At 41.3% G+C, this 72089-nt stretch overlaps 4 protein-coding genes and 1 long non-coding RNA gene across 5 annotated transcripts in view; 1 reads left to right on the top strand and 4 right to left on the bottom strand.

Annotated features, from left to right (window-relative positions):
• Positions 1–11730, bottom strand: part of LOC133136623 (CMP-N-acetylneuraminate-beta-galactosamide-alpha-2,3-sialyltransferase 1-like) — a 25136-nt gene extending 13406 nt beyond the window's left edge. Inside the window, exons 1-3 of the mRNA XM_061254260.1 lie at positions 11452–11730; positions 10292–10421; positions 1–195 (exon numbers count right to left, since the gene is read on the bottom strand). The exon at positions 1–195 is cut by the window's left edge and continues 18 nt beyond it. Coding sequence (XP_061110244.1) covers positions 1–195; positions 10292–10421; positions 11452–11730 — 604 coding nt within the window. The remainder of the gene's footprint in view (positions 196–10291; positions 10422–11451) is intronic.
• A 6946-nt stretch (positions 11731–18676) lies between these two features.
• LOC133136365 (CMP-N-acetylneuraminate-beta-galactosamide-alpha-2,3-sialyltransferase 1-like) lies at positions 18677–31058 on the bottom strand. Its single transcript, XM_061253815.1, has 6 exons — positions 30758–31058; positions 24594–24784; positions 22035–22214; positions 21246–21291; positions 19832–19951; positions 18677–19442 (listed from the first exon to the last, which is right to left on the bottom strand). Exons 1-6 carry the CDS (start codon positions 31040–31042, stop codon positions 19272–19274), a joined length of 993 nt encoding a protein of 330 aa, XP_061109799.1. The 5' UTR covers positions 31043–31058; the 3' UTR covers positions 18677–19271.
• Positions 26899–28964, top strand: LOC133136381 (uncharacterized). Its single transcript, XR_009709517.1, has 3 exons — positions 26899–27468; positions 27670–27705; positions 28456–28964. It is a non-coding gene; the product is annotated as an uncharacterized LOC133136381 (long non-coding RNA).
• Positions 31059–45301: 14243 nt separating the features above from the next.
• LOC133136369 (CMP-N-acetylneuraminate-beta-galactosamide-alpha-2,3-sialyltransferase 2-like) lies at positions 45302–55415 on the bottom strand. Its single transcript, XM_061253822.1, has 7 exons — positions 55367–55415; positions 52232–52365; positions 51107–51297; positions 48653–48832; positions 48229–48274; positions 47947–48066; positions 45302–46698 (listed from the first exon to the last, which is right to left on the bottom strand). The coding sequence occupies exons 1-7, from the start codon at positions 55413–55415 to the stop codon at positions 46528–46530; spliced, it is 891 nt and encodes a 296-aa protein (XP_061109806.1). The 3' UTR covers positions 45302–46527.
• An 11001-nt stretch (positions 55416–66416) lies between these two features.
• Positions 66417–72089, bottom strand: part of LOC133136620 (CMP-N-acetylneuraminate-beta-galactosamide-alpha-2,3-sialyltransferase 1-like) — a 15487-nt gene continuing 9814 nt past the window's right edge. The window contains exons 4-8 of the mRNA XM_061254257.1: positions 71378–71568; positions 70329–70508; positions 69905–69950; positions 69630–69749; positions 66417–66587 (exon numbers count right to left, since the gene is read on the bottom strand). Of these exons, the coding sequence (XP_061110241.1) occupies positions 66417–66587; positions 69630–69749; positions 69905–69950; positions 70329–70508; positions 71378–71568 (708 nt within the window). The remainder of the gene's footprint in view (positions 66588–69629; positions 69750–69904; positions 69951–70328; positions 70509–71377; positions 71569–72089) is intronic.

Raw genomic sequence — 72089 nt, 5'->3', positions numbered from 1 at the left:
AATGATGTGCATCCTCCACCCAGGGGAGCGAGGCCTCCCAGGAGGGCAGGGATTTCTCCACCAGGCAGTGCAGTGTCTTTGCCGGCTCCTGGCTCGTCCGCTCAGTCTGGCCGGCGGTCTGGGGGTGAAAGCTAGACAGCAGCTGGGTCTTGGCCTCCAGAGCGGACAGCATGACCTCTAAAAGCGACTGGAGAACTGAGGACCACGGCCCCTGGTCACCTCCAGGGGCAGGCCGTGCAGACGGAAGGCGTGGAGGAACAGGAGCTCCGCTGTCTCTTTCCAGGAGGGTAGTTTGGGGAGAGCAAACGAAGTGAACAAACTTCAAAAACTGGTCCACCATGATGAGGACCACGGACGCCTTGGTTTTGCCACAATGGCTTTTTATGTTTCGTTTTGGTCGAAGCTTTCTCTGTCAGAGAAACTTTGCTGGGCCTGAAAAACTCAAATTAGCGTTTCCCTAAAACTTTTCCCTCCATCTTGCGACCACAAACTTGCCAACTATTAATGGATGGGGAAATAATTCAGTACATCTTGTTTCAAAATGCATACAATAAAGGTATATTTTAATGACAATCAAAATGGCAGAGATGCAGGTTGCTTAGCTTTGCAGTGGCATAGCTTTGTCAGATAGGCAAATGAGGGATTGTAACAGACATTTAAACCAGGAGTGCCCAAATTTTTGCACCCCACTGTAAAAATACTTGGAAATAAAAACTGAAATTCGGATACGAATCTCATGTACAGCTTCTGACCTCAAACCCAATTGTCTTCAGTGTATAATTGGCCTTGCTGTTCCAATCATTTTGGAGGGGACTGCATAAACACAACAAAACCAATGGTCACCATTTAAAATAAATTGTTACATTTGTGGTGTTAAACATGTCAAATATGTCAAATATGTCACGGTAGAGAATACTGGCTGTTGACAGTACGGCATGAAGCATTAAAAAGTTGTGGGGTTAGGGTCTGTGAATGTGGATTAATCTTTCAGTCTAGAAACCCCACCCCTCATCTCTTGGTGAAGTTTTCAAACGCCACTCACACACAAGAACGAGTTGCCAGAATGAAAACAACCCCATTATTCTTGCAGAAATGCAACTACGGTATGCAACTATAAAAAAAAGTTTTTAAACCTCTTAAAAGCTTTCTATGAACTAGCCAGCTAAATTGCTTGTAATCACGCATGCACGCCATGACGTCACTTTCACGCTGACGTCTTTGGTTTTTTTTGAAGGTGCTGCTGCGCCGATGTTATTAATCTTGCAGAATGTGAAGTTGATTCATTTTGTAATGATGCTGACGAAACAATATCTGTATTTTGGGAAGGTATATATTGCCATGTTTTCTGGAATGATACAAAGAAACTTACAGATGGTACAATCGATTGTTTTTTTTAATTTGTGCTACTATGTTTTCAAAAAATGAGAAGGTAAACATAAACCATAAAATGTCTGTTATCAACCATCTCTTAATTTGAGCAAAATCTCATATCCATTCCAGCGAATATGCTAATCAGAAACCACATTTTGTAGTATTTCAGGCCTTATTAAATCACACTCGCTTTATATAATGTGGTGTAAAGCATAGCCCCAGTTCTAAAGCCATTGAGACTGCGTGTAATGGCTATTTTCTAGCCATCCATTAAATTACATCAATCAACCTGTAATATGCTTATATCCTGTGATATTATATATATCTTTGTTGAGTTCAATAAAAAAGTGTTTTTTTTTACAGATATTATTTTCCCAGAATCTTGCAATATATTTGGAGGCCCCACAAACTAAAACTGTCTACTCTCTGTTCCGAATTCCGAATTCAGACTTTATTGCTCAGGAAGCGTAATTGTTCAACACATAAACACGTTTTAGTTTACGGTAACATAATTCCCAAAATTAACGAGACACTCACATATACAATTTACAGTAAAAAGTTCGTTCGCCAACCCGGACGGAACAATATTCTCAGTGTTGTATAGCGCATTATCAATGTTTCTGCATGTTCACACTTCAGATTACATTCTTTGTTAAATTGCCCTTGTGTGGCATTCAACACACAAACATTAATTTGAAGGGAAGAACAATCAACCACAGGAGTTTGGTCTATATTCTGGTGAACTATATTCGAGTCTCATCCTAAAACATAGACGTTCAACAATATCTCCTTTTCTTTTTATTATTATTTCATTCATTTTTTAATTACAAACATTTTTGTTCTTGAATTTCTTTTTTTCTTTTCTTTTTTCAGTTTTAAGTAAGCTCTTGAAGTGGCCGCCTTAATTAACTGATTACGTCAGTCTTTACTTCAGGATAATGCTAATCAAGCTAATAGCAATTGCCGTTACATTGTTCGAAATAACTAGACACATTTATTATAACGGAACAATATGCACATGTCCATACAGGATACGAATAGTCACTGCATCGGCGTCTGTGATATTAATTGATATAGACCACTTACTTCCGATCTTAGGCTCCCCGTGCTTGAGAAACTGATATCCTTTGGAGTCATTCCGTAGTCAAACCTATATTTCCATCTTTATTAACCCAAAGGAAAGAAACCACAGTAAAAGCGTATCCCGTTGATAATGGTCGATGATAACTGTGGAGAGGCACCAAAGCGTGCTCTATTTAAAGTAGTGCCATAGTAGCGGTGGCCGTGTATGGGTAAATAGTATCGACTGTAGATCGGGTAAAAGATTATCGGATTTTTTAATACGTTTTTGAGGTAACGCGCCAGCGCCCGAAAAAACCGAGGCTGCAATGGCATTACTTACACCTGAGCGCCTTACACCTGAGCTACCGGCATTTGACAGACGCCTGATAAAATAAATGGATGTTTGAATTACAATCAAAATGGTAGATATGCAGGTTGCTTCACAGGTGTTATAAGTATAATACCATACAGAATCTGGGCAACATGCAAATACATACAGACAGAGAATGGCATAGCTTTTGCAAATGAGGGAGGCTGGTAGATGAAATGAAGGTTTAAGGTTTCAAGGTGCGATGTCATTAAAATGACTTCACTCTTGTCTCACAAAGCCAGTGACACTCTCATGCATGTGTCACCATGGCAGCAGGTGCATACCTCTTCTTGAATCATGTCCTGGGTTAGCATATCAATCCTGCATAATCGTACATTACTTTTCCTGCATTTCAACCAATAATGCTGGCTTCCTGTGTATCCTATTGAAGAGAGTGAGCGTACAGTAGATTTGTCTGGTAGAGAATGGTGTATTCACCTAGTCCAAGAAAATTAATAGATACCAAGTCTGGACCAGTTTTATCCTCAGTATTTAGCCAAAGATGTATGGATAAATATTAATAAATGAAAAATAATATGGTGTTTTTCTATATTCAGTGGAAACTGAAGAGGGGGGAGAAAAAGGAAACAATCAATATGACCCTCCATGTTGTTTCCTTTAACCTCCTGCAGGGAGAGACAGAGCACCAATGTATCTCAGCAGGTCCAACAAACATAATCTATGTGGTTAATTTAACTGAGCTTGTTTCCTTCATGTTGCCAGAATGTCCAGACATCCCTTCTTAAGCACATGAAAAGCAAAGGGTTTGATTGTCAGTTAAGAAAGAATATCAGACATAACTATATAATTTAGTCACTGTAGATTTCTCCCTATCTGGAGACGGCAAATTGGCTAATTCAGAAACTTTGTAGACCAGGAACCATAGAACCTTCTGATCCTCAGGTAAGATTAACCCTCAGAGCAGAATAGCAGTGTGAGTTTAGGCTGAGTCTAACCCTCAGAGCAGAATAGCAGTGTGAGTTTAGGCTGAGATTAACCCTCAGTGCAGAATAGCAGTGTGAGTTTAGGCTGAGTCTAACCCTCAGAGCAGAATAGCAGTGTGAGATTAGGCTGAAATTAACCCTCAGAGCAGAATAGCAGTGTGAGTTTAGGCTGAGTCTAACCCTCAGAGCAGAATAGCAGTGTGAGTTTAGGCTGAGATTAACCCTCAGAATACCCTCTGAGCAGCTCTTCTCATTAAAACAATTCTTCAAATAAAATAATTTTTTTATTAAATACATTTTGAAAAATTCTTTATAAATGCAAGATAAAGTTTAAAAGGCACATAACCCCCATCCCCAAATCCCAAACATTACACATTAGGAATTTTATTGATAAGGCACTTCACATACAGCCCTCACAGTTATTCACCTTGTGTACACCGGTCAATTTAGACTCTCCAATCAGCCTAAACTGCATGTCTTCGGACTGTGGGAGGGAACCGGAGAACCCGGAGGAAACCCACGCAAACACGGGGAGAACATGCAAACTCCACACAGAGAGGCCCCGGCTGAAGGGGATTCAGAACCCAAGACTTCCTTGCTGTGAGGCGGCAGTGCTACCCACTGCAACATCCATGCCGCCATGATTTCATTTACTTGATTAAATTATTCCCTCAAAACAGAGCATGTTATAGATGAGCTGAAGTCAAAATGTACTTTTTCCCCTATTTAGTCAAACAAACACATGTTAAAGTAATCCAAACATTTTTATAAGACTGTTTTACTTGTTTCCATTTTTTTTTTCCATCCACTTCTCTGATTTCACATCATTGTGGACCAGAGGGCGTGTATGTTGGTCAAAAATCTGTCAATTCTCCATTCCCCTCCAATCAGCATCCTTATCACCCAGCAGTGTGGTCCTCATTTCACATCGGTCAATTTGACTCCCCGCCCTTCTAAAATTACCCATTTATACGTCATATCTCGGTTAACTTGTGTATATGTCATATCTAGTTTTACTTTATATATGTCATATATAGTTTTACTTGTTTATATGTCATATATAGTTTTACTTGTTTATATGTCATATCTAGTTTTACTTGTTTATATGACATATATAGTTTTACTTGTTTATATGTCATATATAGTTTTTCTTGTTTATATGTCATATATAGTTTTACTTGTTTATATGTCATATCTAGTTTTACTTGTTTATATGTCATATATAGTTTTTCTTGTTTATATGTCATATATAGTTTTACTTGTTTATATGTCATATATAGTTTTACTTGTTTATATGTCATATATAGTTTTTCTTGTTTCTATGTCATATATAGTTTTACTTGTTTATATGTCATATATAGTTTTTCTTGTTTATATGTCATATATAGTTTTACTTGTTTATATGTCATATATAGTTTTACTTGTTTATATGTCATATATAGTTTTTCTTGTTTCTATGTCATATATAGTTTTACTTGTTTATATGTCATATATAGTTTTTCTTGTTTCTATGTCATATATAGTTTTACTTGTTTATATGTCATATCTAGTTTTACTTGTTTATATGTCATATCTAGTTTTACTTGTTTATATGTCATATCTAGTTTTTCTTGTTTATATGTCATATATAGTTTTACTTGTTTATATGTCATATCTAGTTTTACTTGTTTATATGTCATATATAGTTTTACTTGTTTATATGTCATATCTAGTTTTACTTGTTTATATGTCATATATAGTTTTACTGGAAGCCAGTGCTGCTCTAACTTCAGCCTTTAAGGCCGTTCGGCAGTCCTGTTCATTTCACAGCCCTCATCTCCCTTCAAACAACTTCATTTTGTTGTTACAGGCCAGCAGCTTCATGAGCATGGACTCATAGTCTCCAGCATGCAGTCCGGTTGGCTTTGTACGTTTAAATTTGTTTTTCTCCCAGTAATGCTGCCAGGTTCCATCTTTGGATGCTCCAAATCCAAAAACATTCACCTGAGACCAAGAGGACGCAGATGGACAGTTTGATGTTAAATTGAGTAGATTTCATAGAGTCCAGTTGTTGGTAGTGACTGTATTATCATCAACAATATAATTATGATTGTATATCCTACACCAATGAGCACTTTATTATGTATTTTTAGACATATTTTTTGGACTTATTAAGTCTCCTGCTGCTGTAGCCTATCCACTTAGTGGTTTGATGCTTTGTGTGTTCAGAGACGCTCTTCTGCATACCACTGTTGTAATGTGTGGTTATATGTGTTACTGTCACCTTCCTGTCAGCTTTGACCAGTCTGGCCCTTCTCCTCTGATCTCTCTCATTAACAAGGCGTTTCTGTCTGCAGAACTGCTGCCCACTGGATTTTTTTTGTTTTTTGCACCATTCTCTGCAAACTCTAAAGGCTGCTGTGCATGAGAGATACTCAAACCACCCTGTCTGTCACCAACAATCATTCCACAGTCAATCATTCTTAGATCACATTTCTGCATCATTCTGAAATTTGATCTGAAAAACAGCTGAACCACTTGACCATGTCTGCATGATTTTATGCATTTAGTTGCTGCCACATGATTGGCTGATTAAATATTTGCATTAAGAAGCTGGTGTACAGGTCTACCTAATAAAGTGCTCACTGAGTGTATGTGCATGGGTGTGGAACTGGAACTTGATTTTGTGTGTGTGTTTTTAAAAGAAATGAAAAGACGAGAACACAGATGCATACAAATGTCCATCATGGCATCTTATTTCCCACTACTGCACCTAAAACTTGTTAAACATGAATAAATAAATTACTGAAATGAAAAGCAAAACCAGGAGAGAAGGAAACAAAGGGAAGTTGGAGAAGCTTAGGGTTCTGAGTGAGGGGAATAGTGTTGGGAGAAGAGGCAGGTTTATCGGGTTCTGAGTGAGGGGAATAGTGTTGGGAGAAGAGGCAGGTTTTTAGGGTTCTGAGTGAGGGGAATAGTGTTGGGAGAAGAGGCAGGTTTTTAGGGTTCTGAGTGAGGGGAATAGTGTTGGGAGAAGAGGCAGGTTTATAGGGTTCTGAGTGAGGGGAATAGTGTTGGGAGAAGAGGCAGGTTTTTAGGGTTCTGAGTGAGGGGAATAGTGTTGGGAGAAGAGGCAGGTTTTTAGGGTTCTGAGTGAGGGGAATAGTGTTGGGAGAAGAGGCAGGTTTATAGGGTTCTGAGTGAGGGGAATAGTGTTGGGAGAAGAGGCAGGTTTTTAGGGTTCTGAGTGAGGGGAATAGTGTTGGGAGAAGAGGCAGGTTTTTAGGGTTCTGAGTGAGGGGAATAGTGTTGGGAGAAGAGGCAGATTTTTAGGGTTCTGAGTGAGGGGAATAGTGTTGGGAGAAGAGGCAGGTTTTTAGGGTACTGAGTGAGGAGAACAGTGTTGGGAGAAGAGGCAGGTTTTTAGGGTACTGAGTGAGGGGAATAGTGTTGGGAGAAGAGGCAGGTTTTTAGGGTACTGAGGGTAACAGTGTTGGGAGAAGAGGCAGGTTTTTAGGGTACTGAGGGTAACAGTGTTGGGAGAAGAGGCAGGTTTTTAGGGTACTGAGTGTAACAGTGTTGGGAGAAGAGGCAGGTTTTTAGGGTACTGAGTGAGGAGAAGAGTGTTGGGAGAAGAGGCAGGTTTATAGGGTTCTGAGTGAGGGGAATAGTGTTGGGAGAAGAGGCAGGTTTTTAGGGTACTGAGTGAGGGGAATAGTGTTGGGAGAAGAGGCAGGTTTTTAGGGTTCTGAGTGAGGAGAACAGTGTTGGGAGAAGAGGCAGGTTTTTAGGGTACTGAGGGTAACAGTGTTGGGAGAAGAGGCAGGTTTTTAGGGTACTGAGGGTAACAGTGTTGGGAGAAGAGGCAGGTTTTTAGGGTACTGAGTGAGGGGAACAGTGTTGGGAGAAGAGGCAGGTTTTTAGGGTTCTGAGTGAGGGGAATAGTGTTGGGAGAAGAGGCAGGTTTTTAGGGTTCTGAGTGAGGGGAATAGTGTTGGGAGAAGAGGCAGGTTTTTAGGGTTCTGAGTGAGGGGAATAGTGTTGGGAGAAGAGGCAGGTTTTTAGGGTTCTGAGTGAGGGGAATAGTGTTGGGAGAAGAGGCAGGTTTTTAGGGTTCTGAGTGAGGGGAATAGTGTTGGGAGAAGAGGCAGGTTTATAGGGTACTGAGTGAGGGGAATAGTGTTGGGAGAAGAGGCAGGTTTTTAGGGTTCTGAGTGAGGGGAATAGTGTTGGGAGAAGAGGCAGGTTTTTAGGGTACTGAGTGAGGAGAACAGTGTTGGGAGAAGAGGCAGGTTTTTAGGGTACTGAGGGTAACAGTGTTGGGAGAAGAGGCAGGTTTTTAGGGTACTGAGGGTAACAGTGTTGGGAGAAGAGGCAGGTTTTTAGGGTACTGAGGGTAACAGTGTTGGGAGAAAAGGCAGGTTTTTAGGGTACTGAGGGTAACAGTGTTGGGAGAAGAGGCAGGTTTTTAGGGTACTGAGGGTAACAGTGTTGGGAGAAGAGGCGGGTTTTTAGGGTACTGAGGGTAACAGCGTTGGGAGAAGAGGCAGGTTTTTAGGGTACTGAGTGAGGGGAATAGTGTTGGGAGAAGAGGCAGGTTTTTAGGGTACTGAGTGAGGGGAATAGTGTTGGGAGAAGAGGCAGGTTTTTAGGGTACTGAGGGTAACAGTGTTGGGAGAAGAGGCAGGTTTTTAAGGTACTGAGTGAGGGGAATAGTGTTGGGAGAAGAGGCAGGTTTTTAAGGTACTGAGTGAGGGAATAGAATTAGGAGAAGAGCCAGGTTTTGGGGGGCCACCAGAGTCCAGTGGGGAGGAGTGACTCAGTGAGGTAGGAGGGAGCCAAACCTTTTAGTGCTCTTTAGGGGGTGAGAAGGATTTAGTAATGAATATGTCAGGTGATGGGGAAGCAGTGCAGCTGACTGAGGGTGGGGGTGATGTGATTTCTTGGTATGTGTGAATATTCTGGCAGCAGAGTTTTGTATATATTACAGTTTATGAAGAGATTTATCAGGGAGATTGGGACAGAAAAGGGCATTGCAGTAACGCGGACAGGGTTTGAGCGTCTTTGAGGGAAAGGGATGGGCAGTTGTGCAATGTTACAGAGATGGGAAAATGTAGTCTTCGTGATGGAGGTGATGCACTTTGCTTTTTCTTTTTTTCTTGGGTAAATTGGATAAAGCCAGTTTGTTTATTATATAGTTTGTTAAAATGTGTAATATGTGCTTACCTCATCACATACGTGGATGGCGAACATCAAGGTTAAGAAGCCGGTGGAGGGATATTTCCCATGGCGTTCAAGCCACACATCATAGACGTACTTTAAGAACGTGGGGTTGTATATTAACACCTGTGTTAAAATAAATCATAAAAGTCACAGAATGAGTACAAGAGACATACTACATGTGATATTTGTATATTCACACACTTGTACATACACACACACACACACACAGACACAAAAGCATCTTGGAAGTGCGACACAAGACTCTTTCACCTTATTCTTGTCTGCATTAATCTTGGCCATCACCGGCATCCGGGTGCTGTTGAAAACAGAGAGATGTCAATAGCCTGCTGGGTGGCACTTAGTCCAATGACGATCCACAAGATCACAGAGTCCACTAGTACCCCAGGGCAGGACACTTGGAGCATCCATGGCAGCACTGAACCAAGAGCTGATAAAGGAGCCCTTTTTCCCTTTCTTTGTGCATAACTGTCTGTCTAGCTAATTTTAGCCCTCACCCTAACATTAAATGCAAAGCGTAATGATGAAAACTGTTGCTTCTTTTTCATCCGAAAACAAAGTGAGTGAGCACTACAGCAGCTTCTGACGAGGGCTCCTGTTTCTCAGAGCTGCATTCAGCTTCTTAGATCAATGTTCAAACACAAATGCATTCCCAATGTAGCCACCTACCGTTTCACAGTGCCAAGCTGGGGAAGACCCCTTGACTGCTTGGAAGGCTAGCACCAATGTTTTGAATTTGCAGCAGCCAGTGGAGGGAAGTAAGCAGGGGGGGTGACGTGTGAGTATTTGGGAAGGTTGAAGACCAGACGAGCTGCTGCATTCTGTATAAGTTGGAGGGGTCTGTTGGCGGACACTGGGAGGTCAGCCAAGAGAGAGTTGCAGTCGTCCAGGTGGCACAAAACCATCGCCTGGACCAGGAGCTGGGTCGAGTAGGGGGTGAGAAAGGGGCGGATTCTCTGGACTTCAGTAGATTCCAAACTGTTAGCTAAACCTCCTAGTTTTATATCTGCAAATTTAACTGACAAGCTTTCAATGTCTCTGTCAAGGTCATTTATAAGAATGAGGAAGAGCAGTGGTCCCACCCCTATCCTTGTGGGACTCCACTTCCCACAACACCCTTATTAGGTCAGGTCAGGCTGAGTCTGTCACCTTATGATGAAGTCATTAGAGTCAATGAGAACGCTGTAATCGGATCCCTTGAGGTTCCCAGAATTCATTACATTACATTACATTACGTGGCATTTAGCAGACGCTCTTATCCAGAGCGACGTACAACAAAGTGCAAATCAAACACAAGTGCCAAGAGGAGCTGAGAGGACAGTACAGTTCCCCACTACAGCGCAAGTCCTGCAGCGATTGGGTGCTGAGTCGTCGTAGTGTCCCTCGCCAGAGACGACCTTGAATAGTTTCCGCACCACATCTCCGTAGTTCGCATGTTGCTTAGTCTGTAGCCTCTGGAGACACAATGAAGACACACAGAGACTCTCAGCTGCTCAAGAGTCAATCAACAAGAGCAACGGTAGCTATGGGAGCAGAATAAAGCCTTTCTTAGGCAGATGGCAGGTTATGCTGTGTTTACATGGTTTTTCTCCAATTACATTTGTCAACAGACCAAAACCAAAACACACATACACACACATACACAGTTCACTCAGACAACTCACAATAAATCACTCCCTGTTGTAAGCCAGCCAAAACAGGGAGTGACTACCCCCCCCACCCATGGGGGTCTTTAGAAGCTCACTGTTGGATGCTGGGGTGGTGGTGGGAGAGCAACAAACTTCTGAAGACACGATTAATATGCAATTGCAGTAAAAGCATGTAATATAAGCAACAGCAGCACTGAAGCAACAGCATGCCCAAAAGAGCAATGCAGCAGAATGAGCCAGGCACTGCTATGGCTTTAGCATGCAGAATGAGCCAGGCAGTGCTATGGCTTTAGCATGCAGAATGAGCCAGGCAGCGCTATGGCTTTAGCATGCAGAATGAGGCAGGCAGCGCTATGGCTTTAGCATGCAGAATGAGCCAGGCAGTGCTATGGCTTTAGCATGCAGAATGAGGCAGGCAGCGCTATGGCTTTAGCATGCAGAATGAGCCAGGCAGTGCTATGGCTTTAGCATGCAGAATGAGGCAGGCAGCGCTATGGCTTTAGCATGCCAAATGAGCCAGGCAGTGCTATGGCTTTAGCATGCAGAATGAGGCAGGCAGCGCTATGGCTTTAGCATGCCAAATGAGCCAGGCAGTGCTATGGCTTTAGCATGCAGAATGAGCCAGGCAGCGCTATGGCTTTAGCATGCAGAATGAGCCAGGCAGCTCTATGGCTTCAGCATGGAGAATGAGCCAGACAGTGCTATGGCTTTAGCATGCAGAATGAGCCAGGCAGCCCTATGGCTTTAGCATGCAGAATGATACTTTTTTGGGAGAACATTGGGTGAACTGTGTTTCTCTGAATTGGTTGGAATCCATGTTTGTGTGCATGCTTACCTGCCACCATTTAAAGGTGTCGTTAGACAGCATGGCGTTCTTCTGTGACAAAAGTGGTGATATTGACGGGTTAAAGCGCTTCATGAACCAGGGGTCTTCATCCTCAACAGAGATGCACTGGCGGCAGGCACACAGTGCCTTGGAAATGGATTTGTTGGACCGCCAGAAGGCAAGTTGTAACGATGAGGTGCTGCTGTAGTTGAATGTAATGATGGTAATGGCACAGATGCAGAACAGCACAATCAAAAGCTTTCTTCTCGGATTCTTGAGGTCCACCATTTTGTCCATGATATGTGTTTATAGACATATGGAAAGTTGTAAAAAGGAGGGAGAGCTTCCTCAAATGAGGGTTTGACTTCAGACGAGGGTTTGAAAGGATTGTATCAGAAACAAAGTGCATGACCCATTCAGGCAGGGAATGCAATCCTTTTAGAACAGTTCTCAGATGCACAAAACCTAACAGTAAGTCACGTCTGAATAGGAGGGAAAATGTGACGGTTTGAAGTGCAAGCTTGTGCTTCCTGTTAGAGGGAGGGGTCCTGCTTTCTTCTTTTTGACTGAATGAGGTGGTGAAGAAATGGTGAAGCTGCTCTCTGCTGGAAATCACCCACCTAGAAAGAAAACAAAGGAGGACTGATTACACTCAACATATCTATGGTACATATCAGTAATGGACCTGGAGCATTTCCCAACAGAGGGGATTGCTCTCCGTACAATCCTTTGGAGCACACAACTGACTTAAATATTAGCAGATTATTAAAAAAACAAAATTATATTTATCCAACCTGAGACTACTACACTCAAGGAAAGAAGAACTGGCACCATATAAAATCTAGTTCATGCTTAAAAATCTATGAAATGAACATACCCATGTAAGCTATTGCAAGTATTCACTGTTCTGCATGTAAATGAGCGGCTTAGCACAACAGATACGCACGAAGACATCAAGGTTTATTTTGAGGGGACGTAGCACATTGAAGGTGAGTACAACAGAAGTAATTCTCTATAAGTTTATTATCTTCATATTTATATTAATACATGTAGTCTGGAGCATCCAGGCACACAGAAATAGAAACCAGGAACTGTATAATACTGTGATCATATTGCATACAATATATGCACATTACAATACCAAACATAGATACTTTAGACCTCCTATTATTTGGTGTACACCAAATATTACTTTGTAAAATGTATTGCTCATTCTGCATGCTATGGGCCTTGGTCCATACAATGCCCATACTACTTCTCATAAGCTACCTACAAGGAGATAAAATAATAGGTAGATATTGCACATGATTATAAGTAGATATTGTACATGATTTTAGGTAGATATTGCACATGATGGTGCTCTTTAGGTTCAATCTCCCACACCAGGCAGGTTACCAGGAATGGTTTGTGCACATGTCATTTGCAGATTCGCATGGCTTTGTCCTCATTTTAAGTTAGATCTACATAAAAATATTGGAACAGCAAGGTCAATTTCTTTGTTTTTTCTTTGTTTCTATACACTAAAGACAATTGAGTTTGAGGTCAAAAGATGTACGTGAGATGACAGATCCGAATTTCATCTTTTATTTCCTGGTATTTTTCTCTAGATTTGTTAAACATCTCAGACCATCACCCTTTGTATAAGACAACTCAATTCTTAGTTGAGCAAAAGTATTTGAACATGTGACTTACAGGTGTCCTGTTCCCCAGATGGTAGTTTGATTGGTTAAACAATAAATTGTTCTGAATGTCCACTCTTGGTTTTAGCCTTGGGTTTTGCCTACAAAGACTGCATTTGTGTTAGAAATGATAAACCAACATGAAGAGCAGAGAGCTGTCTTTGGGAGAAAAGCAAGCCATTTTGAAACTTCGAAAAGAGGGGAAATCCATTGCACTAGCATTGGGGATAGTTGGAATGTCCTGAAACACACAGTCTTTGAAGGAACTCGGCAGGTAGGTTATTCCAAACATGTCGGAGAACTAGCCACAGTTCTTCTGTAGATTTAGGCAGCCTCAAATGCTTCTGCCTCTTCATGTAATCCCAGACAGACTCGATGATCAGGGCTCTGTGGGGGCCATACCATCACTTCCAGGACTCCTCGTTCTTCATTACGCTGACGCTAGTTCTTAATGACATTGGCTGTATGTTTGGGGTCGTTGTCCTGCTGCAGAATAAATTTGGGGCCAATCAGATGGTATTGCATGATGGACAAATATCTGCCTGTACTTCTCAACATTGAGGAGACCATTAATTCTGACCAAATCCCCAACTCCAATGCAGCCCCAAACCTCCACCATGCTTCTCTGTTGCCTGCAGACACTCATTCTTGTATCGCTCTCCAGCCCTTCGGCCTGTAGCCTTCTGCAACAGCCAAATATTTCACATTTTGACTCATCAGTCCAGAGAACCTGCTGCCATTTTTCTGCACCCCAGTTCCTGTGTTTTCGTGCATAGTTGAGTTGCTTGGCCTTGTTTCCATGTTGGAGGTGTGGCTTTTTGGCCGTAATTCTTCCACGTAATTCCACTGCGTCTACGGTCCTTGGCATTGCCCGTCTCTTTGTGATTCTTCAACAGAGCTTGAACAGCACATCTGGAAACCCCTGTCTGCCTTGAAATGTCTGCCTGGGAGAGACCTTGCAGTATAATTACCTTGTGTCCTGTTGCTATGCTCAGTCTTGCCATGGTGTATGACTTCTGACATTAAACTGTCTTTGGCATCGTTTGGAAGAAGAGTTTGGCTGTTCCTCACCCAGTTTCAACCCTCCTACACAGCTGTTTCTGTTTCAGTTAATGATTTTGTTTAAACCTAGCTATTAAATTAATGATCATTAGCTCCTGTTTGGTGTAATTGGTTAATCACACACCTGACTATATGCCTACAAAATCCCTGACTTTGTGCAAGTGTACCTAGAAGAATTAATGCTGATTTGAAGGCAAAGGGTGGGCACCCCAAATATTGATTTGATTTTGATTTCTCATCTGTTCTCTCACTTTGCATTTTGTTAATTTATAAAAATAAACTATTAACATTTCTATTTTTGAAAGCATTCTTACTTTACAGCATTTTTTCGCAACTGCCTAAAACTTTTCCACAGTACTGTATACAATACAAAATAACATCTGTGTAGTAATCGGTTTTGTCTTCACAATTGTAACATAGTGACAGTATATTACTGTAAACTAAGGTCGAATGAATTTGTCTGAAGAAATGAGCTGACTCCAGTTTGGTTAGAGAACCTAGTGCCATCAGCTGTCCCTGTAGTTTCAGTCATTGTGTTCAGACTCACTGAACTGTCCAATTACCAACAGTGCTAGAATGTACTACTTAAATCTATATTTTTATGTTAATATTGTCATGGGCCATTTCTGCTGAGTGGGCCTTAATGGTGCGAGTGATGCACATCTTTCCTTTATTTTTATATTATATATTATATTATATAGCTGATTTTATTTGTGTTGCAAATATTTCACAAATCTTTGTCATGTTTTTGAGACAAATGCAATGCAAATATTAATTATTATTATTATTATTATTATTATTATTATTATTATTATTATTATTATTTCTGTAATTGGTAAAGTGTATCAACAGGAGTTAATCAATTCTGACTTCTGTTAACTATTTAACAATAATTACATCTATATGAAGATATTCCAAACTGCATGTGCAACTATAGCCAGACATGTTTCACATCAGCAGAACATGGCAAAGAAGAGCATCTGCAAAAAAGCTGGTGAAAACAGTGCTCCATTCCAAATCTTTCAAAAATAAATAAATAGGCCTCAATAAAGATAGTGTTTGGCTGAATAAAGAGCCACACACTAACCGGAATCTTTCAGGTGAGGTGTCAGCCTCTTCTGTTATTACACAGCAAAACATTATCTGGCAGATTCAACAGGAAGAGAATCCCACCCAGTCACATTTTCTAGGGGTGTCAATGGTTTTGACAGCTGTCAAAATTAGGTGATTACATTATCAAAATATGTTTTGTTTTGTAAAAAAAAAAAAAAACCTTCTAGCTGACAGGACAGCAACTCAAATCACACTGAATGCATTATAGTCCTGGAATGCAGAAGTTCATCCCGGGAACACACAACATGTTGAAACTTGAAGTGGACGGGCTACAGCAGCAGAAAACCAATAAGTCCAAAAATAACTCAAATAAATACCTAATAAAGTGATCACTGAGTGTGCATCCTAACTATAGTCTATCTGCAGACTCCTGCTGTTCACATGGTCTTCACTGAAGCACAAGATGATTTTGAATCTAAAAAGTACAATTTCAGAAGCTCCACTGTAGCCTACCGTATGGGAATTATTGTCCTGATGTGTCCACCTAAAGCAGAGGTAACCAACCCTGTTCCTGGAGATCTACCATCCTGTCGGTTTTGTATACTTGTACTTTCACTCAATTACATTTCAGTGACAAATATCATACTTTTTACTCTTTACATTTTCAATGTACACCTTCACGGTACTTGTTACACATTTCACACATTTTTTCTCTGGCTAAAATATCAATCCCTGTTTTAAACAGTCAATAAAACCCATATCAGTGCTTAAGGAACCCGCCCACACCAATTCTGATCTCCTCTCACTGACCACTTAAACTGTTTTTCAGACAAAATACTTTAATGACTGGGTATGAAATGTTGGTTGCCAGACAGGGTGGTTTGAGTTTTTTCATGCTGCGGAAAAAAATAAATAATAAAAAATCTTTTTTGTTCTTTAAAACTATTTTTATTCAGTGACCTCTTGAAGTTGTGCCTTAACTGATTTTAAGTCTGCTAGGGCACAGATAATCTTTTGAAACTACATAATAATGCTAAAGGAGATCATGAATTAATCAAGCAATTACCGCTAGGTGGTTCGAAATAACAAGATGAATATAGGATATTACACAAAACAATGTGCACATGTTCATCTTGGACACGAATAGTCAATACATCGGTGTCGAGATACTAAATGATAAAAATATCTTGACACTTAATATATTGCCCACTTACTTTGGATCTTGGGCTGCCCGCACTTGAGAAACTGATAACCTATGCAGTTATTCCATAGTCACCCATATGTCCATCATGCCACAGTAGCGCTGATAGTGTACGGATAAATGGAGGCTACAGTAGAGTGACGCTCCATCGCACAGCAGTGAACTTTATAACTTTTTAATAACCTGTGGCAATAACGCCCCCACGCTGCATTGAAATGGCCTGACTTACACCGAAACTGCTCTTACGTTTCTGACACGTTGGGACTATTGTACCTATTCTATGTGGTCAAAAGAAATTTGGAACAGGTTTGAACCTGAATAAAAGATACCTCCAATGCCACCGTCATAAATTGAGTTACTGCTAAGGTTAAGTGGGTAAGGATAATGAATGAATGAATTAATGAGAACCGGCACTATTGTGAAATGTTTCACTTCTTACTCAATCACTCCAAGGTAACGAGATCAAAAGCGGTGAAATTGTCCTCACGCACATGTACTGACGGAACTTACGAACCACTAAAAAGATGCTCAACGGTTTCCGGCTCTGTGGCTCCTGTCGTTGCAGGCAGACGAACGGGAAGTGATGTGTCAAAGTGAGTCAGAGCCCATTGGCTCAGTCCAATCGCTCATCGCTCAGAGGAAAGATTGGGAGTTCCTAACTTCTACTTCTAGCTCTTAGGAGGAACATTTAAGGGGTTGGAACATCCTTAAAGAAGGACCTTAAAGCGATTTTGGGGTCAGGAGCACGTAAAGAAAAAATAGAAAAATAAGCAATTAGAATGAGCCCCATGACTTCACCAACTCGTCTTTGGCTCTGTGAAAAGCCTCCTGCCGCACTTTGCTCCAGCTCCATGTCTCCTTGTGCTGACACAGTAGGTCCTGCGGCAGCTTCAGCATTGACGCCATGTTGGGTCTGAATACAGCCCATAATAGTGGCGTAACCCAGAGTAAGAACCAAACTGGCTGACGTTCTGTGGGGGTGGGGCTTTGTTCTTGGATGAGGCTGTGTGCCAGCCTCCGGCATAGATCGCATGGCCAAGATACTCAACAGACCTGCACTTCTCGTTCAACCCACATTCCTTCAGCCATCCAGTGTACGCAGGTGTTCCTCACCTGTGGGTCCTGTCTGTTACGCAGGTGTTCCTCACCTGTGGCTCCTGTCTGTTACGCAGGTGTTCCTGACCTGTGGGTCCTGTCATGCAGGTGTTCCTGACCTGTGGGTCCTGTCTGTCACGCAGGTGTTCCTCACCTGTGGGTCCTGTCTGTCACACAGGTGTTCCTCACCTGTGGGTCCTGTCACACAGGTGTTCCTCACCTGTGGGTCCTGTCTGTTACGCAGATGTTCCTCACCTGTGGGTCCTGTCTGTCACGCAGGTGTTCCTCACCTGTGGGTCCTGTCTGTTACGCAGGTGTTCCTCACCTGTGGGTCCTGTCTGTTACGCAGGTGTTCCTCACCTGTGGGTCCTGTCACGCAGGTGTTCCTCACCTGTGGGTCCTGTCACGCAGGTGTTCCTCACCTGTGGCTCCTGTCTGTTATGCAGGTGTTCCTCACCTGTGGGTCCTGTCACGCAGGTGTTCCTCACCTGTGGGTCCTGTCACACAGGTGTTCCTCCCCTGTGGGTTCTGTGGATTGCACACCGGCCGGGCTGGACTTACACCTTGGCCTTCATGTTCAGTCATGAGTTCAGCAAAGCCGTACAATGTCTGACAGAATGTTTTTAAAGAATAAAAAAGCAAGATCCAGTTGTCATTCAAAGATAAGGACAAACATAAGCTGGCCCTACGTGTAAAAATGAAATGTTGGTACTTTCTCCCTCTAATCAAAGCCAGTAATTAGGGACTAAGTGTTGGTTTCCTCCCAGCATTAATAAATAGCAGTGCAATGAAGCATTCTCATTCCCCATTTCACATCAATAAACTTATGACACAGCACTACAGCTTGCTAAGTGCTACTGTAGTGCTACATTTATCCAATGCTGAATTATGTACTAGTGATGATGGAATACCGCTAGTTCTGGTGATTCACTGGCATTTCAGATAACGAAATTAAGAAATCTCTATTTTTGTATTTGATGTGGATAAAATTGAGGTCCCATTGAACAATATATAATGATGACGATGATACTCAAATCCTAAAGATTTAATGATATAACTGCAGCTTGTCATATTCAAAACATATTCAAACAAATAAAATACATTTCTGATTTAATTTAAAAAAGCAATCATTCCATTTATAAATGTGAGATGAAGTTTAAAAGGCACACAACCCCCATCCTCAAATCCAAAACCTTACACATTAGGAATTTCATTGATAAGGCACTTCACATACAGAGACATAGCCCTCACAGATATTCACCATGTGTACACCAGTCATACAGGCAAAGTTATATATCCATTTAAAACTAAAAATGTCCCAAGTTATTGATAGAACGAATATCTTGATTTCCTTGTCAGTTAATAGAATGGTTAATTGAATACATTGGTGTAGAAAATGAAAACGTCCCCATCCGACATACAGTAAGTAACATTACATTACATTACATTACAGTCTTTTGGCAACAAAGTGCAAAACTATAAACAGGGACCAATGTGCTTTCTCCCCTGTTACTTTCAACCTGGCTCTCCCCTAAAGTTACCACAGTCACATTTGAAACACGTTTAAAATTAGGTTTTTTTTGTTGATAGCGGGGTAATGACCTTCGCCTCGGGCAATTTCCAATATTATTTTTTGGCGGAGCAGCAAGTTTACATGGCCCTTTGCCATTTCCTCCAAAAATTAAAGCTTATTAAGGCTGCTTGGGAGGTCGTGTTCATTTCACAGCCAATGCTTCCCCTCATCTCCCTTCAAACAACTTCATTTTTCTTTTACAGGCCAGCAGCTTCATGACCAAGGACTCATAGTCTCCGGCGTGCAGTCCAGTTGGCTCCGACTTTCTAAATTTGTTTTTCTCCCAGTAATGCTGCCAGGTTCCGTCCTTGGATGCTCCAAATCCAAAAACATTCACCTGAGACCAAGAGGAAGTAGAGGGACAGTTAAACTGAATATATTTTCATAAATTGCGGTTTTTGGCTTGTACTTACAAGAATAGGACACACAGAGATGTACGCAAAAACCCAACATAGCTTCACTTGAGATTAACTCACAAAGGACAGCATTAAATTAAATAAAATTTAATTAATGAAATTTAATCTTGCAAAAATTCTTCCACTGGCTCATCAGGCATAAAGTAAAAAAAGTATCAGGGCATTTCACCAACACTAGATGGCAGTATATGCCAGCTCAAAGGTACACTGCATCTGACACTGCACTTTGATTTTGCTTTTTTCTTGGGTAAATTGGATAAAGCCAGTTTGCTCATTATATGGTTTGTTAAAATGTGTAATATGCGCTTACTTCATCACATATGTGGATGGCGAACATCAAGGTTAAGAAGCCGCTGGAGGGATATTTTCCATGGCGTTCAAGCCACACATCATGGACATACTTTAAGAACGTGGGGTTATATATTAACACCTGTGTTCAAAGAAATCATAAAAGTCACCAAATCTGCACAAAAGACATACTATATGTAGAATTTGTATAGTCACACACACATGCTGACTGACTGTGATCCCCTGACCTTTTACTAGTGAGTGGGTAAAGTTGCCTGCTTTTACAACCGCGACTCATCGCTCTGTACTCTCGTAGGAAGCAGGACGGGTAATCAAGGCATCTGTTTTCTTCCAAAGCAACCCCCTCTATTGTCTGATTGTCTATTCAGGCCTCCAGCCGTTAAAACTCATTACGACGGGGCAACATTGTTTACGGCACCGAGAGGTTGGGAGGGAATCCTTCCTGCCAGGCCCGACCTTCTCCTGAACCCTTTATGACTCTCTCCCTCTTTACTCAGTCACTGAATGGTGTGTACAGCACTGGATGTTTCATGGCAAGGCCAATTATGATAAAATTCATGTTTGGTATCATTTTTCTTGGTTTAGTGTGATTGGTACAATGGTCTCCTTTCCGTAGCAATGTACTAAGGATATCATAGCCATCCAGGAACCTAGGGAAAGCTATGGAAATCTGACCTAAGAAAAGTCATCTGGTTCAACCCCCCTGTCTAGATCCCCATTAGTGATAATTTACAAATGGTTAATTATGGACCCAATTTTATGGTCAAGCATCAAAGGCCTGGTTTGCTACTTAAGGGGAAGATACAAGGGGTCTGGGAGATCTGTTTCCAGACTCCCGCACCTGCCGTGTGTGTAGAAACCCTTGCCAGTTATGACAATGTTTTTACTTTGTACTCTGTGTAAAAGTGCATTATATACTATGATTTGTAACTTTGTGTTTTGGTTGTAATTTGAAGTAACCTACCTGGCAAAATACATTGTTAAACTTGATTTGTTTGGTTTTCCTCACTGACACTTAATGTTATACAGGGAATGCTTGCTTTACCCCATCGAACTGGTCTAGGGAGGATTAATATTTACACTTAATGTATCACGGCGTATAGCACCCGTAGACCTATGATGGTAAATCCCTCGCCTCCGCGTGGTAGTTCATTCATGTCGAGCACAGCCATAGCAATGTCAGTCCATATCAGTAAAAAACGGAAGTGATACTGCTGTCTTTGTCACTTGGTATTTCTCTGACTGATCTAGTTTCTCTACGGAATGGGTTCAATTGGGTAATAACATCAACCTCTTCCCAAGCAGCACCTGAAGGACACGCAGATACCTTCGGCCTACACAGCTAACTTCATCATTGGGTTAGCAGGGGCTTACACACACTTAAACAGAAGCAAGTTGTGACATAAGACTCTCACCTTATTCTTGTCTGCATTAATCTTGGCCATCACCGGCATCCAGGTGCTGTTGAAAACAGAGAGCTGTCAATAGCCTGCTGGGTGCCACTTAGTCCAATGACGATCCACAAGATCACAGAGTCCACTAGTACCCCAGGGCAGGACACTTGGAGCATCCATGGCAGCACTGAACCAAGAGCTGATACTTTGCCTAACTTTAAAAAACTTTGCCTGACAATTTTAAACCCTCACCCGGTTTAAACGAAGTGCTGCTCACAAAGGCAAACTTGATGTCAACTTGTGTACAAAATATAGTAAAGATATCGACAGGCAAGTGTCCCCAAATCTACCCAAATACAAAACATCTGCATATCTTTTTGTCCAGACACATGAATGATGTTTTTCTATTAAAACAGATTCTTTGATACAAAATGTCAAGAAAATTCACCTTCACATGTGTTTTATTCACATATATGAGAGTATGATTTCATGAAGCTCTCCAAAGTGTACAAAAAGCTCTCCGAAAAAGTATTACACAACCTAATGCTTTCTAACAAGTCTGCATCACTTTTACAATGGAATTTTATTTCAAAATTAGGGTAACCAGAGGCCCATTAACCCTAATTAATGACCCTAACATTAAATGCAAAGCTAATGATGAAAACTGTTGCTTCTTTTTCATCCGAAAACAAAGTGAGTGAGCACCACAGCAGCTTCTGACGAGGGCTCCTGTTTCTCAGAGCTGCATTCAGCTTCTTAGATCAATGTTCAAACACAAATGCATTCCCAATGTAGCCCATGGCCACCTACCGTTTCACAGTGCCTGTGGTCAGAGCACTAGTGATCCACTCCAGATCCAAAGTCTTGAATGGTATCAGCAGCAGGCTTGTGTCCTTTTGCAGGTTTGTGGCACTTTCTGGGTGCATGACACGATGGGTGGTTCTGTTCCCTACGTCCTTTTCATAGCCCAAAAGGGGAGCTTTGTTCATTCTGCAGAGACAATATGTATATATATATATATATATATAATATATATATATATCAGTGGAGGCTCCTCCATAGAGGTGGAGGAGGCCTGGCCTCCCCAATAATTTGAGAGAAGAGAGAGATTTAAAAAAAACAATAAATATATTTATTTTATTTATTTATTTTAACAAAAAACATATTTTTTATTTTTTATATTCATATTATTTTAGTTTTGTTCATAAATCTAAATTTTCCCATGGCTAAAACCCAATATTGCAATTGTAAAGCAACAGGCCAGATTTCCCTATCAGTTTGTATTAAGGGAGGCCAGGCCAGGCCAGGCCTCCCCTAGGAAATGAGATTCTCATAGAAGTCAATGTAATGCATTTTTTTTCATGCCAATATGTGATTGGCCAGATCACTGAAAATGGGTGGGCAACGGAGGCCTGGCCTCACCATGCATTGTGTCCAGGGCAAAGATTGACATTTTGTTCGTCCAATCACATGCTACTGGTTCATTTGGAATCAACTATCCTTTCCTTTCTATTCAACACAGAAGCCATTTTGAGAATTCGCTAGTCACTTCAGTCAAACAAACACTCGCCATAGTGGCTACGAGTGTCCTATCAACTTGTGCTTTTCAGGAAATTTAGAGAACACCCCTGGCTATCATCCCTGGAGTTTATAGCTCATTTGGCCAAACACTTTTGCTTAAAACTACCTCGGAAGTCGGCGAGATTCTAGCGCAATTTGAGATCTTGGGCTGGAGATATGCAGATTCCAGATACTAGGGAGTGAGAATGACATTCAATAGGTCATGTTAGACACCATTTGGGATTTATTGAACAGTTTTATTTTTAATGTAGTCCATTTCGTTTTATTACAAGTCAATTTAATAATCTTCCATATCAAATTACCGAATTGTTGCTCTGTGAGGAAATTCACTCTAAATACGAATAGAGTGCTGCCCTCTAGTGGATAACGTTAACGTTAGATAAAGCCAACTGGAACCATATTTTTACATATTTTATATTAAATATATTGAATAAAACTACATATGATAAAGAAAGTGTTATCTTATCTTTTTTATATGCTAAACTTGATTAAATTGGTGATTACATGTTGAAGCTGTAGAAGAATGAAAAATGTAAGCTAAACAAAATTGTTTTTAACTACATAATTAAAATTCCTGCCTTTTACACATGTTCACTTGGCATTTATATTACATCCAAATGTCATTTCTCAGCTTAATTATCAGGCAGGCTCATAGACTTACAGCAATGTCATTTCTTCAGGAAGGCACAAGGCTAAGCTCTGCACAATGAATTTCATCAGCCAGAACTTTCTGACTGTAGCTTACACTCCAAATAGTATGCCTTTGGCCAGCACAAAGACAGATAAGAGAACAGGGAACATTCCATCGCGAGTGAAGTGAGCAAGCGGAAAAAAATGGCCTCCTCAATTCTGGAAGTCACCAGCCTCCACTGATATATATATATATATATCGCTCTTAGAGAACTGACTGCTATGTAAACTAGTCTTGACATAGATTTTTGACAATGCAATCATGAGAGCTGCATTTATGTGGCCCAAGTTTACGAGACAACCAGGAAACATCATTATGGTTTCTGTAACGTGATGGGAGAAATATGTTTCAACACTATTGGCACAGAAAATACACTGGCTGGTATTCAATTAACATTTCTCCTTCACTTACTAATAAATGCAAGCTTTGTACCTTTTCTTTGATGGATGGAAGAAACACATGGCAGGAATTTTACTTTTCTGCCTCTGCTTTTAATAGTTAGTCAAGGTCAGTGAGTTATAATAACAGCACAGCTTTCTTATGCATTTATTAATGCACCCAAAAACAAACCCAAACACACAGACAGGGTCTAGCCTAACACTGTCAGTCCCGAAGCAGGCCGAGCTATCCAAAAAGATATTAAAATAATGTAAATAAAACATGACATGGCCAAGAAGGCGTATTGCTAGAGGGCCTAGTGGGGCCAGGCGTTATATCACAAACCTTATAAATAATTTGGCGAAGATGATATATACGGTTGGATAATTTAGTTTGTAAGTTTGAACTTCTATTAATATGTTACCAATAGTCGTGATAAATGGGATGTTTTAAAGTATTCCTGCAGTGTTTTATTCATAAATAACACTACTTTCTCTGATAACGCAATCAAGCAGTCGGGGCATGGAGTGCATAATCGATCACAGACAGGTCGATAGGCCTAGTAATGTCGCACGTAGAAGCTATGCCTTAAGCAACCGCCGAAGGGATAGTTCGGAGAAAACACGTAGAAAAGTTAACAACTTTCGTAAGGTATACCTTTCGCGTCTTCGTAAACTGCTAAGAGACACCGTTATTGAAAATCAGGCTGAATCGGTCACCTTATGACGAAGTCATTGGAGTCAATGATGGATCCGTAATCGGATCCGTTGAGGTTCCCAGAATTCCCGACAACAGCGCAAGTCCTGCAGCGGTTGGGCGCTGAGTCGTTGTAGTGTCCCTTGCCAGGGACAACCTGGAATAGTTTCCGCACCACATCTCCGTAGTTGGCATTTTGCTTAGTCTGTAGCCTCTGGGGACACAATAAAGACACACAGACTCTCAGCTGCTCGAGAGTCAATCAGCAAGAGCAACGATAGCTGCAGAACAGAACAAAACATTTATTTGCATAACCCCAGGCGAATGAAAGGTTATGCTGTATTTAAATTTTTAAATACAGCATAACCGGCGGTCGAGCTGCACGTTCACGCCTGTTTTCCGTTCTGGTTCCTCAGAGGAGGAATGACTTGCCTACCACTGTCAGGACAGCAGAATCCCGCCCCCTATTTCGACGCAGACTAAAAACACACCTTTTGAAACTGTACCTTAGTCCTCCCTCCTGATTTCCCCCCACTCTTCCGATATCCCCCCCCCCCCCAAAAAAACAAAAAAACAAACTTGCACTTACGATGACTGTATTTTTTGTTTAGAACAGCACTTCATGTGTATTTTACTAGTTATGGATGTCATGCTTTAACTTGTGGAAGAACCTATGCACTTGTAAATTGCTTTGGATTAAAAGTGTCTGCCAAATGACTAAAATGTCAATGTAAATGTAGGTATTTATTAGACATATTTCTTAGACTTATTAAGTCTTCTGCTGCTGTGGCCTAACCACTTACAGTGATGATGCGTTGTGTGGTCAGAGATGCTCTTCTGCTTAACACTGCTGTAATGTGTGGTTATTCGCGTTACTGTCACCTTCCAATCAGCTTTGACCAGTCTTGGCCTTCTCCTCTGACCTCTCTCATGAACAAGGCGTCTCTGCCCCGCTGAAATGCTGCTCACTGGATGTTTTTTTGTTTTTCGCACCGTTCTCTGCAAACTCTAGAGACTGTAGTAAGTGTAAATCCAAGGAGATCAGCAGTTTCTGAGACACTCAAACCACCCTGTCTGGCACCAACGATAATTCCATGGTCAAAGTTACCTAGATCACATTTGTTCCCCATTCTGACATTTGGTCTGAAAAACAGCTGAACATCTTGATCACATCTGCATGTTTTTATGGATTTAGTTGTTGCCACACAATTGGCTGATTCAATATTTGCATTAACAAGCTGGTGCACAGGTCTACCTAATAAAGTGCTCACTGAGTGCATATTGGTGATTGTAGTTTTGCAGGTGATCATATTTGTACTTCATAATGTTCGGTTTTGAAAGTGAACTCATACACTTTTATAAAGGTGCATTTTAATGCATTCATGCTGAACATTTGCTTTAGAAAAGGACAAACATGAACAATATTTTTAACATTTTTACAAATGTACATGGGGGGGCACTATTCAATGCAATTCTATTTCCTGCATTCAACATTCATCACAACAAAACTCAAAGCCTCGCTTCATTATATACTGTTCAACTATTCAACATTCATCACAACAAAACTCAAAGCCTCGCTTCATTATATACTGTTCAACTATTCAACATTCATCACAACAAAACTCAAAGCCTCGCTTCATTATATACTGTTCAACTATTCAACATTCATCACAACAAAACTCAAAGCCTCGCTTCATTATATACTGTTCAACTATTCAACATTCATCACAACAAAACTCAAAGCCTCGCTTCATTATATACTGTTCAACTATTCAACATTCATCACAACAAAACTCAAAGCCTCGCTTCATTATATACTGTTCAACTATTCAACATTCATCACAACAAAACTCAAAGCCTCGCTTCATTATATACTGTTCAACTATTCAACATTCATCACAATAAAACTGAAAACCTCACTTCATTATATACTGTTCAACTATTCAGCATTCATCACAACAAAACTCAAAACCTCATTTCATGATATACTGTAACCTCTAAAACTCTTGTCATGCATGATTATGTAGTAATGGATAACATACCTGTCTGCTTGGGTGTAGTACGATTCTTGGATGCTTTGTGCTTAATCTTGATCGATGTATAAGGACGTGTGAATGTTTAACATAATGGCCATTTATGATTTAGATAATTATTTGTTAAACAAAAAAGGTCAGATGCATATCATGCAAATATGCAAATATGCAAATAGTTTGGGTGTGGATTTGCATTATTATTATTAATATTATAGTTAGGGCTAATGGTTGCGAATTTGCCTATATTTGTTTCATGTGCCTAATGATGTGTTTTTGGGCCACGTTTACAATGACGTGAGAGGGCAAAGGCTATAGGCCTATATGACATATAGGAAGTTGAATTGCTGGGGTCGAAAGCCGATGGCGTTTGCTATAGTTTGGTTAAAAATACTATTTTGACCACACGCTACCTCGATTATAATATGTTTTTCGTTCAGTTAAAATACAATGTCTAATTTACAACTATGTTTCGTTCATGTTTTGGTGCTGCAAATGGACAAATAAATTATTTTAATTTTGCAAACGGAGCCCGAGGGAAGAAGTGCGTTCGTCCAGCCAGGCTATGCGCTGCTTCACGGTTTGGAACAAATGGTTGAATTCGTCAAAACAAAAGTCAAAATTGTATTAACATGTTTTCCAAGTTGGCAATGGATATTCTGTTGACTAGCACCAAAGCCTCATTGTCATTGTAATTTCCCCCAAAGCCAAGTGGGCCATTGAGAACCCAGCCAAGAATGTTTTTTTCTGCATAAGGTCCACTACCTACACTGTTTACTATTTTCCAAGGTTCTAAAGCTCTTGGAGCATCGACACCGATTAGTAGCCCAATGCTGCCGTCAATTGGCGTTACGTCAACCTCCTCCAGGTAAGACCATTTCCTTATAGCCTCCACTTTTGGAACATTGTCACGTGTCACTGGAATTGATTTTTGTGTAAAAACAGCAGGCAGTTTAAGAAATGTGTCGCTGTTTAATGCAGCTGCTTCTATGCCAGCTATTTTATAACTGGTTATTGGTTTTTCTTGACCCATTGTTTTTAAAAGTATCTGTTTTTTCTTTTTTACCAGGGGCACGAAGCTTCATGGACAGCTCCCCGGATCTAGGTAAGCATGTGTTTCTATGCATTTCGTTCCTTTCTCCAGTTTCACTTTGACAGGCCCAATTGATAGAGCCCAGTCTTGTGTTCCGGCCCCAGTACGGCTACCTGTTGCCAGAGAGACCACCACATCAGAATCTACAGATTCTAGGATATTCTGAGGCTCTCTTTGATTTTCCTTTGTTTGTATGCGCAAAATTGTTGGATGATTTAGTTCACACACATTGCAAGACATGCGCTTCTGACAATTTCTGTTCATGTGACCTGTCTCCAAGCACCCAAAGCACATGCCTTGTGCTTTCAAGAATTCCACCTTTTCGTTATTTGGTTTGAAATATTTCACATACTTCCACTGAGTGATTTTTGTTGCAGAACACGCAGGGCATTGTGAATGCACTTGAAATACTGATTATGGTGGGGGCTTGTTTGTTATCATATAACTGAAACTTTGTTTGCTAAACATAGGTGAAACTGCCGTAGCAAAACTGCTTTTGTAACCTACACTAAGTTGATAAGGTAGTGATGGGGTTCCTTTAAGAAGTTTTTGCCGCATTTTAGGCTATTTTCTGCGGTAGCGTCACAGTTTACGGCAATAGTAAGGAGGGCAGTATAAATGCACTGGTAGAGCATGTGCGCGCCAGAACGTAAGTGTGCAGACTTGAGGCAGTAGCAGTACAATCCTGTAAAGTAACCGCTGCACCCACTGGCGATAATTCTTGCTCCTACAAAGTTTGCAATTACATGCCTCTCATATTAGGTGTCGGAGACTGAGAAGAGTTCGTCTTGGGTCATCCGTCAGTTGCCTGGTGGACACCACTAGAGGGAGCCCCGCTGCCGCTCATAAATTTTCTTCCTTTCGTCAACGGGATCAAGTAGGAATTGGAACAGAATTTTTTTTATGACAGGGGTACCCGTTTAACTTTGACTCCTACGGTTTTTTTTTTTTTTGTTGTTGTTTTTTTCTCCAAACAAACATGTTCATGGACTGAGTCTAGATAGTTCAATTTGAGAATTCCGATCAACACATTCAGAGGTTGTTAACAAGCTGCAGCGTAAAAAATATTATTATGTTCGGTCTTACAAAATAAGATTTTGTGATTACCAGTTTTTTATTTTTATGCTGTATCATTGTGTAAGTTTCCTTTTCACATTTGCAAAGAAAACTGTATGCTATGTGCAATTGTGCGTTCCAGTTCAGACAATAGAAACTAAAATTTTCCCTGTGGTCCCTACTCTAAGCTGGCTTCTGCATTCTTAATATTTAATATAGGGGTTACACTTTCAAGTTTTATTCAATGCACTTTGAATTTCCCCGAATATTGGATCCAACATTATTCGAGATCGTTTCTCGAAATAAAAGTAAATCTCTAAATGCTGCTCTGTTTGTGTTTGTCATACATGTTGCAGACAACTGTTCTCCAGCTTTCGCGCAGCTTAAAAGTCAGTTTTGACAGAATGATTTTTAAATCGGAAGGTGTTTCAAGATCTGTCATATAATCCATCTCTTGCATTGTGTTGTGACAACTGTTAAAAAATATAGCATGAGACCTCAGACCAGATGCATCCTCTGCCTTGGTAACAGGCCACGTCAATGCCTTGTCCATAAAAGCAGATGTGATTCTTATTTTATTCCCGAAATGTCATTCAAGCTGTTCCTTATCTTCCTGATATCCTTTACCCGGCGGCATATGCAAACAACTGCGCACAACATTTCTTGGTTCTCCAGATGTGTATTGTTCCAAGTAGTATAGCCTTTGTTACATATCGTCAGTTTTGGTTTCAATGGTTTGCTCAAAAGATTTAATGAAAGATGTGAATTGAAGTAGGTCACCAGAAAAAAATGGATATTTCTCTTTTTGGAAGTTGAGACAATGCATGTTGCTTTACCAGCAGCTCTGTAATTTCATTTTGCTTGTTCATGACGTCAAGAGAATCATAATTATATGAACAAGCGATAGGCCTATATTTAGAAGTTTGATTTTCGACTGTGGGTTGGGTAGGCCTAGGCCCTTTTGTGCAAATTAAATATGAGCTTTGAGTTCTGATTTAACCTGAGTTGATGTGGGTTTGGGCTTATTTTGTTTTGTATATTTGCTTTGTTAGAACCTTTTTTGCCGTCGTTACAATATATTCGGTTGATGTTCTAGAAGTTGCAAGACTCGCCCTTTCTGTGCGTAAAAACTGGGACTCTGTAAGGATTAAGCATAAACAAGCTGGTGCCCAGGTCTACCTAATAAAGTGCTCGCTGAGTCCAAAATTCAACACTTTGAATAAACTATTATCAGTGTAGAGGCTTGGGTTCATACCAGCCATTATGATCGTGCTCCTTTTCCTCATCCGACAATAAAGATTGACCATTCACTTGTAAATCCATGAACTCAGACAAGCATTCATCAAAGAGATCAATCTGGTGTTTAACTTCATTATCGTCACGCCCGGTCTCGATAAGAGCATTTATTTCATTACGCTTCCGCGTGAGGACACCCAGGATTACTCACGGTTCACCAGGGAATATCTTCCAAATTTAAAGTTATTCTTTTCCAGTAATCCGAGTCTCCAAACTCCGTTATCGAAGAACAAATTTGACTTTTGTTTCGACGAATTCAACCATTTGTTCCAAACCGTGAAGCAGCGCATAGCCTGGCTGGATGAACGCACTTCTTCCCTCGGGCTCCGTTTGCAAAATTTAAATAATTTATTTGTCCATTTGCAGCACCAAAACATGAACGAAACATAGTTGTAAATTAGACATTGTATTTTAACGGAACGAAAAACAAACCTCACTTCATTATACTATATATTGTATCTCAACCCCTGACATACCGTTCCATACATCACAACAATACTCAAAACCTCACTATTTTGTTAATATTATTCTTTTTTCTGTTCATTTTTATTCACATTGCATGTATGACTTTCCTTCCAATCAAATATTGCTAAATGTATGTCGTATGTTTTACCATGTTTATAAAACTCAGCATTTGTGTAAAAGTTGTCCCCTGAAATGGGGGCTGGCGGAGGGATGAGATGAAAAAGAATCCATGTTTGTGTGTGCTTACCTGCCACCAGTAATAGGTGCTCTTCGAAAGTATGGCGTTCTCCTGCGACAAGAGCGGCGATATGGACGTGTTAAAGCGCTTCATGAACCAGGGGTCTTCATCCTCAACAGAGATGCACTGGCGGAAGGCACACAGTGCCTTGGAAACGGGTTTGTCGGACTGCCGATAGTCAAGTTGTAATAAGTATGATGACAGATTGCTGTAGCTAAATAAAACTAAGGTAGCAGCACAGCTGCAGAACAGCACAATCAAAAGCTTGCTTTTCAGATGCTTGAGGTCCACCATTTTGGTAATGATGTTGTGTTTGTGATGCTGGAAAGAGTGGGGAAAAATGCGCGTAGTTTACATTTCCTGCTTGGCAAACTGCATGTAATGTGCTTAGAGGTACAGATTAAAAAAACAACCATTGTCTGAACGGGAGGGAAAATGTGACGGTTTGAAGCAAAAGGAGGAAGCAGAAACATGAGACAGGCACCCTCCATCAACAGCACCATTGAAAACTGCTCTTAAAATTCCACACCCGGAAAGAAAACAAAGGAGAATTGAGCATGTTGCTCCATGGCAACATATCTATATATATCAGTAATGTACCTGGAACATTCCCCAACAGAGGGATTGCTCTCTATAGATAGTTCCCAACCAACCTCTCCTACACGAGACTCATCATTTTTGGGGTTTATTTATTTATTTGTGTACTTTTAATCGGGTAATTTTTTGGGTTTCATTTTTCATTAAAAAAAACGGATGAAAATTTGATTAAAATGTGACAGCCTTAAAAACGGATAAAATAACAAAAATAACAATTTAACCAGGATACATCTTTTACACATTGTTCTTTCTTTTAAGGAGGTCGGATATGTTGCGCCTGCACATTTTGTGACATTCGCACAGTGACAGCCGCAATTTGTATGATTATTATGGGCTTTATTTAACCAGGGAGATCAATTAAGGACACATTCGTACAAGGACAACCTGGCAAGTAATAGTGTGAGAGTCGCACATCCGGGATCCGGGTTTATTCGCATTCAATGGAATTTTCCATGGTGACATTTTCTACCAATCTGGTCACATGATATGCCCTAGCTAACCGTTTGAGTGTGAATACGACTTTTAATGCGCCTTGTTAGCTCCAGGGAGACGTTGACCTCAATTGCATCTAGAATCTATCAGATTTCCCGGCCAGTTCTAACTTTAGTGTACAATAAAACGTGAAACTGATCACGAATCCGCAGCCAGGGTGCAACTTTGTACATCATTATTTGTGAAAAGACGTTATCGATAGGCCAACATTTTGGCAGTTTTTGCCATTATTGATCGTCCATCGATTGAACATCGGAAGACATGGTACATATGATAATTAGTTATCGTAGCCTAGATCTGGCAACGCTATAGGAATGCCTGCTTTCATCTCGAAACGTTTTGCTCAAACACAAGGGGGATCTAACCTTCTATTAGAACTTCGCACGACAGGCTAAAATTGTTATTCTTTTCACAGCAAGGGTCCAGCGAACAAACTTCAATGACAAAAACCTACAGAGACATCAATGTGAAAAACAAAAAACCCTCGTGAACATCAATTTAATCGGAATTGTCCTTGGCCTATTTTTAAACAATTGGGGAATTTTCGGAGTGAATTGGTTAAAACGGACAATGATGAGCCTTAAATATACAATGGGCTCCAGAATGATAAAGTAACGGAGGCCGAAAGTAACATGGGTGTTTTCTCTAAAACGATGGGAGCTGCAATGACGTGGTTACTTGTGCATGCGCATATAACGAGCTTCATACAAAATATCGGCGCCATCGGAGCAGTTTGGTGGAGCTACCGTCGAGAAACTTTTTTGCGCGAGTTGTGTTTACTTGTTTAAGTTGGCTAACATATGTAATTGTCTTGACACATCTCGTGACTAAATGACAGTGTAACGCGGCGCTTCTTTTATAACAATAGAGAGATTCAAACAACAGTACAGGTCCAGGCAATCAGTTAAGTGAATATACAAAAAAATGCTTTATTATAAGAGATGCCACTTGATACACACACACACACACACACACAATTACTCCTACCCTTTTGCCTCAACTATGGGCCTCGTTGAACAGCTAGGGGTGGGGCTGGCCGTTAACCCTGGCCAAAGGGCTAAGCTGTACCCTGACTAATAAAATGATAAAATAAAGATCTTGCTAAGTGCAGTTGTCAAGCTAAAACATTATAATACAAAATGAGAACAGAAGAGAGCAATCGCAGGTAACGTGGAACACTTATCTGGCACCCCGCAATTAGTCCAGTCAGGTGCGCTGAATTAGGCTACTTGGGGATAGCAGGTAAATTACGTGGGCGTGGCAGATAAACTCCATTCATCACAATAGCATAGGCTTCAAGTCTTGGATACTAGCCAGGGACAAGTGACAGGAGAGAGGGGAAGTAACGTCCTATTAATAAAGCATTTTTGTATTTTCAACAGAAACAGTTCATTCTATGTTGCCAAAATCAACTCGCTAATGTTTGAAAATTAGTCTACAAATATTGCATCGTTATAATTGTGATTGCTTTATCAGACCTCGCTATTAAACTCAAATTACGAATTTCAGTATCTGTGCGTTATGCTGTTAGCTTTCATGTATAATTTGTTGATGTTTTGCGGAAAACCGTCATGATGCTCTTTGTCTTTGTTTACGCGCTCCTGTTCTGTTTGTCTTTGAAATAAACGTTATGTTTGGAGTGGTTTTAATGTAAATTAAAGACAATATATTAAGTGTCAAGATATTCATATCATTTAGTATCTTGGCACTGATGCATTGACTATTCGTGTCCTATATGGACATGTGCACATTGTTCTATTATAGTATCCTATAGTTATCTTATGTCGAATAATATTCTATATTTATTTCGAACCACGTAGCGGTAATTGCTTGATTAATTGATTATCTCAGCAGGAGTCTGCAGATAGCCTATAGTAAGGATACACACTCAGTGATCACTTTATTGGAGATATTTTTGGACTTATTGGTCTTCTGCTGTTGTAGCTCATCCGCAATTCAACATGTTGTGTGTTCCGGGATGTTCTATGTCACTATAGTAATGTAACTGTAACTGATACCCACAGCGTGATTTGAGTTGCTGTCACCTTCCCGTCAGCTAGAACCAGTCTGGCCATTCTGTGAGAACCAAACATTATATTTATTTATTTTTATTTGACCTTTATTTTACTAGGTCCCGTTGAGATTTACATCTCTTTTACAAGGGAGTCCTGGCCAAAATGGCTTAAAATACAACAAATAACACAGATTGTGCATTACGCACAGCAAGACACAGAAGAACATAGACAATATACAAATAATTTAGGCTAACACAAAAAAAACATTTAGGTAAATATTTAGTGCATACAGTGTCCATTGAATCGCTGATAAGCAGTTAAATGTTTTTTAAAAGTATCAGTGTATTAAGCTTCATTTTCTCTTGTAGCATCTTCCATGCTGAGGGAACAGCATCGCTGAAAGCTTTCTCATGTACAGACAGTACAAACATTTGGAACAACAAAATGAAGTCATGTGATCTCAATGCACATGAATTTGTGTTTGTCCATTCTAGCAAATAACTTAAATACAGTGGGAGCTGACCAAGGACAGCTTTATAAATCGAAATTAACCAATGGTATTGCCTACGGGCTGAGAGTGAGGGTAGTCCAGCTTTCTGATACAGGGTACAGCGATGTGTGTGTTAAGTAGAGTCAGTCATGAACCTTAATGCTGCATGACATGCTGTATAACACTGCCCAATATGCTTAAGCAGGATTTACCTGCACACGTGTAATTAACATCTCCATAATCAATCACTGACAAAAATGTTGCCATAACAAGTTGTTTTCTGGGATGAAATGAAAAACATTTGGTTCTATAAAAGAAATTGATTTTCAGTTTTTCTACATGACTTGTGAAAGAAAGTTGACAGTCCAAATGAAATCCTATGTACTTGTAAATATTTACCTGCTCTATTAATTTACTTTGTCGGGTTAACTCAGTCTTATCTGCATTCAAAACCAGTTTCAAATTGCGCAAGTGGTCCTGAATGCTATTAAAAGCAGTCTTCCAAGCTGTAAAAGTATATAATACTGTGTCATCTGCATAAAAAATGAAGATGGTATTTGTCACTTTTTGACCCAGTTCATTTACATGAATAGTAAACAGGATAGGGCCGAGAATCTAACCCTGGGGCACCCCATTACGTATGACCATAACATTTAATGTATAATTATCCATTTGGACACATTGACTCCTGTCAAAAAGATCATTTTCATGCCAGCTATATTGATCCGTCTATCTTTCAATATAGCATGATGCACCATATCAAAGGCCTTGGATAAGTCTAAGAACAAGGCTGTGCAATGCTGTTTCTTATCCAAGCTTGAGTTATGTCATTTAAAACCTGTTGTACCGTGTTTTTTAACAATAACAATAAAAGAAAAATAGAATAATAAAGCGTGGAAAGAGTGACTTGTGTACACATATGAACACACAGACCAACGGACAGACAGACAGGAGGATGAACATTGTGTACACATATGGACACACAGACAGACAGGAGGATGAACATTGTGTACACATATGGACACACAGACCAACGGGCAGACAGACAGGAGGATGAACATTGTGTACACATATGGACAGACAGACAGGAGGATGAACATTGTGTACACATATGAACACGCAGACAGACAGGAGGATGAACATTGTGTACACATATGAACACGCAGACAGACAGGAGGATGGACATTGTGTACACATATGAACACGCAGACAGACAGGAGGATGGACATTGTGTACACATATGAACACGCAGATAGACAGGAGGATGAACATTGTGTACACATATGAACACACAGACAGACAGGAGGATGAACATTGTGTACACATATGAACACGCAGACAGACAGGAGGATGAACATTGTGTACACATATGGACACACAGACAGACAGGAGGATGAACATTGTGTACACATATGGACACACAGACAGACAGGAGGATGAACATTGTGTACACATATGGACACACAGACAGACAGGAGGATGAACATTGTGTACACATATGGACACACAGACAGACAGGAGGATGAACATTGTGTACACATATGAACACGCAGACAGACAGGAGGATGAACATTGTGTACACATATGAACACGCAGACAGACAGGAGGATGAACATTGTGTACACATATGGACACACAGACAGACAGGAGGATGGACATTGTGTACACATATGGACACACAGACAGACAGGAGGATGAACATTGTGTACACATATGAACACGCAGACAGACAGGAGGATGAACATTGTGTACACATATGGACACACAGACAGACAGGAGGATGAACATTGTGTACACATATGAACACGCAGACAGACAGGAGGATGAACATTGTGTACACATATGGACACACAGACAGACAGGAGGATGAACATTGTGTACACATATGGACACACAGACAGACAGGAGGATGGACATTGTGTACACATATGAACACACAGACAGACAGGAGGATGAACATTGTGTACACATATGAACACACAGACAGACAGGATGATGGACATTGTGTACACATATGGACACACAGACAGACAGGAGGATGAACATTGTGTACACATATGGACACACAGACAGACAGGAGGATGGACATTGTGTACACATATGGACACACAGACAGACAGGAGGATGGACATTGTGTACACATATGAACACGCAGACAGACAGGAGGATGAACATTGTGTACACATATGAACACGCAGACAGACAGGAGGATGAACATTGTGTACACATATGAACACGCAGACAGACAGGAGGATGAACATTGTGTACACATATGGACACACAGACAGACAGGAGGATGGACATTGTGTACACATATGAACACGCAGACAGACAGGAGGATGGACATTGTGTACACACATTGTGGTGCCTCGGGGGGGATCCTGAGGTGCAGTGGGTGGGCGCAGCTGGAAACCAGACACAGGAGATAGCAGATATCAGAAAAAATGATTATTTTTATTTTTTCTGTGTTTTTATTTTCGGGTTATTGGTGATAGCGCCCCCCCTCAGGGCAAGGGTAGGGGAAAACTGGAGAAATAAAAGGGGCCGTTCAGGCAAAATAAACTCAGGTTCTTCCCAGACTGGAGTATGCTCCAGGGCCTCCTCCCTCCTTCCCTCTTCAGCTGCGTCAGGGCTGGGGGGAAACACAAAGATATGGGGTAAGTAGGATGGGATTTTATTAGGCTCATGTGTCCGGTGTCCGTTTCCAGGTCTTTGGGGTTGCTGTTTGTAAAGGTGGGGTCTCCTTCAGGGTCAGTACAGCAGGGCGTAGACGGTCCTTCCTCTTTCTGCCTTTCACACTCTCACACGCTCAGGAATGGCACCGACTGAACCTGTTTGCAGCCTCGACCGCGCCTTAAATACCATTCCCTGCTCATTAGGAAACAGGCTGCAGCTGAGTCATTACTTTTCCACTCTGCTCACTCACGTGCACTGTCCGGCGTCCTGGACTGCAGGTAGAGGGATCTCTCTCCAAAGTGCTGATCTCCCCATCACCTCTAGGAAGTTTGGTCACTTTTGCTTTGTTGTTTGTGTGTTTATTTGTTTGTTTAAAAAAAAAAAATTCAAATAGGCCCTGGTCCTTATCTTTGTTGTACAGGTAGCAATTGAAATTGTACTTCCCTCTAGGGTCTTTCAGCGCACTTATCCCTAGTTATGGGTATGCACTTTGTTGTACGTCGCTCTGGATAAGAGCGTCTGCCAAATGCCATTAATGTAAATGTGTTGGTGGTCATCGTGAAGGTGTTCCTTCAGATTTGAGTCCAGAAGTCTGAATCGTAGCAGAGTGATAAGTCTTTTTCCCAGGCTTGGATGGGGAGGGATATTGTTAGGTCTGTGGTTGATATTAGTTTGTATAATTTGGAGATAATTTTTTTGGTGTTGATTATTTTATTAATTTCATCCATTAGCGGAGGTGGTTGTAAGTAGTTTTAATTTTATATTTAAAAAAAGATTTTAATTGAAAGTACTGGTCTTGCTAAAAAGTATTGCTCTTTCCCAATGATACATCCGAGAAGAGTCACGACTGGTCTCCTCCTGGCTCCTTGACCACAGCAACAGCCTCTTTACACTGCAGACTAACCCCCCCTCTCTCAGCAGGGCGGGGGGGGGAGGACTACTACTAACGAATGTTGTAGCGGCGGTACACTAGTAAAGAGAGTTTGAGAACCACTGCTTTATGTCACCAGTAACACAATGTAATAATAGGAATGCAACAGACTAAAGTCCATTATTAGGAACCCTTGGCTGTATAGTCTAGGGGACAGACAGGTGGGAAGCGCAACATATTACAGTATACCAATGTGTTGACACTAGTGAAACGGTGTGAACAAATGACAATGACCACAAAATAAAATGATGGGTGTTTATTTGGCTACAAAGTTACCAGACTAAGGAGAAAAGGGAGAGAACAGTGCCAAAGAAAATAAACAATTATAAACATTCCCTTACTTAATCTACCAAAATCTAGACCATAGCCGTAATGACCGGCTACTAGCTAAACTAGCCAAAAACTACAGTGATGGCATGTCCCCAATTTACCTAGTGTGTGTTGACAAAGAAAACCCCTACGTGTAAGTATGTATGCCCATGGGAAGCTCTTACCTATACCCCTTTTCTCCTGCTAACTTTACCCATAACAAAAACTATACAAAGAGCAAACAAAAAGCAGGTCTGAAGAGCAAACAATTTCAGCATGCTCTCTTGCAAAAACAGAAAGGTGAAAATAACTGCGGTGTGGTTGAACAGCAGGGCTCTTGAGGATGGTGGAACACCCTCTGATTGGTTGTGGGCTGATTGGCAAGGTACGACAGCTGGCATGAATCAGGGACCTGGGAGAGTGACAGAGGAGAGGGACAACTGACAAAACAACAGGACACACCCAAACAAACCCTGACCATATCCATCTTTAAATATTTTGCAGTATCACTGTTCTAAGTGAGGTGTACAGTTCTGCAGCATCAAATGCATCTGTAGGAGCATCCCATCCATTCTCCTGCATTAGTAGTACACAGAGCTCGAAAACAGTCTCATCACAAGGGAGCTGACTCTTGGGTGTGCACTCGTCCTTGCACACAACCACCTCCTCAAGGTCCACTGTTTCGAGCTTGTCCTCAGCACCGTACACCTGTGGGACTGTGTACATGATGACTGGACGACCTCCATGCACATCTTGACCTGGCCTGGGTCTGATCTTGTGGGTGTTCCATGTTCGCACCACTTCATCCACTTCTTTCTGCAAGAATATACATTACAGGACAATTACACTTGAGGTGGTGTGTAGCCTAGGTATTGCATTATTGTCACTCACTTATAGATCAGGCCATAGGTTACTTTAACATTGCGCTTGACTTACTATGGGCTAGGACTGGTTAGACTAATACTAAATATTTTAACTTAACACATTTCATTTTCACTGAATAAAATTAAGTGTTCTGTGTGACATTATCTGATCCTATTATTAATAATAGGTCATTTGTACAGTTTTCATCTGGATCGTTCTCTGATGCGCTGATGATGTGGAGACTGCATACAGTGTACAGTGTGTGCGCGTGCTGTTTTGAGCTACAGTCTGATTATGCTGTACTTTGTTTTTTGTGTGTACAGCCTGCACGTGAAATTCACTGACTACCTGCATGGAATTGACTGTGTGCGTAATACGCAGCTGGAAAGCTCCAATCGTTAATTGTATCAGCTATATCAGGAGCGCTGTGTGTCATATTATCAATCATGATGTTCTTTCTCCATAAATGAGCGCGTTCCATAGACTGTAAGTGCGTTCATAATTGTGACCTCTTCTCTCTCTTTTACTCTCGGGTTTTGCAGAGGCAATACAACTCACCCGATGACAATAATTGTTTTGTGATTGCTTGTGATTATGAAAAGACATGGGGCTATAGGGGGTGTTTACATAATAGATTCTAATTACATAAGTTTGATGTACTTCAAACAAATTCTCTTTAACTTTGGATTCATTCAAACCCGATGCAGGTGTCACGAACTTTAAATGTATTATTTACATAGGCCTATATTAACACACGTGTATGCTGAGAGAGAAAGAGAGAGAGAAGGAAAACAAACGTTCAGTGTTTCTTTTACTTTCTATTTTTGTGCAAAATGAATATTCATATTAATAGTGTCATTAATGTAATGATGTCTTACCTGAACGAGGTTGAGGAAACAGAACTGGATTAGGCTTTTATCCAAAAAGTCTCCAGAGAAGTGGCCATTGTCTTGGTGAGCTTTGAACATGTTCATCCAGAACTGAACGCTTTGTTTGCGCAGTATTCCCCACCAGGATTCAATACGTTGATTGCCCGTACTGCGTCCATAAATAAAACTATTCTCTTTGGCGAAGGTGTCGGTGTGGTTTCTCCTCAGAAACACCTGCATGTTAGCGACATGTCCATTTTCAGTGCCATTGTCCGCACGAATCCTCTCTGGACACCCACCCAAGCGCGTAACGCATTTCATATAATAGTCAGCTATAACCTTGGGGTCGTTGTTTGTTGTGTAAGCTTCCATCCAAACAACAAAACGACTGAAACCATCTATGCATCCGTTAATCCCTATAGCATATGGCTTCAATTTGTCATAGGAGTCCATGTGCCAAAGAGCATTAGGCCCTTTAGTGTTGTACTGCCTGCGCCTAAGACGCTGCGCTCTTCTAAGATCCACACCTTGAGGATCAATTAATTTGATGATCTGTCGTATTGTGTCCTGCTGTACCACAAATCCCATTTGAATTGCCCGTCGATGTAACCAGCGATATCCTTATGACCCAGTTTACGGCAATGTCTCTTCAAAGTCCGGATGCTTATGATAATATGGTGATTCTGGGCTAAAATCAAGAGTATTTCCTTATTGCTAAATCCGATTGCAAAGTATAACTTGATGAGGTCATCCATTGCAAGTGGAAGCGGTGGCGGTGTGATCCAAGTTGCAAAGTGAAGGGATGTGGTTAAAAAGCACAATTTTTTTTTTCCTCGTAAATTTGCGAGATTATAAAGTGGCAAATTTGCGACTTTAAACTCAGAGAATTCTGAGTTTAAATTCTGAGTTGAATTCTGAGTTTAAGAGAATTCTGAGTTTAATCTCACAATATTTCCCCCCTCCCCCCACTCCGTATTTTTTTTTTTTTACCGACAATGGCCCTAATACGCCTTCGTACAGCTTGCCAACTATTAATGGATGGGGAAATTATTCAGTACATCATGTTTCAAAATGCATAAAATAAAGGTATATTTTAATGACAATCAAAATGGCAGATATGCAGGTTGCTTAGCTTTGCAGTGGCATAGCTTTGTCAGATAGGCAAATGAGGGATTGTAACAGACATTTAAACCAGGAGTGCCCACATTTTTGCACCCCACTGTAAAAATACTTGGAAATAAAAACTGAAATTCGGATACGAATCTCATGTACAGCTTCTGACCTCAAACCCAATTGTCTTCAGTGTATAATTGGGCTTGCTGTTCCAATCATTTTGGAGGGGACTGCATAAAAACAACAAAACCAATGGTCACCATTTTAAATAAGTTGTTATATTTGTGCAGTTAAATATGTCAAATATGTCAAATATGTCACGGTAGAGAATACTGGCTGTTGACAGTACGGCATGAAGCATTAAAAAATTGTGGGGTTAGGGTCTGTGGATCAAATGTGGATTAATCTTTCAGTCTAGAAACCCCAACCCTCATCTCCATCCTTGAGAACAATTATTTTCTTGCAGTTGTACTTGTACTCCCAAATGTTAACTCAAATTTTCTTGCAGAATATGAATATCATACTTTCTCTGTCACTCTCTCTTGCTCTCTCTCTATCTATTGGACTCTATCTATCTCTCCCACACACACTCAAAAAGAATACCCCTTGCTAGGTCATCACAACTGCTCTCCTTCATAATATTATGCCCACAGGGACAAAAACACAGATTTGTTAACAGCTCTTGGTGAAGTTTTCAAACGCCACTCACACACAAGAACGAGTTGCCAGAATGAAAACAAACCCATTATTCTTGCAGAAATGCAACTACGGTATGCAACTATAAAAAAAAGTTTTTAAACCTCTTAAAAGCTTTCTATGAACAAGCCAGCTAAATTGCTTGTCATCACGCATGCACGCCATGACGTCACTTTCACGCTGACGTCTTTGGTTTTTTTTGAAGGTGCTGCTGCGCCGATGTTATTAATCTTGCAGAATGTGAAGTTGATTCATTTTGTAATGATGCTGACGAAACAATATCTGTATTTTGGGAAGGTATATATTGCCATGTTTTCTGGAATGATACAAAGAAACTTACAGATGGTACAATCGATTGTTTTTTTTTATTTGTGCTACTGTGTTTTCAAAAAATGAGAAGGTAAACATAAACCATAAAATGTTTGTTTTCAACCTTCTCTTAATTTGAGCAAAATCTCATATCCATTCCAGCGAATATGCTAATCAGAAACCACATTTTGTAGTATTTCAGGCCTTATTAAATCACACTTGCTTTACATAATGTGGTGTAAAGCCTAGCTCCAGTTCTAAAGCCATTGAGACTGCGTGTAATGGCAATTTTCTAGCCATCCATTCTATTACATCAATCAACCTGTAATATACTTAGATCCTGTGATATTATATATATCTTTGTTGAGTTCAATAAAAAAGTGTTTTTATTTACAGATATTATTTTCTCAGAATCTTGCAATATGTTTGCAAGGCCCCACAAACTAAAACTGTCTAGTCTCTCTTCCGAATTCAGAATTCAGACTTTATTGCTCAGGAAGCGTAATTGTTCAACACATGAACACGTTTTAGTTTACGGTAACATAATTCCCAAAATTAACGAGACACTCACATATACAATTATGTGCTACAGCACTTAGCCAATTTACAGTAAATAGTTCGTTCGCCAACCCGGACGGAACAATATTCTCAGTGTTGTATAGCGCATTATCAATGTTTCTGCATGTTCACACTTCAGATTACATTCTTTGTGAAATTGCCCTTGTGCAGCATTCAACACACAAACATTAATTTGAAGGGAAGAACAATCAACCACAGGAGTTTGGTCTATATTCTGGTGAACTATATTCGAGTCTCATCCTAAAACATAGACGTTCAACAAGATCTCCTTTTCTTTTTATTATTATTTCATTCATTTTTTAATCACAAACATTTATGTTCTTTAATTTCTTTTTTTCTTTTCTTTTTTTCAGTTTCAAGTAAGTGGCCGCCTTAATTAACTGATTACGTCAGTTTTTACTTCAGGATAATGCTAATCAAGCTAATAGCAAATGCCGTTACATTGTTCGAATATGCACATGTCCATACAGGATACGAATAGTCACTGCATCGGCGTCTGTGATATTAATTGATATAGACCACTTACTTCCGATCTTAGGCTCCCCGTGCTTGAGAAACTGATATCCTTTGGAGTCATTCCGTAGTCAAACCTATATTTCCATCTTTATTAACCCAAAGGAAAGAAACCACAGTAAATCCCGTTCATAATGGTCGATGATAACTGTGGAGAGGCACCAAAGCGTGCTCTATTTAAAGTAGTGCCATAGTAGCGGTGGTCGTGTATGGGTAAATAGTATCGACTGTAGATCGGGTAAAAGATTATCGGATTCTTTAATACCTTTTTGAGGTAACGCGCCAGCGCCCGAAAAAACCGAGGCTGCAATGGCATTACTTACACCTGAGCGCCTTACACCTGAGCTACCGGCATTTGACAGACGCCTGATAAAATAAATGGATATTTGAATTACAATCAAAATGGTAGATATGCAGGTTGCTTCACAGGTGTAAAAAGTATAATACCATACAGAATCTGGGCAACATGCAAATACATACAGACAGAGAATGGCATAGCTTTGTCAGATAGGCAAATGAGGGGGGCTGGTAGATGAAATGAAGGTTTAAGGTTTCAAGGGCGATGTCATTAAAATGACTTCACTCTTGTCTCGCAAAGCCAGTGACACTCTCATGCATGTGTCACCATGGCAGCAGGTGCATACCTCTTCTTGAATCATGTCCTGGGTTAGCATATCAATCCTGCAGAATCGTACATTACTTTTCCTGCATTTCAACCAAAAATGCTGGCTTCCTGTGTATCCTATTGAAGAGAGTGAGCATACAGTAGATTTGTCTGGTAGAGAATGATGTATTCACCTAGTCCAAGAAAATTAATAGATACCAAGTTGGGACCAATTTTATCCTCAGTATATAGCCAAAGACATATGGATAAATATTAATAAATGAAAAATAATATGGTTTTTCTATATTCAGTGGAAACTGAACAGGGGGGAGAAAAGGGGAAGAATCAATATGACCCTCCATATTGTTTCCTTTAACCTGCAGGTAGAGACAGAGCACCAATGTATCTCAGCAGGTCCAGCAAACATAATCTATGTGGTTAATTTAACTGAGCTTGTTTCCTTCATGTTGCCAGAATGTCCAGACATCCCTTCTTAAGCACATGAAAAGCAAAGGGTTTGATTGTCACTTATGAAAGAATATCAGACATAACTACATAATTTAGTCACTGTAGATTTCTCCCTATCTGGAGATGGCAAATCAGCTAATTCAGAAACTTTGTAGACCAGGAACCATAGAACCTTCTGATCCTCAGGTGCATGAGATTAGGCAGAGTCTAAACCCTCAGAGCAGAATATCTGTGGTATTAGGCTGAGTCTAAACCCTCAGAGCAGAAAACCTGTGTGATTAGGCTGAGACTAAACCCTCAGAATACCTGTGTAATTAGGCTGAGTCTAAACCCTCAGAGCAGAATACCTGTGTGAGATTAGGCTGAGTCTAAACCCTCAGAGCAGAATACCTGTGTGAGATTAGGCTGAGTCTAAACCCTCAGAATATCTGTGTGTGATTAGGCTGAGACTAAACCCTCAGAATACCTGTGTAATTAGGCTGAGTCTAAACCCTCAGAGCAGAATACCTGTGTGAGATTAGGCTGAGTCTAAACCCTCAGAATATCTGTGTGTGATTAGGCTGAGTCTAAACCCTCAGAGCAGAATACCTGTATGAGATTAGGCTGAGTCTAAACCCTCAGAATATCTGTGTGTGATTAGGCTGAGTCTAAACCCTCAGAGCAGAATACCCTCTGAGCAGCTGTTCTTATTTTAAACAATCTTCAAATAAAATAAATTTTTTATTAAATAAAAAATAATAATCGGGGCCTCTCTGTGTGGAGTTTGCATGTTCTCCCCTTGTTTGCGTGGGTTTCCTCCGGGTACTCCGGTTTCCTCCCACAGTCCAAAGACATGCAGGTTAGGCTGATTGGAGAGTCGAAATTTCCCATGGGTATGAATGTGTGAGTGAATGGTGTGTGTGCGCCCTGCGATGGACTGGCAACCTGTCCAGGGTGTATTCCTGCCTTTTGCCCAATGTATGCTGGGATAGGCTCCAGCCCCCCTGCGACCCTGTTCAGGATAAGCGGGTTAAGATAATGGATGGATGGATGGAAAAAATAATAATTTAATTCATAAATGCAAGATTAAGTTGAAAAGGCACAAAACCCCCATCCCCAAAACCCAAACCTTACACATTAGGAATTTCATTGATAAGGCACTTCACATACAGAGACATAGCCCTCACAGATATTCACCATGTGTACACCAGTCATACAGGCAAAGTTATATATCCGTTTAAAACTAAAAATGTCCCAAGTTATTGATAGAACTTCATGATTTAATTTACTTGATTAAATTATTCCCTCAAAACAAAGCATATTAAAGATGAGCTGAAGTCAAAATTTACTTTTTCCCCAATTTAGTCAAACAAAGTAACGCGTTAAAGTATTCCAAAAAAATGTATCTAGTTTTACTCATGTAAATGTCATATCTAGTTTTACTTGTGTACGTCATATCTAGTTTAACTTGTGTACATGTCATATCTAGTTTTACTTGTTTATGTCATATCTAGTTTAACTTGTGTATGTCATATCTAGTTTTACTCGTGTACATGTCATATCTAGTTTTACTTGTGTACATCATATCTAGTTTAACTTGTGTACATGTCATATCTAGTTTAACTTGTGTATGTCATATCTAGTTTAACTTGTGTACATCATATCTAGTTTAACTTGTGTACATGTCATATCTAGTTTAACTTGTGTATGTCATATCTAGTTTAACTTGTGTACATGTCATATCTAGTTTAACTTGTGTACGTCATATCTAGTTTAACTTGTGTACATCATATCTAGTTTAACTTGTGTACATGTCATATCTAGTTTAACTTGTGTATGTCATATTGCGGAAGCCAGTGCTGCTAAGGGGGCGACATGGCTCAGGCAGTAAGAGCAGTCGTCTCATTGGCTCAGGCAGTAAGAGCAGTCGTCTCATTGGCTCAGGCAGTAAGAGCAGTCGTCTCATTGGCTCAGGCAGTAAGAGCAGTCGGCTGGCAGCCGGAGGGTTGCCAGTTCGATCCCCCACCCAGGCTGTGTCGAAGTGTCCCTGAGCAAGACACTTAACTCCCAAATGCTCTTGACGAGCTGGTCGGTGCCTTGCATGGCAGCCAATCGCCGTTGGTGTGTGTGTGTGTATGAATGGGTGGATGAGAAGCATCAATTGTACAGCGCTTTGGAAAAAGGCGCTATATAAATGCCAACCATTTACCATGCTCTAACTTCAGCCTTTAAGGCCGTTCGGCAGTCCTGTTCATTTCACAGCCAATGGTTACCCTCATCTCCCTTCAAACAACTTCATTTTATTTTTACAGGCCAGCAGCTTCATGGTGATGGACTCATAGTCTCCAGCATGCCCTCCGGTTGGCTTTGACTGGAGAAATTTCATTGTCTCCCAGTAATGCTGCCAGGTTCTGTCCTTGGATGCTCCAAATCCAAAAACATTCACCTGAGACCAAGAGGAAGCAGATGGGCAGTTGATGTTGAACTGAGTAGATTTTGTGAGGCCCAGGTTACAAACAGCTGTGGAGGCATTCACTATGAGGCTGAGGTTATAGAGGCATTCACTATGAGGCTGAGGTTATAGAGACATTCACTACGAGGCTGAGGTTATGTAGGCATTCAGTACAAGGCTGAGGTTATAGAGGCATTCACTATGAGGCTGAGGTTATGCAGGCATTCAGTACGAGGCTGAGGTTATAGAGGCATTCACTACGAGGCTGAGGTTATGTAGGCATTCACTATGAGGCTGAGGTTACAGGCAGCTGTGGAGGCATTCAGTAGGAGGCTGAGGTTATAGAGGCATTCAGTATGAGGCTGAGGTTATAGAGGCATTCACTATGAGGCTGAGGTTATAGAGGCATTCCCTATGAGGCTGAGGTTATAGAGGCATTCACTATGAGGCTGAGGTTATAGAGGCATTCACTATGAGGCTGAGGTTATAGAGGCATTCCCTATGAGGCTGAGGTTATAGAGGCATTCACTATGAGGCTGAGGTTATAGAGGCATTCACTATGAGGCTGAGGTTATAGAGGCATTCACTATGAGGCTGAGGTTATAGAGGCATTCACTACGAGGCTGAGGTTATGTAGGCATTCAGTACGAGGCTGAGGTTATAGAGGCATTCACTACGAGGCTGAGGTTATGTAGGCATTCACTATGAGGCTGAGGTTATAGAGGCATTCACTATGAGGCTGAGGTTATAGAGGCATTCACTGTGAGGCTGAGGTTATAGAGGCATTCACTATGAGGCTGAGGTTATAGAGGCATTCACTACGAGGCCGTCTATATCCAGACCAAGGCTGGGGATTAGCGAGGTCATTGTTTTTCGGTCCAGTAAGGATTACTTCTGATTTGTCACAGTTAAGTTTGGGATTAAATCCCAAAGGACAGTATTAAATCAGAAGCACCATGGAAACACTACATCTGTGGTCCTAACAAGACATTAAGAAGACTTATAAGTGATTCAGGAATGGTCAATGAAATTTGATGTTGCAAAAATTCTACCAGTGGATCATCAGGCTTAAAGTAAAAAAAGGTATCAGGGCATTTCACCAACACTTGATAGCAGTATACGCCAGCTCAAACGTACACTGCATCTGACACTGCACTTTGCTTTTGCTTTTTTTCTTGGGTAAATTGGATAAAGCCAGTTTGTTAATGATATAGTTTGTTAAAATGTGTAATATGTGCTTACCTCATCACATACGTGGATGGCGAACATCAAGGTTAAGAAGCCGGTGGAGGGATATTTCCCATGGCGTTCAAGCCACACATCATAGACGTACTTTAAGAACGTGGGGTTGTATATTAACACCTGTGTTGAATGAAATCATAAAAGTCACAGAATGAGCACATGAGACATACTACATGTTGTATTTGTATATTCACACACTTGTACGTACACACACACACACACACACACACACACACACAAAAGAATCTTGTGTGAACAAAGTACGACACAAGACTCTTTCACCTTATTCTTGTCTGCATTAATCTTGGCCATCACACGCATACGGGTGCTGTTGAAAACAGAGAGATGTCAATAGCCTGCTGGGTGGCACTTAGTCCAATGACGATCCACAAGATCACAGAGTCCACTAGTACCCCAGGGCAGGACACTTGGAGCATCCATGGCAGCACTGAACCAAGAGCTGATAAAGGAGCCCTTTTTCCCTTTCTTTGTGCATAACTGTCTGTCTAGCTCATTTTGCCCCTCACCCTAACATTAAATGCAAAGCGTAATGATGAAAACTGTTGCTTCTTTTTCATCCGAAAACAAAGTGAGTGAGCACCACAGCAGCTTCTGACGAGGGCTCTTGTTTCTCAAAGCTGCATTCAGCTTCTTAGATCAATGTTCAAACACAAATGCATTCCCAATGTAGCCCATGGCCACCTACCGTTTCACAGTGCCTGTGGTCAGAGCACTAGAGATCCACTCCAGATCCAAAGTCTTGAATGGTATCAGCAGCAGACTTGTGTCCTTTTGCAGGTTTGTGGCACTTTCTGGGTACATGACACGATGGGTGGTTCTGTTCCCTACATCCTTTTCATAGCCCAAAATGGGAGCTTTGTTCATTCTGCAGAGACAATATGTATCGCTTTTAGAGAACTGGCTGCTATGCAAACTAGTCTTGACATTGATTTTAGACAATGCAATCATGATAGCTGCATTTTTGTGGCCCAAGTTTACCATACAACCAAGAAACATCATTATGGTTTCTGTAACGTGATGTGAGAAATATGTTTCAACACTATTGGCACAGAAAATACACTAACTGGTATTCAATTAACATTTCTATTGACTTAATAAATGCAAGCTTTGTAATTCAGGAGTTCAGGGTGGAAGAACACATGGTAGGACAAGCTGCCTCAGCTTTTAATAGTTAATCAGGGTTAATTTTATTTCTAGAAACAAAAAACTGTGACATAATAAAAGCACAAAATTGCAGTGCCAGATTGTTAAAGACGATTAAAGCCGAGAACAGCAGTTTAGATGTTTATCAGCCTCTTATTTGCAAAGCAGGGCAATAAAACTCCAGCCTCCCTCTCACCATGATCATGGTTTACAACCCTCACCTCCCCACGGAGTCAGACAATAAAAGGCAACTTTTATTACATTTCTGGTCAACATATTTCCGGTTTAGTAGAAATACAAGTTTGTTTTGCTAATTGTTCGATACAGACATGTATGGAACCAAATATCCCACCTGGTGATGACGCTATGGCTGTTTTCTGACTCATTTTGAAGTTTATTTCATAATCCGTTCAGCCATTTTCTAGGAAATTATATATTAACCCAGCGCTATTTCTTATTGTTGCAGACATGCATTGCAAGGTCATTTCAGTACCAAACTAATGTAAAACATAGTAAGCTTCTTGTACAGGGCCTCCTACCCTTTCCAACAAGGTATAATGTGTCATATTCAGGTTATGGACAGTTTAGGAATATTGCTGAGTTTGCATAGCTGCAATGAATATACAGACATGAATAATTAAAGGATTTGGACTTGCTATAGATTAACCTGTATTGTACTGGCGAACAGGGCTAGCATGGCTCTGGCTAACCTAATTTTGAAATAAATGTGATGTCCATTTAAAATGTGATGCAGGTTCGTTTGAAAGCATTAGGGTGAGTCATCCTTTTTGGGGGGCGTTTTGGACACTTCGGGCATGCTTTAAAAAAACATACTCACATACAATATTTTCTTTACATTTTTAATAAAAAACCAGTTTTAAAAGAAAAATAAGCTTTTCTGATCATTCAAGTGTCTGGAGAAAAAGATATGTACATATATTTGGAGAGATTAGGGGACACTTGATGACACCTGGGTGCAGTTGTGGAATTTGAATGCCTGTCGATATTGTTACAAAATGTTGTACACCAAGTTAAAACCAAGTTTGTCCACAAATATAAAGTAGGTCTGGGTTGGTCCTTGACTTAGAAATTGAGGTATTCAGTGCTGAACTATAAAACATTAATAATAGTAATGAAAATTTTGTATTTCATGTATCTTTTGTGTACACTGTATGTGCACGCTCTGACTTAAATTTGTTACGACCCAAATTAAAATGTTACAGGCCTCTTCTTTCTAACCTTTGAATTTAAGTGTTAATAGTCAATAGTTTCAGATATTAATTAATTATATTGGACAAAAATAGGTGGAGGGCAAAGTGAAAAGGCGTCAATAATATGATTACAGTGCTGTTCTGTTTTTTGAACTATCCAAAAAACAATGCTGGGGCCTTCACTCCTGAAGAGCCGCAGGGTGTGCTGGCTTTTGTTATTACTTAGCATTCAACTGATCAATTAAACCACTTAATTTGTTTAAAACAGTTCAAATGTGGTTCAAATCTGGAGTATCCCAGTACCAACTGTGGCTGGTAGCTCCACAGGGCAAAATGCATGTTGTGTTTACATTTCCCAGGAATAGGAGGTTTCAATCCATTAGGGCACTGATCTCAAACTTGAGAACAGGCCATTCAGACCAGCAATGCTGACCTTATCCTACCACTAAAGTGTACCTACTGCTTAGTTTGCCTAACAGCTAAATGGTATCTAGCGCCGTATCAAGCCTGGTCTTGAAAACCCCCAGTATTTCTGCCTCCACTACATATCCACTTTTGGATTCTGTTTAAATCTTCCTGGACTAAAAAAGATTTCAAACTGTTAGCTAAACCTTCTAGTTTTGTATCATCTGCAAATTTAACTGACGTACTTTAAATGTCCCTGTCAAGGTCATTTATATGAATGAGGAAGAACAGTGGTCCCAGCACCGATCCTTGTGGGACTCCACTTCCCACAATACCTCAGCCTGACCTGTTTTTAGGTCAGGTCAGGCTGAATCTGTCACCTTATGACGAAGTCATTGGAGTCAATGAGGGCTCCGTAATCAGATCCCTTGAGGTTCCCAGAATTCCCGACTACAGCGCAAGTCCTGCAGCGATTGGGCCCTGAGTCGTTGTAATGTCCCTCCCCAGGGACGACCTGGAATAGTTTCTGCACCACAGCACTGTAGTTGGCATTTTTCTTAGTCTGTAGCCTCTGGGGACACAATAAAGATACACAAGAGTGACTCTCAGCTGCTCGAGAGGCACTCAGCAAGAGCAACGGTAGCTATGGGAGCAGAATAAAGCCTTTCTTAGGTAGATGGCAGGTTATGCTGTATTTACATGGTTTTACTCCGATTACATTCGTCAAGAGACCAAAACCAAAACACACACACCCACACATACACAGTTCAGTCAGAAGACTTCTGAAGAAACGATTACAATGCAAATGCAGTAACAGCATGTAATATAAGCAACAGCAGCATTGAAGCAACAGCATGCCAAAAAGAGCAATGCAGCAGAAAGAGCCAGGCAGAGCTATGGTTTTAGCATGCAGAATGAGCCAGGCAGAGCTATGGCTTTAGCATGCAGAATGAGCCAGGCAGCGCTATGGCTTTAGCGTGCCAAATGAGCCAGGCAGAGCTTTGGCTTTAGCCTGCAGAATGAGGCAGGCAGTGCTATGGCTTTAGCATGCAGAATGAGGCAGGCAGTGCTATTGCTTTAGCATGGTAAATGAGGCAGGCAGAGTTTTGGCTTTAGCGTGCCAAATGAGCCAGGCAGCGCTATGGCTTTAGCATGCAGAAAGAGCCAGGCAGTGCTATGGCTTTAGCATGCAGAATGAGCCAGGCAGCGCTACGGCTTTAGCATGCAGAATGAGCCAGGCAGCGCTATGGCTTTAGCATGCAGAATGAGGCAGCAGCGCTATGGCTTTAGCATGCAGAATGAGCCAGGCAGCGCTATGGCTTTAGCATGCAGAATGAGCCAGGCAGTGCTATGGCTTTAGCATGCAGAATGAGCAAGGCAGTGCTATGGCTTTAGCGTGCAGAATGAGCCAGGCAGTGCTATGGCTTTAGCGTGCAGAATGAGCCAGCAGGTCAGCTTTTGGATGATTTCCAGCATCATAGGTACTTTTTTGTGTGCGTGCTTACCTGCCACCATTTAAAGGTGTCGTCAGACAGCATGGCGTTCTTCTGTGACAAGAGCGGCGATATGGACGTGTTAAAGCGCTTCCTGAACCAGGGGTCTTCATCCTCAACAGAGATGCACTGGCGGCAGGCACACAGTGCCCTGGAAACGGGTTTGTCGGACCACCGAGAGACAAGTTGTGATAAGTATGATGACGTATTGCTGGAGCTAAATAAAACTATGGTAGTAGCACAGAAGCAGAACAGCACAATCAAAAGCTTCCTTCTCGGATTCTTGAGGTCCACCATTTTGTAAATGATATGTGTTTACAGACTGGAAAGTTGCAAAAAGGAGGGAGAGCTTCCTCAATGGAGGGTTTGACTTCAGACGAGGGTTTGAAAGGATTGTATCAGAAACAAAGTGCATGACCTATTCAGGCAGGGAATGTTATCCTTTCAGAACAGTTCTCAGATGCACTCAAAAGCTAGATGCATGCAGTTTACACTTTGGGGGTTTTCTGCATGGTAAACTGCAAGTACGAGAGGTACTGACAGTCGTAGATTAGTAAGTAACTGACGTCTGAATAGGAGGGAAAATGTGACGGTTTGAAGTGCAAGCTTGTGCTTCCTGTTAGAGGGAGGGGTCCTGCTTTCTTCTTTTTGACTGAATGAGGTGGTAAAGAGATGGTGAAGCTGCTCTCTGCTGGAAATCACCCACCTAGAAAGAAAACACAGGAGGACTGATTACACTCAACATATCTATGGTACATATCAGTAATGGGCCTGGAGCATTTCCCAGCAGAGGGGATTGCTCTCCGTAGAATCCATTGGAACACATAAACAACTTAAATATTACCAGATTATTCAAAAAACTAAAATCCAACCTGAGACTGCTACACTTAAGGAAAATCTAATGTTTCTGCTTAAAAATCTGTCAAATGAACATGTACATGTAAGCTATTGTAAGTATTCACTGTTCTGCATGTAAATGAGAGGCTTAGCACAATAGACACATAGACAGCAAGGTTTATTTTGAGGGGACATAGTGCATTGAAGGTGAGTATAACAGTAGTAATTCTCGATAAGTTTGGTTAATGTACTATCAATATTAATTTGTTCTGTATAAATTTATATCAATACATGTAGTCTGGTGCAACCAGGCACACACAAATAAAAAAATTAATGTACTGTATAATACTGTGATCATATCGCGTACAGTTTATGCATATTACAAAACCAAATGTAGATACTTTGTATCTTATATTATTTGGTGTACCCAAATATTACTTTGTCATAAAAGATGCCTTGGGTCCATACAATGCCCATACTACTTCTGATAAACTACCTACAAGGAGATAAAATAATAGGTAGATATTGCACATGATTATAGTTACATATTGCACATGGTTATAGTTAGATATTACACGTGATTATAGGTAGATATTGCACATGATTATAGCTACATATTGATTATAAGTTGATATTACACGTGATTATAGGTAGATATTGATTATAAGTTGATATTACACGTGATTATAGGTAGATATTGCTCATGATTATAGTTACATATTGCACATGATTATAGGTAGATATTACACGTGATTATAGGTAGATATTGATTATAAGTTGATATTACACGTGATTATAGGTAGATACTGCACATGATTATAGCTACATATTGATTATAAGTTGATATTACACATGATTATAGTTACATATTGCACATGATTATAGGTAGATATTACACGTGATTATAGGTAGATATTACACATGATTATAGCTACATATTGATTATAAGTTGATATTACACGTGATTATAGGTAGATACTGCACATGAGCCGCGGTGGCGTAACAGGCTAAGACGCAGCAGACTTGCGGTTGCAGTTTGCTGCAGTTGCACACCGGGGTTCGATTCTCGGTCCTGCCAAAAGCCAAGTTTGACCGGCTCACGTGGGGCAGCAATAATTGGCTCGCTGCTCCAGAGGGAGGGACTTGGCAGGGTTATTAGATCGCCGCACAATAAGCACCTCGGGCGCCTCGGAATCACGGCAACGGGCACGAGACGAGACGGCTTGAAGGCGTGTCGCTCTCATTCGGGCCGCCCAGGGATGGGGTACGGGCGGTACATCTAATACGACTACCTCCAATTGAATCAGACGAGGTACAATTGGCTACCAAATTGGGAGAAAAAGGGAAAAATCTGGAAAAATTTTAATAAAAAATAAAAAAAAGATATTGCACATGATTATAGGTTGGTATTGCAGTGACTATAGGGAGATATTGCACATGATAATGAGTTGATATTGCACGTGATTGCACTCTTTAGGTTCAATCTCCCACACCAGGCAGGTTAGAGGTTCCTCATTTTATGAGAGTTCTACAGTCCCCTCCAAAAATATTTGAATAGCAATTTCTTTGTTTTTGCTATACACTGAAGACAATTGAGTTTGAGGTCAAAAGATGTAGATGAGATGACAGATCTGAATTTCAGCCTTTATTTCCTGGTATTTTTGTCTAGATTTGTTAAACAACTAAGAACATCACCTTTTATATCAGACCACCCATTTGTGTTAGAAATGATAAACCAACATCAAGACCAGAGAGCTGTCTTTGGGAGAAAAGCAAGCCATTTTGAAGCTTAGAAAAGAGGGGAAATCCATTGCACAAGCATTGAGGATAGCTTGTACAACAACTTGGAATGACCTGAAAAAGAAAGAAACCACTGGTGTACTGAGTGTTGGTGCGTTTTGCTTGTTGTTGCGCTTTTATTGAAAACATCAGCTAATCAGAGAAAATAGTGAATTACACCCACCAGTAATGGTGCTTCTGGCAAATCGACCCTGATTGAAAAGATATTAAAATAATGTAAATGAAACATGACATGCCAAAGAAGGCGTATTGCTAGGTGGCGTAGCCACAAACCATATCACAAACCATGTATAAAAATTATATATACAGTTGGATAATTTAGTTTGTAAGTTTTTAATGATATTAATGATGTTAGAGTGACATTTATTTACACACACTCAAATTTCAGCCATGTTATATTATTTTTCATTCATGAACTTAATTACCATACACGTGAAGATAATTTGGGACAGCCTGAAAATAAAAAGATTTAAAGAAGGAAAAAATTATATTCAAAATGTTTTACTTTATTTTGTTGCAGTAATATCTTATACTTGATAATCAGTATCATGCATGACATTTGTATCATCTTAACAAATAAGGCCCAAATGCTACACTGTGTCCCTGTACCCTGTCTCCTGCCAACTTCCTGGGTGACCATCGCCACGCCCACTTCAATGAGTGAGTCACAGAATAAATGTCATGTGACCACGAGCAATTTATATACACGGTATTTGAGGTGAAAATGCTGAATGACAATGATTAGCTAGTCAAGGCGAAAAACTCAAAATACTTAATGCGCCCCAAATTCTGAAAGTGAATTCACCCTAATGTAGTGAATAGTAAACCAAGAAATACACGTAATTTGTGATGAACGAGTAGGCTACATTCAGTCTATCGACTAAAAGCGGTAATAGCATTCTTCTAAACCAGTGTTTTTTGTATAAAAAGGTGTAGGGTGTGTTGTAGATATTTAGAAGAAAAATGACAAATTGAACGCCATATCTGGGTTAAGGGAGCTGCATCTTCACTGGGCATTGTAAGATGGAAATGAGGGTTTTTAAGAACAGGCTGCATAGACCTATGTTTGTTAATGGATTTGCGGCAAGATCCTGCAGTGCATAGCCTTATACGCGATTACGCGGATATATTGCAAAATACGACGTCTGCTGTCCAAATTCACTCTTTATTTAGTAAACTATACAAGGTGCATCTCAAAAAATTTGTATATCGTGGAAAAGTTTCTTTTTTTCTGTCATTTGTTTCAAAAAGTTAAACTTTCTTATATTCTAGATTCATTACACATAAAGTGAAATATTTCAAGCCTTTTTTTATTTTAATCTTGACGATTACGTCTTACAGCTCCAGTATCTGAAAATATTACAATATTACATGAGACCAGTCAAAAAAAAGATTTATAATACAGAAATGTCGATCTTCTGAAAAGTATGTTCATTTATGCTCTCAATACATGGTCGGGCAATCATGGGGAAAACTGCTGACGTGACAGTTGCCCAGTGGACACTCATTGACACCCTCCACAAGGAGGGTAAGCCATAGAAGGTCGTTTATGGAGATGCTGATTTCCTTTTCCAGCAGGACTTGGCATCTGCCCACAGTGCCAAATCTACTAGTAACTGGTTTGCTGACCATGGTATTACTGTGCTTGATTGACCTGAACCACATAGATAATCATCGAGATTCAAAATAATAAATAATTGAAATATTTCACTTTATGTGTAATGAATCTAGAATATGTGAAAGTTTCAATTAAATAACAGAAAAAAGTAACTTTTCCACGATATTCTAATTTTTTTTAGATAAACCTGTGTAGCGTATTAAATTGATATTCACAAAGTAGGGATTAGTAATAAGTGAATAGTGAGTCATTTCAGATACAGCCAATGGTGCCCTGAGATGGAAGGGCTACGTATAAACACCGCTATAATTTCTACATGGGAACCCAAAGTATATACAAAATACCCTTTAATAAAATCTGAAAATTTGCACTTTAATCACATGTTAATTGTGTGATTTCAAATCTAAAATTGTAGCAAATCAGAGGCAAAGAAATACATTCCGAGCCTTGAGAGATATAACCCATCACATTACATTACATTACATTACATTACAAGGCATTTAGCAGACGCTCTTATCCAGAGCGACGTACAACGAAGAGCAAATCAAACACAAGTATGAGTGCTAAGAGGACCTGAGAGCCCAGTACAGTTCCGAGTCTTAGTGTAAACATACAGATACAATCGGAACCCTTGAAGAATAACCCGATGTACAAGGAGGGGTTTGGAGAGACGCTATTAAACGACTAATCCTGTTATATCGGCCTCCTCCTCGTTCTCCTTTTATAAAATAGTGTCAGAAGTAAAACTAAAAAAGAAATACTACAACAAAGTTAATCAAACCAGCGCCACCATTCATGTGAATAACTTACCTTGATGTCCGCTGCGGGAAAGGTGAAGTTACATTTCCATCGCCGATGAGGACTGAAAAAACAAAAGCATTTATGCACCTACACTACAGGTGCGTCCCAATAGACGGAAAGTGTACAGGCATACAGCACTCCTTTGCGCCACATTATTTCGCAGAAGTGGAGGAGTGGCCCTGGGGGAGTGGAGTAAAGGATGGTGGAGTGAAAGATTGTGGGACGCAGTCTAGCACTGAATGGAGGCGAGTCGCGCACATTAAACTATGAGAAGTTAACGAGCACACCTGCGGACGATGGCGTATGACAGGTGAACACAGCGGTGCAGCTTACGCCGGCCGGCAAACGCAAATGATCGGCCGAAATGGATAAGCCGTTTATAAACGGTATAGAATTGCGTCAGGACTTGATAAGAAAAGGCGGGCCATATCAAGTTTGCGTTGGGAGGCGAAGCTGACGAAATTCTGTCAGGAAAAGGAAGGTGATTTTTTGAAAGGGCACGGTTCAACATGCGTGATGCTCACCACAGACAGTGGATAATATTAGCGGCACAGAGTCAGATGAATATGCATTTCTGGGTGACGTGTCAGCGCAAGGCAAAAGTGTATGGGCCCAAAAGGTAGAAATTAATGGGGAATATATTGAATTTAGTGGTCCATCCCCAGTGAGTCCACAGCAGCATGGAGCCCTGCGCCCTCCTTTTAAAGTCCTGTACGGTCCAGGGGATACTGTCCTTAATGTTCAGGGATGTTTCACAGCTCAACTGCAGATTTCACAGCTCAAACACAGAGCGTCAGAGCAGGACATGCATGTGGTGTCAGGTCTTTCAAAGCCACTTCTGGGTTCACCATGCCACTGAGTCGCTGCAGCTAATTCAGCGCACTCACGTTGTGCCGGCTGCAGGGGAGGAGTTTGTGAAGGGCCATCCAACTGTGTTCAAGGGCTGGGGAAGATTGGAGAACCAGACATGATTTCACACTGTGTTCAAGGGCTGGGGAAGATTGGAGAACCAGACACGACTTCACACACTCTCTAACTGCAGCCAGGAGAGAGTCTGGCTGACGACAGAATGCACATGGGTCAGTACTGCGGCAGGTACAGACGCCTCGGCCTAATCGGGTCAGAACGCATGGCGGGCTGATGGAGGAACCACATTCACCTGTGGGCAACACTGGAGCCAGAGCCCTCAGACATGCTGCGGCACCAAGCTCCTCAGACACACCAGGGGGCTGAGAATCCTGCAGGAGGGCACACCTCCCTGACCCGGAGAGGAGAGTCACTAAACCACCCCTTAAACTGCACTGCAGAGGAGAGTCAGTAAACCACCCCTTAAACTGCACTGCAAAGGAGAATCACTAAACCACCCCTTAAACTGGACTGCAGAGGAGAGTCACTAAACCACCCCTTCTCTGCACTGCAAAGGAGAATCACTAAACCACCCCTTAAACTGGACTGCAAAGGAGAGTCACTAAACCACCCCTTCTCTGCACTGCAAAGGAGAATCACTAAACCACCCCTTAAACTGGACTGCAGAGGAGAGTCACTGAACCACCCCTTAAACTGGACTGCAGAGGAGAATCACTAAACCACCCCTTAAACTGGACTGCAGAGGAGAGTCACTAAACCACCCCTTCTCTGCACTGCAAAGGAGAATTACTAAACCACCCCTTAAACTGGACTGCAGAGGAGAGTCACTGAACCACCCCTTAAACTGGACTGCAGAGGAGAGTCACTGAACCACCCCTTCAACTGGACTGCAGAGGAGAATCACTAAACCACCCCTTAAACTGGACTGCAGAGGAGAGTCACTGAACCACCCCTTAAACTGGACTGCAGAGGAGAGTCACTGAACCACCCCTTAAACTGGACTGCAAAGGAGAGTCACTAAACCACCCCTTAAACTGGACTGCAGAGGAGGCGTCACTAAACCACCCCCTGAACTGGACTTCAAAGGAGAGAGACCAGAGAGGCCTTAATCAGATGCTGGGGCTTGTTTTCCTACCAACTGTGTTACTTTAAAAAAAAGGAGAGGTTAAATGTTACAAAAGGTTGTGTAGTTCTTCTTTGCTTAACAGGGGAGATGTCCTGGGATGGGTTCATTCCAGGAGCTGTGAGAGATGACTTTTGAGCAGGGTGTACGAGGAGGGGGTTGTAGCGATGCTATTAAACAGCAAGTCCTGTTATATCGACCTCCTCATCATTCTCTTTACTGTATATTGTATTGTACCAGACATCTAGATTCAGGACAGTTTTGTGAAGTGTGTTTGGTCAACCCAATGTGGTGCACTCGGGTGAACCCTTTTCATTTATGATGATTACATTACATGACATAAAATTATTGGCATTTGGTAGACGCTCTTATCCAGAGCGACGTACAGTTGATTAGACTAAGCAGGAGATAATCTGGAGCAATGCAGGGTTAAGGGCCTTACTCAAGGGCCCAACGGCTGTGCAGATCTTATTGTGGCTAGACCAGGATTAGAACCACTGACTTTGCATGTCCCAGTCATTTACCTTAACCACTCCGCCACAGGCCGCCCTGATGACATCATGGAAATGTTCTTGTGTCAGGTCCATTGGTTCCTGAGCAGTTTGTTGTGTGTGATGACAATATGGAAATGTTCCTGCATGAGATCCATTGTTTCAGTTGCCTACAATGTCAACACTACCAAACAGGACATCCTCAATTGACTTCCTGAAGCGTGCCAGCCTTCAGAACAAGGAACCGAAATGACAGATGTTCCAATCAACGTCTTTATTAACTTTGGGGCAGGTTAAGCAGGCGTAGGTTGATCGCAGGAAAACAAGTATATAGAAGACTAGACAGTTTGTAAACAATAATCCAGGCAGGGGTTCGGTTTCTAGTTCTGTCTGTTAGTTTATTCGTTTTTTTCTTGTAATTTATCATTTTTCATTGTCATATCTGGTTTTCTGTTATCACCATTACTGTTCATTGCATTTCGTCTCCGCCGATGTTTTCGAGCCGTAGTCACTCCCCTGTCTGCGTGTTGCACTATTCGGGTGATTTCGGAGATTTACGGTTTCCCACGATTCCTCCCCAGTCTCGCATTTCCTTTCTTCCTGCTTTTCTCGCTACTTAATGTTGTATAGCACTATACTGACTAATAACTACTAATATAGATATTGTACAGTACTAACTGGGGCGTAGATTTAGGGGGGACAGGGGGGGACATGTCCCCCTCAATACTTAGAAGAGGTGAATTTGTCCCCCCAAAACGTAATGAATGATAACCTCCTCCCTATTACAGGTATAAATAACAGCACAGAGGGTCTAAACGCTTAGATATCTTTCTTGCCTATTTTACAATTATTTCATACACCCCCACTGGACCATACCATCTTAACCTTGCTGGGTCTGCCGGCCTCGCTGACTCGCAGTTGCGATATGTCTACCGTTGCGGGAGCATGATAGTGTCGGAAATCAAGTGTAAGTAACTATCACGCTTGTTTTACCTTCAGTGTTTCTGAATGAGAGTATATGCGGATGAAACGCTAAAGTTATCTAGTTTATAACTTGTGCCTGAAGTTATCTGAGGTGCGTTCAGCAAACAGGCGAACGTTTGCAAACAATTAAAGTTTTTTCCGTTAGCATTCTGTTCGCGGTGTTAGCAAACGGTCTGAAAGATTTGCGGCGAACAATGAGGAAGCTGGACTGAGGTAAATGTGAAGATAAATTGATGCAGAAGAGGAGTAAATTGGTTCATAAAAATTCACCAGAATGCAGGAAATTAAGTGAGAGATTTCCTGGGGGAGAACACCCAATGTTGAAATGAAACCTATGCCCCTGAGTACTAATATACTATATTAACACACTTACGTCTAACTAATTAACTAACAGTCACTTATTTTGGGTATTTAGATTTATACACGTAACTTACTAACAATTATCTCCCATTTCTAGTCTGCTCTGTAACTCCGCCTCTCTGTTCTATCACTATGTAATGTCCACGTCCTAATCCGGAGCCGAATGTCTTTCATGTGGGTCTGTGGGCATCCAGTCCACGTTTTCGTTTCCTCTTTGTTATTGTATCAGTACCCTATTATGTTCTCCGCATGTTGTCCATTTGTTTAGCCCACCTCACTCCCGTGCCCCGCCTAGTTTGGTCTGGTCTTGGTATTTAAACACCTGTCTCTGCATTGTTCTTTGTCTGAACGTTGATCAATATCGGGTTGCCAATTCATAGTAAGCCTGTATATTTGAGATTCAAGAACGACACGAGTTTGCCTTATCCTTCTGTTTTTTTTTTTGCTTGTTTGATTATTTGATTATTCGTTTTGGCCCTTTTTGTACTCCAGCTTGTGACTCTCAGATTATAGGCCCCTGCTTTGTTTTTTGACCATTATTTTGAATCTCGATTCTGGCATTGTTTGAACTCTGTTTACCTGGCTTTATTCTGGGATTGTTTGAACTCTGTTTACCTGGCTTGATTCTGGACTGATTAAAGAACAACATTTTTGCATACTCCCTGGTCTGTGTCTGGGTCCTCTGAACGGTACCTCACACATAAAATGAAAGAAAACCAAAACGTAGTCGTGGTCACAGGCAGAAGGTCGATAACAGTAAGGCAGTCCAAACAGGCAGATAAACAGAAACAAAATCCGGGATGTGAGATATAGCTCAAGTCTGGAGACATGGAACACTGGATGGAGTCAGGCCCTATGCCTGGAAGGTGGGGGTGTGATGGGAGATGGAGTCAGGCATTGAGAAGGTGGGGGGTGTGATGGGAGAGGGAGTCAGGCATTGAGAAGGTGGGGGGTGTGATGGGAGATGGAGTCAGGAATTGAGAAGGTGGGGGGTGTGATGGGAGATGGAGTCAGCCATTTAGAAGGTGGGGGGTGTGATGGGAGATGGAGTCAGGCATTGAGAAGGTGGGGGGTGTGATGGGAGATGGAGTCAGGCATTGAGAAGGTGGGGGGTGTGATGGGAGATGGAGTCAGGCATTGAGAAGGTGGGGGGTGTGATGGGAGATGGAGTCAGGCATTGAGAAGGTGGGGGGTGTGATGGGAGATGGAGTCAGGCATTGAGAAGGTGGGGGGTGTGATGGGAGATGGAGTCAGGCATTGAGAAGGTGGGGGTTGTGATGGGAGACGGAGTCAGGCATTGAGAAGGTGGGGGGTGTGATGGGAGATGGAGTCAGGCATTGAGAAGGTGGGGGGTGTGATGGGAGATGGAGTCAGGCATTGAGAAGGTGGGGGGTGTGATGGGAGATGGAGTCAGGCATTGAGAAGGTGGGGGGTGTGATGGGAGACGGAGTCAGGCATTGAGAAGGTGGGGGGTGTGATGGGAGATGGAGTCAGGCATTGAGAAGGTGGGGGGTGTGATGGGAGATGGAGTCAGGCATTGAGAAGGTGGGGGGTGTGATGGGAGATGGAGTCAGGCATTGAGAAGGTGGGGGGTGTGATGGGAGATGGAGTCAGGCATTGAGAAGGTGGGGGGTGTGATGGGAGATGGAGTCAGGCATTGAGAAGGTGGGGGGTGTGATGGGAGATGGAGTCAGGCATTGAGAAGGTGGGGGGTGTGATGGGAGATGGAGTCAGGCATTGAGAAGGTGGGGGGTGTGATGGGAGATGGAGTCAGGACATGGCGGCCCCGAGGAGCAATGATGTGCATCCTCCACCCAGGGGAGCGAGGCCTCCCAGGAGGGCAGGGATTTCTCCACCAGGCAGTGCAGTGTCTTTGCCGGCTCCTGGCTCGTCCGCTCAGTCTGGCCGGCGGTCTGGGGGTGAAAGCTAGACAGCAGCTGGGTCTTGGCCTCCAGAGCGGACAGCATGACCTCTAAAAGCGACTGGAGAACTGAGGGCCACGGCCCCTGGTCACCTCCAGGGGCAGGCCGTGCAGACGGAAGGCGTGGAGGAACAGGAGCTCCGCTGTCTCTTTCCAGGAGGGTAGTTTGGGGAGAGCAAACGAAGTGAACAAACTTCAAAAACTGGTCCACCATGATGAGGACCACGGACGCCTTGGTTTTGCCACAATGGCTTTTTATGTTTCGTTTTGGTCGAAGCTTTCTCTGTCAGAGAAACTTTGCTGGGCCTGAAAAACTCAAATTAGCATTTCCCTAAAACTTTTTCCCTCCGTCTTGCGACCACAAACTTGCCAACTATTAATGGATGGGGAAATAATTCAGTACATCTTGTTTCAAAATGCATAAAATAAAGGTATATTTTAATGACAATCAAAATGGCAGAGATGCAGGTTGCTTAGCTTTGCAGTGGCATAGCTTTGTCAGATAGGCAAATGAGGGATTGTAACAGACATTTAAACCAGGAGTGCCCAAATTTTTGCACCCCACTGTAAAAATACTTGGAAATAAAAACTGAAATTCGGATACGAATCTCATGTACAGCTTCTGACCTCAAACCCAATTGTCTTCAGTGTATAATTGGGCTTGCTGTTCCAATCATTTTGGAGGGGACTGCATAAACACAACAAAACCAATGGTCACCATTTTAAATAAATTGTTACATTTGTGGTGTTAAATATGTCAAATATGTCAAATATGTCACGGTCACATTTTGTAGTATTTCAGGCCTTATTAAATCACACTTGCTTTATATAATGTGGTGTAAAGCATAGCCCCAGTTCTAAAGCCATTGAGACTGCGTGTAATGGCTATTTTCTAGCCATCCATTAAATTACATTAATCAACCTGTAATATGCTTATATCCTGTGATATTATATATATCTTTGTTGAGTTCAATAAAAAAGTGTTTTTATTTACAGATATTATTTTCTCAGAATCTTGCAATATATTTGGAGGCCCCACAAACTAAAACTGTCTACTCTTTACTTTATTGCTCAGGAAGCGTAATTGTTCAACACATGAACACGTTTTATTTTACGGTAACATAATTCCCAAAATTAACGAGACACTCACATATACAATTATGTGCTACAGCACTTAGCCAATTTACAGTAAAAAGTTTGTTCGCCAACCCGGACGGAACAATATTCTCAGTGTTGTATAGCGCATTATCAATGTTTCTGCATGTTCACACTTCAGATTACATTCTTTGTTAAATTGCCCTTGTGTGGCATTCAACACACAAACATTAATTTGAAGGGAAGAACAATCAACCACAGAGTTTGGTCTATATTCTGGTGAACTATATTCGAGTCTCATCCTAAAACATAGACGTTCAACAAGATCTTGTTTTCTTTTTATTATTATTTCATTCATTTTTTAATCACAAACATTTATGTTCTTGAATTTCTTCTTTTCTTTTTTTCAGTTTTAAGTAAGCTCTTGAAGTGGCCGCCTTAATTAACTGATGACGTCAGTTTTTACTTCAGGATAATGCTAATCAAGCTAATAGCAATTGCCGTTACATTGTTCAAAATAACTAGACACATTTATTATAACGGAACAATATGCACATGTCCATACAGGATACGAATAGTCACTGCATCGGCGTCTGTGATATTAATTGATATAGACCACTTACTTACTTACTTACACATTAGGAATTTAATTGATAAGGCACTTCACATACAGAGACATAGCCCTCACAGTTATTCACCGTGTGTACACCGGTCATACAGGCAAAATTATATATCTATTTAAAACTAAAAATGTCCCAATTTATTGATAGAACTTCATGATGTCATTTATCATTCATTCATTATCCTAACCCGCTTATCCTGAACAGGGTCGCAGGGGGGCTGGAGCCTATCCCAGCATACATTGGGCGAAAGGTAGGAATACACCCTGGACAGGTCGCCAGTCCATCACAGGGCACACACACCATTCACTCACACACACACTCATACCTTCAGGCAATTTAGACTCTCCAATCAGCCCAAACTGCATGTCTTCGGACTGTGGGAGGAAACCAGAGTACCCGGAGGAAACCCACGCAAACTCCACACAGAGAGGCTGAAGGGGATTCAGAACCCAGGACTTCCTTGCTGTGAGGCGGCAGTGCTACCCACTGCAACATCCATGCCGCCATGATTTCATTTACTTGATTAAATTATTCCCTCAAAACAGAGCATGTTATAGATGAGCTGAAGTCAAAATGTACTTTTTCCCCTATTTAGTCAAACAAACACATGTTAAAGTATTCCAAACATTTTTATAAGACTGTTATACTTGTTTTCATTTTTTTTTTTTCATCCACTTCTCTGATTTCACATCATTGTGGACCAGAGGGCGTGTATGTTGGTCAAAAATCTGTCAATTCTCCATTCCCCTCCAATCAGCATCCTTATCACCCAGCAGTGCGGTCCTCATTTCACATCGGTCAATTTGACTCCCCGCCCTTCTAAAATTACCCATTTATACGTCATATTTCGGTTAACTTGTGTATATGTCATATCTAGTTTTACTTTATATATGTCATATCTATAAATGGTAAATGGTTGGCATTTACATAGCGCCTTTATCCAAAGTGCTGTACAATTGATGCTTCTCCATTCACCCATTCATACACACACTCACACACAGACGGTGATTGGCTGCCATGCAAGGGACTTGCTCAGGGACACTTCGACACAGCCCGGGCGGGGGATCGAACGGGCAACCCTCCGACTGCCAGACTCTTACTGCCTGAGCCATGTCTAGTTTAACTCGTGTGTATGTCATATCTAGTTTTACTTGTGTATATGTCATATATAGTTTTACTTGTTTATATGTCATATATAGTTTTACTTGTTTATATGTCATATCTAGTTTTACTTGTTTATATGTCATATCTAGTTTTTCTTGTTTATATGTCATTTATAGTTTTACTTGTTTATATGTCATGTATAGTTTTACTTGTTTATATGTCATATCTAGTTTTACTTGTTTATATGTCATATCTAGTTTTACTTGTTTATATGTCATATCTAGTTTTACTTGTTTATATGTCATATCTAGTTTTACTTGTTTATATGTCATATCTAGTTTTACTTGTTTATATGTCATATCTAGTTTTACTTGTTTATATGTCATATCTAGTTTTACTTGTTTATATGTCATATCTAGTTTTACTTGTTTATATGTCATATATAGTTTTACTTGTTTATATGTCATATCTAGTTTTACTTGTTTATATGTCATATATAGTTTTACTGGAAGCCAGTGCTGCTCTAACTTCAGCCTTTAAGGCCGTTCGGCAGTCCTGTTCATTTCACAGCCCTCATCTCCCTTCAAACAACTTCAATTTTTTTTCACAGGCAAGAAGCTTCATGACGATGGACTCATAGTCTCCAGCATGCACTCCGGTTGGCTTTGTACGTTTAAATTTGTTTTTCTCCCAGTAATGCTGCCAGGTTCCATCTTTGGATGCTCCAAATCCAAAAACATTCACCTGAGACCAAGAGGACGCAGATGGACAGTTTGATGTTAAATTGAGTAGATTTCATAGAGTCCAGTTGTTGGTAGTGACTGTATTATCATCAACAATATAATTATGATTGTATATCCTACACCAGTGAGCACTTTATTATGTATTTTTAGACATATTTTTTGGACTTATTAAGTCTCCTGCTGCTGTAGCCTATCCACTTAGTGGTTTGATGCTTTGTGTGTTCAGAGACGCTCTTCTGCATACCACTGTTGTAATGTGTGGTTATATGTGTTACTGTCACCTTCCTGTCAGCTTTGACCAGTCTGGCCCTTCTCCTCTGATCTCTCTCATTAACAAGGCGTTTCTGTCTGCAGAACTGCTGCCCACTGGATTTTTTTTGTTTTTTGCACCATTCTCTGCAAACTCTAAAGGCTGCTGTGCATGAGAGATACTCAAACCACCCTGTCTGTCACCAACAATCATTCCACAGTCAATCATTGTTAGATCACATTTCTGCATCATTCTGAAATTTGATCTGAAAAACAGCTGAACCACTTGACCATGTCTGCATGATTTTATGCATTTAGTTGCTGCCACATGATTGGCTGATTAAATATTTGCATTAAGAAGCTGGTGTACAGGTCTACCTAATAAAGTGCTCACTGAGTGTATGTGCATGGGTGTGGAACTGGAACTTGATTTTGTGTGTGTGTTTTTAAAAGAAATGAAAAGACGAGAACACAGATGCATACAAATGTCCATCATGGCATCTTATTTCCCACTACTGCACCTAAAACTTGTTAAACATGAATAAATAAATTACTGAAATGAAAAGCAAAACCAGGAGAGGAGGAAACAAAGGGAAGTTGGAGAAGCTTAGGGTTCTGAGTGAGGGGAATAGTGTTGGGAGAAGAGGCAGGTTTTTAGGGTACTGAGTGAGGAGAATAGTGTTGGGAGAAGAGGCAGGTTTTTAGGGTTCTGAGTGAGGGGAATAGTGTTGGGAGAAGAGGCAGGTTTTTAGGGTTCTGAGTGAGGGGAATAGTGTTGGGAGAAGAGGCAGGTTTATAGGGTTCTGAGTGAGGGGAATAGTGTTGGGAGAAGAGGCAGGTTTTTAGGGTTCTGAGTGAGGGGAATAGTGTTGGGAGAAGAGGCAGGTTTATAGGGTTCTGAGTGAGGGGAATAGTGTTGGGAGAAGAGGCAGGTTTTTAGGGTTCTGAGTGAGGGGAATAGTGTTGGGAGAAGAGGCAGGTTTTTAGGGTTCTGAGTGAGGGGAATAGTGTTGGGAGAAGAGGCAGGTTTATAGGGTTCTGAGTGAGGGGAATAGTGTTGGGAGAAGAGGCAGGTTTTTAGGGTTCTGAGTGAGGGGAATAGTGTTGGGAGAAGAGGCAGGTTTTTAGGGTTCTGAGTGAGGGGAATAGTGTTGGGAGAAGAGGCAGGTTTATAGGGTTCTGAGTGAGGGGAATAGTGTTGGGAGAAGAGGCAGGTTTTTAGGGTTCTGAGTGAGGGGAATAGTGTTGGGAGAAGAGGCAGGTTTTTAGGGTTCTGAGTGAGGGGAATAGTGTTGGGAGAAGAGGCAGGTTTATAGGGTTCTGAGTGAGGGGAATAGTGTTGGGAGAAGATGCAGGTTTTTAGGGTTCTGAGTGAGGGGAATAGTGTTGGGAGAAGAGGCAGGTTTTTAGGGTTCTGAGTGAGGGGAATAGTGTTGGGAGAAGAGGCAGGTTTTTAGGGTTCTGAGTGAGGGGAATAGTGTTGGGAGAAGAGGCAGGTTTTTAGGGTACTGAGTGAGGGGAATAGTGTTGGGAGAAGAGGCAGGTTTATAGGGTTCTGAGTGAGGGGAATAGTGTTGGGAGAAGAGGCAGGTTTTTAGGGTTCTGAGTGAGGGGAATAGTGTTGGGAGAAGAGGCAGGTTTTTAGGGTTCTGAGTGAGGGGAATAGTGTTGGGAGAAGAGGCAGGTTTATAGGGTACTGAGTGAGGGGAATAGTGTTGGGAGAAGAGGCAGGTTTTTAGGGTTCTGAGTGAGGGGAATAGTGTTGGGAGAAGAGGCAGGTTTTTAGGGTACTGAGTGAGGAGAACAGTGTTGGGAGAAGAGGCAGGTTTTTAGGGTACTGAGGGTAACAGTGTTGGGAGAAGAGGCAGGTTTTAGGGTACTGAGGGTAACAGTGTTGGGAGAAGAGGCAGGTTTTTAGGGTACTGAGGGTAACAGTGTTGGGAGAAAAGGCAGGTTTTTAGGGTACTGAGGGTAACAGTGTTGGGAGAAGAGGCAGGTTTTTAGGGTACTGAGGGTAACAGTGTTGGGAGAAGAGGCAGGTTTTTAGGGTACTGAGGGTAACGGTGTTGGGAGAAGAGGCAGGTTTTTAGGGTACTGAGGGTAACAGTGTTGGGAGAAGAGGCGGGTTTTTAGGGTACTGAGGGTAACAGTGTTGGGAGAAGAGGCAGGTTTTTAGGGTACTGAGTGAGGGGAATAGTGTTGGGAGAAGAGGCAGGTTTTTAGGGTACTGAGTGAGGGGAATAGTGTTGGGAGAAGAGGCAGGTTTTTAGGGTACTGAGGGTAACAGTGTTGGGAGAAGAGGCAGGTTTTTAAGGTACTGAGTGAGGGAATAGAATTAGGAGAAGAGCCAGGTTTTGGGGGGCCACCAGAGTCCAGTGGGGAGGAGTGACTCAGTGAGGTAGGAGGGAGCCAAACCTTTTAGTGCTCTTTAGGGGGTGAGAAGGATTTAGTAATGAATATGTCAGGTGATGGGGAAGCAGTGCAGCTGACTGAGGGTGGGGGTGATGTGATTTCTTGGTATGTGTGAATATTCTGGCAGCAGAGTTTTGTATATATTACAGTTTATGGAGAGATTTATCCAGGAGATCACAGAAAAGGGCATTGCAGTAACGCGGACAGGGTTTGAGCGTCTTTGAGGGAAAGGGATGGGCAGTTGTGCAATGTTACAGAGATGGGAAAATGTAGTCTTCATGATGGAGGTGATGCACTTTGCTTTTTCTTTTTTTCTTGGGTAAATTGGATAAAGCCAGTTTGTTTATTAGATAGTTTGTTAAAATGTGTAATATGTGCTTACCTCATCACATACGTGGATGGCGAACATCAAGGTTGAGAAGCCGGTGGAGGGATATTTCCCATGGCGTTCAAGCCAAACATCATAGACGTACTTTAAGAACGTGGGGTTGTATATTAACACCTGTGTTGAATGAAATCATAAAAGTCACAGAATGAGCACAAGAGACATACTACATGTGATATTTGTATATTCACACACTTGTACATACACACACACACACACACACACAGACACAAAAGCATCTTGGAACAAAGTGCGACACAAGACTCTTTCACCTTATTCTTGTCTGCATTAATCTTGGCCATCACCGGCATCCGGGTGCTGTTGAAAACAGAGAGATGTCAATAGCCTGCTGGGTGGCACTTAGTCCAATGACGATCCACAAGATCACAGAGTCCACTAGTACCCCAGGGCAGGACACTTGGAGCATCCATGGCAGCACTGAACCAAGAGCTGATAAAGGAGCCCTTTTTCCCTTTCTTTGTGCATAACTGTCTGTCTAGCTCATTTTAGCCATCACCCGAACATTAAATGCAAAGCGTAATGATGAAAACTGTTGCTTCTTTTTCATCCGAAAACAAAGTGAGTGAGCACTACAGCAGCTTCTGACAAGGGCTCCTGTTTCTCAGAGCTGCATTCAGCTTCTTAGATCAATGTTCAAACACAAATGCATTCCCAATGTAGCCCATGGCCACCTACCGTTTCACAGTGCCTGTGGTCAGAGCACTAGTGATCCACTCCAGATCCAAAGTCTTGAATGGTATCAGCAGCAGGCTCGTGTCCTTTTGCAGGTTTGTGGCACTTTCTGGGTACATGACACGATGGGTGGTTCTGTTCCCTACGTCCTTTTCATAGCCCAAAATGGGAGCTTTGTTCATTCTGCAGAGACAATATGTATCGCTTTTAGAGAACTGACTGCTATGTAAACTAGTCTTGACATTGATTTTAGACAATGCAATCATGATAGCTGCATTTTTGTGGCCCAAGTTTACCATACAACCAAGAAACATCATTATGGTTTCTGTAACGTGATGTGAGACTATACTATTGCCACAGAAAATACACTAACATTTCTATTGACTTAATAAATGCAAGCTTTGTAATTCAGGAGTTGGAAGAACACATGGTAGGACATTCTGGCTCAGCTTTTAATAGTTAATCAGGGTTAATCATATCCACTTTGCCCCCTTGTAGCTCAGTCGTTGATGTCCCAAATTATTGTTGCATTCATATTTATAGAAACAAAATACTGTGAAAAAATGAAAGCACAAAACTGCAATGCCAGATTGTTAAAGACGATTAAAAGTGAGAACAGCAGTTTAGATGTTTATCAGCCTCTTATTTGCAAAGCAGGGCAATAAAACTAGAACAGGCCATTCAGACCAGCAATGCTGACCTTATCCTACCACTAAAGTGTACCTACTGCTTAGTTTGCCTAACAGCTAAATGGTATCTAGCACCATATCAAGCCTGGTCTTGAAAACCCCCAGTATTTCTGCCTCCACTACATATCCACTTTTGGATTCTGTTTAAATCTTCCTGGATTACAATAGATTCCAAACTGTTAGCTAAACCTTCTAGTTTTGTATCATCTGCAAATTTAACTGACGTACTTTAAATGTCCCTGTCAAGGTAATTTATATGAATGAGGAAGAGCAGTGGTCCCAGCACCGATCCTTGTGGGACTCCACTTCCCACAATACCTCAGCCTGACCTGTTTTTAGGTCAGCTCAGGCTGAGTCTGTCACCTTATGATGAAGTCATTGGAGTCAATGAGGGCTCCGTAATCAGATCCCTTGAGGTTCCCAGAATTCCCTACTACAGCGCAAGTCCTGCAGCGATTGGGCCCTGAGTCGTTATAATGTCCCTCCCCAGGGACGACCTGGAATAGTTTCTGCACCACAGCACTGTAGTTGGCATTTTGCTTAGTCTGTAGCCTCTGGGGACACAATAAAGACACACAAGAGTGACTCTCAGCTGCTCAAGAGTCAATCAAAGAGCAACGGTAGCTATGGGAGCAGAATAAAGCCTTTCTTAGGCAGATGGCAGGTTATGCTGTATTTACATGGTTTTTCTCCAATTACATTTGTCAACAGACCAAAACCAAAACACACACACCCACACACACACACATACACAGTTCAGTCAGAAGACTCATAATAAATGACTCCCTGTTGTAAGCCAGCCAAAACAGGGAGTGACTACCCCCCCCACCCATGGGGGTCTTTAGAAGCTCACAGTTGGATGCTGGGGTGGTGGTGGGAGAGCAACAAACTTCTGAAGACACGATTGCAATGCAAATGCAGTAACAAGCATGTAATACAAGCAACAGCAGCAGTGAAACAACAGCATGCCAAAAAGAGCAATGCAGCAGAATGAGGCAGGCAGCGCTATGGCTTTAGCATGCAGAATGAGCCAGGCAGAGCTATGGCCTTAGCATGCAGAATGAGCCAGGCAGCG

Source organism: Conger conger, chromosome 9, assembly GCF_963514075.1.
Source record: "Conger conger chromosome 9, fConCon1.1, whole genome shotgun sequence".
NCBI classification, from domain to species: domain Eukaryota; kingdom Metazoa; phylum Chordata; class Actinopteri; order Anguilliformes; family Congridae; genus Conger; species Conger conger.
Note: the sequence above shows the minus strand (reverse complement) of the source record. Positions and strands in the feature narration are given on the sequence as shown.

Bases quoted from the DNA above. Each gene is read 5' to 3' on its own strand.
- LOC133136365 (XM_061253815.1), bottom strand. From the start codon at position 31,042: ATGGTGGACCTCAAGCATCTGAAAAGCAAGCTTTTGATTGTGCTGTTC. The intron at 22,215-24,593 runs GTGACCGATTCA...TTGTCTCTGCAG, and splicing joins TCCAATGACTTCGTCATAAG to AATGAACAAAGCTCCCCTTT. The intron at 19,952-21,245 runs GTGAGAGTCTTA...CTTTGAACACAG, and splicing joins TTAATGCAGACAAGAATAAG to GTGTTAATATATAACCCCAC.
- LOC133136369 (XM_061253822.1), bottom strand. From the start codon at position 55,415: ATGTCATGCATGATACTGATTATCAAGTATAAGATATTACTGCAACAA. The intron at 51,298-52,231 runs GTAAGCACGCAC...TTGTGTCCCCAG, and splicing joins ACACCTTTAAATGGTGGCAG to AGGCTACAGACTAAGAAAAA. The intron at 48,833-51,106 runs GTGACAGATTCA...TTGTCTCTGCAG, and splicing joins TCCAATGACTTCGTCATAAG to AATGAACAAAGCTCCCATTT.